Source organism: Oncorhynchus tshawytscha, linkage group LG30, assembly GCF_018296145.1.
Source record: "Oncorhynchus tshawytscha isolate Ot180627B linkage group LG30, Otsh_v2.0, whole genome shotgun sequence".
Lineage (NCBI taxonomy): Eukaryota > Metazoa > Chordata > Actinopteri > Salmoniformes > Salmonidae > Oncorhynchus > Oncorhynchus tshawytscha.
The window spans coordinates 41966728-42038816 of NC_056458.1; the positions used below are offsets into that span (position 1 = coordinate 41966728).

Consider the following 72089-nt stretch of genomic DNA (forward strand, 5'->3'; position numbering starts at 1 on the left):
GACTGTATGACCTATAACCACAGAATGTGTGCAGTACCCGCCCCTGTTCTACGACTACCCACTAGATGGCGACATTAGACTAATAATACATTAGGCAAAATGGAAATTGCAGTGAGCATGCCATCTTTTATCACTTTTATTATCAAATACATATGGTCAACATGAATTATTAAGCTCCTGAATTGTAAATAACATTCAGATGCCATTGTTTCTTTTTACATTTCTGATTGTGATTACATTTTACTGTGCACATTATTCCCAAACATACTATAGCTATTTTTTGTCTATCTCAGGGATGGGCAACTTTGATGGGGAGGGGGGAGGGGGGTGTAGAGTTTTGCCATGGGGTGCAGAGAATATTTAGCAATTTTATAACTAATTTCATGCAATTCTACTAATTTACCATGGGACGGAGGGGAAAATGAACTGTTTTACAGACGATTTCCTGCAATTTTACACATTTTGCCTTAGGGTGGAGAGAAATGTTTCCAGTTTTTAATATATCTGAGTGAGACTGACTAACAAAATCAATGGGGGCCCCCCAGACAGTAATTCGACCATGATAACAAGTTTAGATAGCTGGCCACTAAACTAAATTAGCAATAAATAAAAAAAGTTAGTTGATGGGCTAATTAACTATCAGTGTACAACCACATTCCTAAAATGCACCTTTGTATTCTACCTCGACCGAGGGCTTTCAAAAGGGGCTATCTCGTGGAATTCTGGTCCATCTCGTGGAATTCTGGTCCATCTCGTGGAATTCTGGTCCATCTCGTGGAATTCAACAACTACCTCCCTCAAACTTGCCTTCAGTGATAGGATAGCCAACATCAGTACGCAGTCAAAAGCATTCTTAATTCATAGGGTATAGGCAGTTAAACCCCAACTATGGTGGAATAGTGAAAAGACAAATTGGCTGAGGTGAACATGGGTATCTAACTGGGCAGGTTTCAAATCTGATAATAAGTTGTGTTCTAACTCTACATGTTACACAATCCTCCCTACAAAAACATTCATCATCTGTCTGTAATTATGCAAAATACTGTCTGCATTTCATAAAGGTGAAAGGATCCACAACTGCAATGATATATTTAAAGGGTTATATATAGTTCCTGTTCATTGTAGTGTGTGCCAAAACTCTATGCAATAGAATAGCCCAACAGGGAGAAGAAAGTGGAGGCCCTTACTTGTGTTGCTGGCGGCTCAGGGGAGAGGCAGCGGAGGAATCCCAGGGGACATCTGTTCCCCAGCTTCAGACACACTTCAAGAGCTCTGCAGAACAACGCAGGACTCATTAGAATACGGTCACGTCCTTAAAACACACACACGCTTGGAGATTTATTTTCAAGACAAACATCTGCAAAGGTGCTCCAACTCTCTGCAGTCTCCCCTCCTCTTTTGAAAGCCTCTCTTCTGACAACTTCAATCAGCACTCTCATGTTCAAGTAAGGCCCCAGTCTCCTCTTCCCAGTGCCCACAGCAAAGTCACTTCTCTACTCTGTTGTTTGAGAGATCAGAGACGTTATTCCAAGTAGTAGTGATAATGAAAACGAATAATAATAATAATCTGTCCAAATGATGTGTCTACTGTACTGCAGTGACCTTGTTTAAAGAATAGAGAACATAGCAGTGGCCACAGGAAGAGCATTCTAATGATTTCTTCTCATGTAAAGATTGCCATCTCCTGCATAACATCATGGGAGATGAAGGCAGTAAGTGAAAGATGACAAAACCAGCAGCTGGCAGAGGTTTCGGTATGACTAGCTAGTGTAAAATAATAAACTACTCCTCGCTGCCGGTGTCTTCAGTGTGTTAGCACTGCCAACATGTTCAGGAAGAACAAGTACAGGTGACTCTCCTCTGCTCTCTGACTGAACAGATACCAGGATGCCCACCCTGTCACGGCACATTGGGCATCCTGTAAACTGGTATCCCTGACACCTCAGCGCTCTAGCCAAAAGTTGCCAGGGCTTTTGAAGTGACTGAAAAACCAAATCAGAATTCCCCTAAAACACATGCTTTCATTATCCCAATCTTGTTACTAATGAATCACTTTCATGCCTTGCTGCACCACCTCCTTCACTCTCTGGTTCAACCACAGACTTCATTTGCATCCAATTTGGGACCAAAAATGTATCTTTGATGAAAATTACACTGTACAAGCAAAGTGACTGTTGATGTTGCCATTAGGTTTGTCAATGAGCATCCCTTTAAGCTCAAAACAGAAAATAATTTAAAATAAATGTTCTGCACAAGAATGTCCTTTTAGTCATGATTTAATGAACTTTTTAATGAAATACAGAAAATACTATTGAGTACAATCCAAAAAGTACAGTTGAAGTCGGAAGATTACATACACCTCAGCCAAATACATTTTAACTCAGTTTTCACAATTCCTGACATTTAATCCTATCCTTGTAAAAAAAAATCCCTTTTTTAGGTCAGTTAGGATCACCACTTCATTTTAAGAATGTGAAATGTCAGAATAATAGTAGAAATAATTATTTAATTGAGCTTTTATTTATTTTGTCGCATTCCCAGTGGGTCAGAAGTTTACATACACTCAATTAGTATTTGGTAGCATTGCCTTGAAATTGTTTAACCTGGGTCAAACGTTTCGGGTAGCCTTCCACAAGCTTCCCACAATAAGTTGGGTGAATTTTGGCCCATTCCTACTGACAGAGCTGGTGTAACCGAGTCAGGTGTGTAGGCCTCCTTGCTCGCACACGCTTTTTCAGTTCTGCCCTGAATTTTTCTTTAGGATTGAGGTCAGGGCTTTGTGATGGCCACTCCAATACCTTGACCTTGTTGTCTTTAAGCCATTTTGCCACAACCTTGGAAGTATGCTTCGGGTCATTGTCCATTTGGAAGACCATTTGCGACCAAGCTTTAACTTCCTGACTGATGTCTTGAGATGCTGCTTCAATATATCCACATAATTTTCTTCCCTCAGGATGCCATCTATTTTGTGAAGTGCACCAGTCCCTCCTGCAGCAAAGCACCCACACAACATGATGCTGCCACCCCGTGCTTCACAGTTGGGATGGTGTTCTTCGGCTTGCAAGCCTCCCCCTTTTCCTCCAAACATAACGATGGTCATTATGGCCAAACAGTTCTATTTTTGTTTCATCAGACCAGAGGACATTTCTCCAAAAAGTACGATCTTTGTCCCCATGTACAGTTGCAAACAGTAGTCAGGCTTTTTTTATGGCGGTTTTGGAGCAGTGGCTTCTTCCTTGCTGAGAGGCCTTTCAGATTGTGTCGATATAGGACTCGTTTTACCGTGGAAATAGATACTTTTGTACCCATTTCCTCCAGCCTCTTCAAAAGGTCCTTTGCTGTTGTTCTGGGATTGATTTGCACTTTTCGCACCAAAGTACGTTCATCTCTAGGAGACAGAACGCATCTCCTTCCTGAACAGTATGACGGCTGCGTGGTCCCATGGTGTTGATACTTGCGTACTATTGTTTGTACAGATGAACGTGGTACCTTCAGGCATTTGGAAATTGCTCCCAAGGATGAACCAGACTTGTGGAGGTCTACAATTATTTTTCTGAGGTCTTGGCGGATTTCTTTTGATTTTCCCATGATGTCAAGCAGAGGCACTGAGTTTGAAGGTAGGCCTTGAAATACATCCACATGTACACCTCCAATTGACTCAAATGATGTCAATTAGCCTATCAGAAGCTTCATAATTGTCTGTAATTTTCCAAGCTGTTTAAAAGGCACAGTCAACTTAGTGTATTTTAACTTTTGACCCACTGGAGTTGTGATACAAGTGAAATAATCTGTCTGTAAACAATTGTTGGAAAAATGACTTGTGTCACAGTAGATGTTCTAACCGACTTGCCAGAACTAGTTTTGTTAAGAAGACATTTGTGGAGTGAAAAAACGAGTTTTAATGACTCCAACCTAACTGTATGTACAGTTGTGTAATTCTCAAATCTTTTGGCCACATATATTAATTTTCACAAAGTCTGCTGCCTCAATTTGTATGATGGCAATTTGCATATACTCCAGAATGTTATGAAGAGTGATCAGATGAATTGCAATTAATTGCAAAGTCCCTCTTTGCCATGCAAATTAACAGAATCCCAAAAAACATTTCCTTTGCATTTCAGCTCTGCCACAAAAAGACCAGCTGACATCATGTCAGTGATTCTCTCGTTAACACAGGTGTGAGAGTTGACGAGGACAAGGCTGGAGATCACTCCGTCATACTGATTGAGTTTGAATAACAGACTGGAAGCTTCAAAAAGAGTGGTGGTGCTTGGAATAATTGTTCTTCCTCTGTCAACCATGGTTACCTGCAAGGAAACACATGCTGTCATCATTGCTTGGCACAAAAAGGGCTTCACAGGAAAGGATATTGCTGGCAGTAAGATTGCACCCAAATCAACCATTTATCGGACCATCAAGAGCTTCAAGGAGAGCGGTTCAATTCTTGTGAAGAAGGCTTCGGGTCGCCCAAGAAAGTCCAACAAGCGCCAGGACCGTCTCATACATTTGATTCAGCTGCGGGATTGGGGCATCACCAGTACAGTGCTTGCTCACGAATAGCAGCAGGCAGGAACCCAGTTACCTTCATAGTGCCCAAATGAAACCCAGTTACCTTCATAGTGCCCAAATGGAACCAGTTACCTTCATAGTGCCCAAATGGACCCAGTTACCTTCATAGAGCCCAAATGGAACCCAGTTACCTTCATAGAGCCCAAATGGAACCAGTTACCTTCATAGAGCCCAAATGAAACCCAAGTTACCTTCATAGTGCCCAAATGGAACCAGTTACCTTCATAGAGCCCAAATGAAACCCAGTTACCTTCATAGAGCCCAAATGGAACCAGTTACCTTTACGTGCCATTTGAGAAGCAGAACAGAAGCTGCTGCTGCTTGTGGTCACCAGCCTTGTCGTTAACTCATAATATTAACCTTGATTCAGATGGTTAACCCACTAAGATGGTAGAAAGTGCAGTTTAAACATACACGAGTAACAGACTGTAGGTTTGAGATAGAAATGTTACATGAAAACACAAAAAATGTAACAGAGGAATTTAATGACTTGGGGGACTTTTGTCTTTTAAGCCCATACTTTCCAAGACATCTTGAATAGCGCAATAATACTTGTTTTTGCATACCAAAAATATATTTACATATTTTGCCATTCCTGTTCTGAGTCCCGGCATGAAGTATGGTCAATGTGAGGTAATTCCTGAACTGTCTTCTGACATGTTTGAAAACAGAGACATGACAACATGAAAGTAGAAAAGGGACACAGTAACACACTTAACATGTTTTCTGAAGTATTTATCTGGTGTTGGTAGAAACACCAAGAACGTAGAATGTATATGCTTTCAACCATATACAAAATGTAATGTTAGATAAGCCCTTCCCGCCCCAAAACTAATTCAAACTCTTGATTACACACACACACACACACACACAGAATGTACAAAACATGAAGGACACCTGCTCTTTCCATGACAGACTGACCAGCTGAATCCAGGTGAAAACTATGATCCCTTAATGATGTCACTTAAATCCACTTCCATCAAATAGATGAAGGGGAGGAGCCAGGTTAAAGAAGGATGTCTTGAGACATAGATTGTGTAAGTGTGCCATTCATAGGGTGTTAAGTAGTTTGTGCCAGGCGCACTGGTTTGTGTCAAGAACTGTAACGCTGCTGGGCTTTTCATGCTCAACAGTTTTCCTCGTGTATCAAGAATGATCCACCACCCAAAGAACATCCAGCCAACTTCACACAACTGTGGAAGCATTAGAGTCAACATGGACCAGCATCCCCTGTGGAAAGCTTTCGACACCTTATAGAGTCCATGCCCCGATGAACTGAGGCTGTTCTGAGGGCAGAAGGGAGCGCAAGTCAATATTAGGACGGTGTTCCTAATGTTTTGTACACTCAGTGTATATAAAGAGAATGGATTGAAGGGAAACGCCATTAGATATTTCTCAAGTAGTCCGCGTATGCAGCTTTCCGTTCATAATGTTCTGAACAAAACTCTTCCACACAAATCCTTCAGCTCTTTCATTCATTTCATTTCCAGAAGTTGCCAAAGTTCACGAAGGCATCTTGTTTGGGTTGCACCATGGCAGGGTTGACCATGGGCTGCCCTATGCCCATCCCTGGCATACCCAGGGTGCCCACAACCATGTTCACTCCCATAATTCCCTGATTGACAGGCACTCCTCCCATTCGCATGGCGCCCATCCCCATGGTACCCGTTGCCATGGTGGGAGGCATGCCTAGGCCCATGGCACTGGCGGGCATCATGGGGTTGGTGGAAAGTCTGATGGGTGTGGCTGTGGCCTGGATGTTCAGATTCAGGCCTCCAAACCTCTGAGTCAGGTTGATGGGCGGCTGGACTCCTGAAAGCAGGGGATCTGAAATGACAAATATGGTGGTATTACTGTCAGTTAGACCTACTTGCAAGGACACATAGAAATTGACATTACAAGTTGTTGTTTTACCTTTATTTAACTAGGCAAGTCAGTTAAGAACAAATTCTTATTTTCAATGACGGCCTCCCGGGGAATAGTGGGTTAACTACAGGTTCAGGGGCAGAACGACAGATTTGTACCTTGTCAGCTCGGGGGTTTGAACTTGCAACCTTCCGGTTACTAGTCCAACGCTCTAACCACTAGGCTACCCTGCCGCCCCAGTTGACAGTCAACACAGAGAAATACGTGATGACAGTAAGTTAATAACAGACCTTGCTGTAACATGTTGTTGAGGCTGGGCTTGCAGGTGGTCATCTGCATACCAGGAGACAGGAAGTCCAGGCTGATGTTGACGCTGGGGTCTGACCATGTGGGGGGGAGGCAAGGCTTCTGGAGCTCCATGTGCTGGGGCAATAAGTCCCCTTGCATTGGTCCAAAGTTCTACAACAACCCAAAGAAGAGACAACACAAAAACAGGCCATGTTATCACAATCATCTATCCTACAAATCACACTACATGAAAATATGATGCTACACTACCATGACCAAAAGTATGTGGACAACTGCTAGTCCAACATCTCATTCTAAAATCATGGGCATTAATATGGAGTTGGTCCCCCCCTTCACTGCTATAACAGCCTCCACTCTTCTGGGAAGGCTTTCCACTAGACGTTGGAACGTTGCTGCTATAACAGCCTCCACTCTTCTGGGAAGGCTTTCCACTAGATGTTGGAACATTGCTGCTATAACAGCCTCCACTCTTCTGGGAATGCTTTCCACTAGATGTTGGAACATTGCTGCGGGGACTTGCTTCCATTCAGCCACAAGACCATTAGTGAGGTCGGCACTGATGTTAAGAGATTAGGCCTGGCTTGCAGTTGGCGTTCCAATTCATACCAAAGGTGTTTGATGGGGTTGAGGTCAGGGTACTGTACAGGCCTGTGAAGTTCTTCCACACCAATCTCAAAAAAAAACATTTCTGTATGGACCTTGCTTTGTGCAAGGGGGCATTGTCATGCTGGAACAGGAACAGGAAATGGTCTCCCCCAAACTGTTGCCACAAAGTTGGAAGCACAGAATCGTATGCTGTAGTGTTTAGATTTTCCTTCACTGGAACTATGGGGACTAGCCGGAACTATGAAAAACAGCCCCAGAACATTATTCCTCCTCCACCAAACTTTACAGTTCGAACTATGCATTGGGGTAGGTAGCATTCTTCTGGCATCCGCCAATCCCAGATTTGTCCGTCGGACTGCCAGATGATGAAGCGTGATTGATCACTCCAGAGAATGCGTTTCCACTCCTCCAGGCGCTCCAGAGTCCAATGGCGGCGGGCTTTACACCACCAGTCGACACTTGGCATTGCGCATGTTGATCTTAGGTATGTGTGCAGCTGCTCGGCCATAAAAACCCATTTCATGAAGCACCCGACGAACAGTTCTTGTGCTGACGTTGCTTCCAGAGGCAGTTTGGAACTCAGTAGTGTTACAACCGAGGACAGACGGTCCCGTTCTATGAGCTTGTGTGGCCTACCAATTCACAGCTGAGCCGTTGTTGCTCCTAGACATTTACACTTACAGTGCCTTGCGAAAGTATTCGGCCCCCTTGAACTTTGCGACCTTTTGCCACATTTCAGGCTTCAAACATAAAGATATAAAACTGTATTTTTTTGTGAAGAATCAACAACAAGTGGGACACAATCATGAAGTGGAATGACATTTATTGGATATTTCAAACTTTTTTAACAAATCAAAAACTGAAAAATTGGGCGTGCAAAATTATTCAGCCCCCTTAAGTTAAATACTTTGTAGCGCCACCTTTTGCTGCGATTACAGCTGTAAGTCGCTTGGGGTATGTCTCTATCAGTTTTTCACATCGAGAGACTGACATTTTTCCCCATTCCTCCTTGCAAAACAGCTCGAGCTCAGTGAGGTTGGATGGAGAGCATTTGTGAACAGCAGTTTTCAGTTCTTTCCACAGATTCTCGATTGGATTCAGGTCTGGACTTTGACTTGGCCATTCTAACACCTGGATATGTTTATTTTTGAACCATTCCATTGTAGATTTTGCTTTATGTTTTGGATCATTGTCTTGTTGGAAGACAAATCTCCGTCCCATTCTCAGGTCTTTTGCAGACTCCATCAGGTTTTCTTCCAGAATGGTCCTGTATTTGGCTCCATCCATCTTCCCATCAATTTTAACCATCTTCCCTGTCCCTGCTGAAGAAAAGCAGGACCAAACCATGATGCTGCCACCACCATGTTTGACAGTGGGGATAGGGTGTTCAGGGTGATGAGCTGTGTTGCTTTTACGCCAAACATAACGTTTTGCATTGTTGCCAAAAAGTTCAATTTTGGTTTCATCTGACCAGAGCACCTTCTTCCACATGTTTGGTGTGTCTCCCAGGTGGCTTGTGGCAAACTTTAAACGACACTTTTTATGGATATCTTTAAGAAATGGCTTTCTTCTTGCCACTCTTCCATAAAGGCCAGATTTGTGCAATATACGACTGATTGTTGTCCTATGGACAGAGTCTCCCACCTCAGCTGTAGATCTCTGCAGTTCATCCAGAGTGATCATGGGCCTCTTGGCTGCATCTCTGATCAGTCTTCTCCTTGTATGAGCTGAAAGTTTAGAGGGACGGCCAGGTCTTGGTAGATTTGCAGTGGTCTGATACTCCTTCCATTTCAATATTATCGCTTGCACAGTGCTCCTTGGGATGTTTAAAGCTTGGGAAATCTTTTTGTATCCAAATCCGGCTTTAAACTTCTTCACAACAGTATATCGGACCTGCCTGGTGTGTTCCTTGTTCTTCATGATGCTCTCTGCGCTTTTAACGGACCTCTGAGACTATCACAGTGCAGGTGCATTTATACGGAGACTTGATTACACACAGGTGGATTGTATTTATCATCATTAGTCATTTAGGTCAACATTGGATCATTCAGAGATCCTCACTGAACTTCTGGAGAGAGTTTGCTGCACTGAAATTAAAGGGGCTGAATAACTTTGCACGCCCAATTTTTCAGTTTTTGTTTTGTTAAAAAAGTTTGAAATATCCAATAAATGTCGTTCCACTTCATGATTGTGTCCCACTTGTTGTTGATTCTTCACAAAAAAATACAGTTTTATATCTTTATGTTTGAAGCCTGAAATGTGGCAAAAGGTCGCAAAGTTCAAGGAGGCCGAATACTTTCGCAAGGCACTGTAACAATAACAGTACTTACTGGAGGTCGACCGATTATGATTTTTCAATGCCGATACCAATACCGATTGGAGGACAAAAAAGGCCGATGCCGATTAATTGGTCGATTTTTTACAATGTAATCGTAATAATGACAATTACAACAATACTGAATGAACACGTATATTAACTTAATATAATACATCAATAAAATCTATTTAGCCTCAAATAAATAATGAAACATGTTCAATTTGGTTTAAATAATGCATCCATCAGTCTAAATATTCCTGTTACATTGCACAACCTTCAATGTTATGTCATAATTACGTAAAATTCTGGCAAATTAGTTCGCAATGAGCCAGGCGGCCCAAACTGTTGCATATACCCTGACTCTGCTTGTAATGAACGCAAGAGAAGTGACACAATTTCACCTGGTTAATATTGCCTGCTAACCTGGATATCTTTTAGCTAAATATGCAGGTTTAAAAATATATACTTCTGTGTATTGATTTTAAGAAAGGCATTGATGTTTATGGTTAGGTTCACGTTGGAGCAACGACAGTCCTTTTTCGCGAATGCGCACTGCATCGATTATATGCAACGCGGGACACGCTAGATAAACTAGTAATATCATCAACCATGTGTAGTTATAACTAGTGATTATGATTGATTAAGTTTAATGCTAGCTAGCAACTAACCTTGGCTTCTTACTGCATTCACGTAACAGGCAGGCTCCTCGTGAGGCAGGTGGTTAGAGCGTTGGACTAGTTAACCGTAAGGTTGCAAGATTGAATCCCAGTGCTGACAAGGTAAAAATCTGTCGTTCTGCCCCTGAACAAGGCAGTTAACCCACCCATAAGAACGTGTTCTTAACTGACTTGCCTAGTTAAATAAAGATTAAATAAAGGTGTAAAAAAAAAATGTTTTTATTTTTTATTTTTTTAAATATCGGCAAAATCGGCATCCAAAATGACCGATTTCCGATTGTTCTGAAAACTTGAAATGGGCCCTAATTAATCGTCCATTCCGATTAAATCGGTCGACCTCTAGTACTTACAGTTGACCGGGATAGCTCTAGCAGGACAGACATTTGGCGAACTGAAAGGTGACATCCTATGACGGTGCCACGTTGAAAATCACTGAGCTCTTCAGTAAGGCCATTCTACTGCTAATGTTAATATGTGGAGTTTGCATGGCTGTGTGCTCGATTTTATACACCGGTCAGCAACGGGTGTGGCTGAAATAGCAGAATCAGCCAATTTGAAGGGGTGTTCATATACACTATATATACAAAAGTACATCCTTTATATTCACAACGTAGACCTCTTCCATGATAATGAGGCACTTCCATCTATACCAATGTTTCATGTAGTGAGGAGGAGTCCTGTGAGCCACCTGTACCTGTGATCTGGAGATGGGCAGGTCGGTGTTGGCGACACCCACACTCTGGGTACCACACATGGAGAAGGTCATGCTTTGGGAGGCGGTGAGGGAGGTGTGATTGGAGCCAATCAGGTCAAATAAGTCAGCTGAGGGTGGGGTGTGGGCTGACGGACTGGAGAACGCATTCCAATCCCCAAACTCACCCTTCCCACTGGACCCTGACCCTAAGGAGTGAAGAGTGAAGATTTCATTATCCACAGTGTTTAGCATTTGCAAAACATTGTAGAGAAATGAACAAGGCATGAGGCATGTCCTGTTCTTCTGTAAGGGGGACGTCTTTCACCCTGTCAGGCAGGAGGTGAGCAGTGGAGGTAACAGAGATCGCCCCAAGGGGAGTACCAGCACACACAGCCCAGTGGGATCACTCATCAGGACCACAGGGTACTGCACGGGGGACCACAGGGTACTGCACGGGGGACCACAGGGTACTGCACGGGGACCACAGGGTACTGCACGGGGACCACAGGGTACTGCACGGGGACCACAGGGTACTGCACGGGGACCACAGGGTACTGCACGGGGACCACAGGGTACTGCACGGGGACCACAGGGTACTGCACGGGGACCACAGGGTAATGCACGGGGGACCACAGGGTACTGCACGGGGGACCAGAGGGTACTGCACGGGGACATAACCAGGACCAGAGGGTACTGCACGGGAACATAACCAGGACCAGGGGTACTGCACGGAACATAACCAGGACCAGAGGGTACTGCACGGAACATAACCAGGACCAGAGGGTACTGCACGGGAACATAACCAGGACCAGAGGGTACTGCACGGAACATAACCAGGACCAGAGGGTACTGCACGGGAACATAACCAGGACCACAGGGTACTGCACGGGAACATAACCAGGACCACAGGGTACTGCACGGGAACATAACCAGGACCAGAGGGTACTGCACGGGAACATAACCAGGACCACAGGGTACTGCACGGGAACATAACCAGGACCACAGGGTACTGCACGGGAACATAACCAGGACCAGAGGGTACTGCACGGGAACATAACCAGGACCAGAGGGTACTGCACGGGAATATAACCAGGACCACAGATAAACTGCCAAAAACTTGTTGCTGGGGCTCTCATCTCCACTCCATCCTTCTCTCTTTTCTCCCATCCATCCATTCATCCATCCATCCATCCATCCATCTATCACAGAGCAGAGGGTGGAGGCTGGGGGACATGAGCTGTGTGAAATGAGAGCTGACGTGTGTCTCAGCAGGTAGGGCCTCCATCTGGTCTCATCCCAGACACATCAATATTACACCACCTTCACTTCCACAGGACATCACGTGGGCTGCAACCACAAACCCCTGGGCAGGAGATGGCACGGAGAGGGACAGGAGGGGGACAGGAGAGGGGACTCCCCCTAAACACCTCTGTGGCATGGCTGTTCACCTCTTCAGTTTTCCCCTCACAAGCTGCTACCAGGTTTATGAAAAGGTTTTCTGCTGGAGTTATTGGGAAGTGGCCTGCCTCAGATTGAAGCTGTAATACAGACAGCAGAGTGTGTTCAGACGGACGATGGAGAGGGATAGGGTTCAGACGGACGATGGAGAGGGATAGGGTTCAGACGGACGATGGATAGGGTTCAGACGGACGATGGAGAGGGTTCAGACGGACGATGGATAGGGTTCAGACGGACGATGGAGAGGGATAGGGTTCAGACGGACGATGGAGAGGGATAGGGTTCAGACGGACGATGGAGAGGGATAGGGTTCAGACGGACGATGGAGAGGGATAGGGTTCAGACGGACGATGGAGAGGGATAGGGTTCAGACGGACGATGGAGAGGGATAGGGGATTCAGACGGACGATGGAGAGGGATAGGGTTCAGACGGACGATGGAGAGGGATAGGGTTCAGACGGACGATGGAGAGGGATAGGGTTCAGACGGACGATGGAGAGGGATAGGGTTCAGACGGACGATGGAGAGGGATAGGGTTCAGACGGACGATGGAGAGGGATAGGGTTCAGACGGACGATGGAGAGGGATAGGGTTCAGACGGACGAGGGATAGGAGAGGACGATGGAGAGGGATAGGGTTCAGACGGACGATGGAGAGGGATAGGGTTCAGAGGGATAGGACGATGGAGAGGGATAGTGTTCAGACGGACGATGGAGAGGGATAGGGTTCAGACGGACGATGGAGAGGGATAGGGTTCAGACGGACGATGGAGAGGGATAGGGAGAGGGATTCAGACGGACGATGGAGAGGGATAGGGTTCAGACGGACGATGGAGAGGGATAGGGTTCAGACGGACGATGGAGAGGGATAGGGTTCAGACGGACGATGGAGAGGGATAGGGTTCAGACGGACGATGGAGAGGGATAGGGTTCAGACGGACGATGGAGAGGGATAGGGTTCAGACGGACGATGGAGAGGGAGGGATAGGAGAGGGATCAGACGGACGATGGAGAGGGATAGGGTTCAGACGGACGATGGAGAGGGATAGGGTTCAGACGGACGATGGAGAGGGATAGGGTTCAGACGGACGATGGAGAGGGATAGGGTTCAGACGGACGATGGAGAGGGATAGGGTTCAGACGGACGATGGAGAGGGATAGGGTTCAGACGGACGATGGAGAGGGATAGGGTTCAGACGGACGATGGAGAGGGATGGAGGGTTCAGGGTTCAGACGGACGATGGAGAGGGATAGGGTTCAGACGGACGATGGAGAGGGATAGGGTTCAGACGGACGATGGAGAGGGATAGGGTTCAGACGGACGATGGAGAGGGATAGGGTTCAGACGGACGATGGAGAGGGATAGGAGGTTCAGACGGACGATGGAGAGGGATAGGGTTCAGACGGACGATGGAGAGGGATAGGGTTCAGACGGACGATGGAGAGGGATAGGGTTCAGACGGACGATGGAGAGGGGTAGGGTTCAGACGGACGATGGAGAGGGATAGGGTTCAGACGGACGATGGAGAGGGATAGGGTTCAGACGGACGATGGAGAGGGATAGGGTTCAGACGGACGATGGAGAGGGATAGGGTTCAGACGGACGATGGAGAGGGATAGGGTTCAGACGGACGATGGAGAGGGATAGGGTTCAGACGGACGATGGAGAGGGATAGGGTTCAGACGGACGATGGAGAGGGATAGGGTTCAGACGGACGATGGAGAGGGATAGGGTTCAGACGGACGATGGAGAGGGATAGGGTTCAGACGGACGATGGAGAGGGATAGGGTTCAGACGGACGATGGAGAGGGATAGGGTTCAGACGGACGATGGAGAGGGATAGGGTTCAGACGGACGATGGAGAGGGATAGGGTTCAGACGGACGATGGAGAGGGATAGGGTTCAGACGGACGATGGAGAGGGATAGGGTTCAGACGGACGATGGAGAGGGATAGGGTTCAGACGGACGATGGAGAGGGGTATAGGGTTCAGACGGACGATGGAGAGGGATAGGGTTCAGACGGACGATGGAGAGGGATAGGGTTCAGACGGACGATGGAGAGGGGTAGGGTTCAGACGGACGATGGAGAGGGATAGGGACGATGGAGAGGGACGATGGAGAGGGATAGGGTTCAGACGGACGATGGAGAGGGGTAGGGTTCAGACGGACGATGGAGAGGGGTAGGGTTCAGACGGACGATGGAGAGGGGTAGGGTTCAGACGGACGATGGAGAGGGATAGGGTTCAGACGGACGATGGAGAGGGGTAGTGTTCAGACGGACGATGGAGAGGGGTAGGGTTCAGACGGACGATGGAGAGGGATAGGGTTCAGACGGACGATGGAGAGGGGTAGGGTTCAGACGGACGATGGAGAGGGATAGGGTTCAGACGGACGATGGAGAGGGATAGTGTTCAGACGGACGATGGAGAGGGATAGGGTTCAGACGGACGATGGAGAGGGGTAGGGTTCAGACGGACGATGGAGAGGGATAGGTTCAGACGGACGATGGAGAGGGATAGGGGGGTTCAGACGGACGATGGAGAGGGGTAGGGTTCAGACGGACGATGGAGAGGGATAGGGTTCAGACGGACGATGGAGAGGGGTAGGGTTCAGACGGACGATGGAGAGGGATAGGGTTCAGACGGACGATGGAGAGGGGTAGGGTTCAGACGGACGATGGAGAGGGATAGTGTTCAGACGGACGATGGAGAGGGATAGGGTTCAGACGGACGATGGAGAGGGGTAGGGTTCAGACGGACGATGGAGAGGGGTAGGTTCAGACGGACGATGGAGAGGGGTAGGGTTCAGACGGACGATGGAGAGGGGTAGGGTGTTCAGACGGACGATGGAGAGGGGGTAGGTTCAGACGGACGATGGAGAGGGGTAGGGTTCAGACGGACGATGGAGAGGGGTAGGTTCAGACGGACGATGGAGAGGGGTAGTGTTCAGACGGACGATGGAGAGGGGTAGGGTTCAGACGGACGATGGAGAGGGGTAGTGTTCAGACGGACGATGGAGAGGGATAGGGTTCAGACGGACGATGGAGAGGGGTATAGGGTGGAGAGGGGTAGTGTTCAGACGGACGATGGAGAGGGGTTAGGGTTCAGACGGACGATGGAGAGGGGTAGTGTAGGACGATGGAGAGGGGTAGTGTTCAGACGGACGATGGAGAGGGATAGTGTTCAGACGGACGATGGAGAGGGGTAGGTTCAGACGGACGATGGAGAGGGATAGTGTTCAGACGGACGATGGAGAGGGGTAGTGTTCAGACGGACGATGGAGAGGGGTATAGGGTTCAGACGGACGATGGAGAGGGGTAGGGTTCAGACGGACGATGGAGAGGGGTAGGGTTCAGACGGACGATGGAGAGGGATAGGGTTCAGACGGACGATGGAGAGGGATAGGGTTCAGACGGACGATGGAGAGGGATAGGGTTCAGACGGACGATGGAGAGGGGTAGGGTTCAGACGGACGATGGAGAGGGATAGGGTTCAGACGGACGATGGAGAGGGATAGGGTTCAGACGGACGATGGAGAGGGGTAGGGTTCAGACGGACGATGGAGAGGGGTAGGGTTCAGACGGACGATGGAGAGGGGTAGGGTTCAGACGGACGATGGAGAGGGATAGGGTTCAGACGGACGATGGAGAGGGGTAGGGTTCAGACGGACGATGGAGAGGGGTAGTGTTCAGACGGACGATGGAGAGGGGTAGGTTCAGACGGACGATGGAGAGGGGTAGTGTTCAGACGGACGATGGAGAGGGGTAGTGTTCAGACGGACGATGGAGAGGGATAGGGTTCAGACGGACGATGGAGAGGGATAGACGTTCAGAGAGGGGTAGGACGATGGAGAGGGATAGGGTTCAGACGGACGATGGAGAGGGATAGGGTTCAGACGGACGATGGAGAGGGATAGGGTTCAGACGGACGATGGAGAGGGATAGGTTCAGACGGACGATGGAGAGGGATAGGGTTCAGACGGACGATGGAGAGGGGATAGGGTTCAGACGGACGATGGAGAGGGATAGGGTTCAGACGGACGATGGAGAGGGATAGGGTTCAGACGGACGATGGAGAGGGGTAGGGTTCAGACGGACGATGGAGAGGGATAGGGTTCAGACGGACGATGGAGAGGGGTAGGGTTCAGACGGACGATGGAGAGGGGGTTCAGACGGACGATGGAGAGGGATAGGGTTCAGACGGACGATGGAGAGGGAGATAGGTTCAGACGGACGATGGAGAGGGATAGGGTTCAGACGGACGATGGAGAGGGATAGGGTTCAGACGGACGATGGAGAGGGGTAGGGTTCAGACGGACGATGGAGAGGGATAGGGTTCAGACGGACGATGGAGAGGGGTAGGGTTCAGACGGACGATGGAGAGGGGTATAGGGTTCAGACGGACGATGGAGAGGGGTAGGGTTCAGACGGACGATGGAGAGGGATAGGGTTCAGACGGACGATGGAGAGGGATAGTGTTCAGACGGACGATGGAGAGGGATAGTGTTCAGACGGACGATGGAGAGGGATAGTGTTCAGACGGACGATGGAGAGGGATAGTGTTCAGACGGACGATGGAGAGGGATAGTGTTCAGACGGACGATGGAGAGGGATAGTGTTCAGACGGACGATGGAGAGGGATAGTGTTCAGACGGACGATGGAGAGGGATAGTGTTCAGACGGACGATGGAGAGGGGTAGTGTTCAGACGGACGATGGAGAGGGGTAGTGTTCAGACGGACGATGGAGAGGGGTAGTGTTCAGACGGACGATGGAGAGGGATAGTGTTCAGACGGACGATGGAGAGGGGTAGTGTTCAGACGGACGATGGAGAGGGATAGTGTTCAGACGGACGATGGAGAGGGATAGTGTTCAGACGGACGATGGAGAGGGGTAGTGTTCAGAGAGGGGTAGTGTTCAGACGGACGATGGAGAGGGATAGTGTTCAGACGGACGATGGAGAGGGGTAGTGTTCAGACGGACGATGGAGAGGGGTAGTGTTCAGACGGACGATGGAGAGGGATAGTGTTCAGACGGACGATGGAGAGGGGTAGTGTTCAGACGGACGATGGAGAGGGATAGTGTTCAGACGGACGATGGAGAGGGATAGTGTTCAGACGGACGATGGAGAGGGATAGTGTTCAGACGGACGATGGAGAGGGATAGTGTTCAGACGGACGATGGAGAGGGATAGTGTTCAGACGGACGATGGAGAGGGATAGTGTTCAGACGGACGATGGAGAGGGATAGTGTTCAGACGGACGATGGAGAGGGATAGTGTTCAGACGGACGATGGAGAGGGGTAGTGTTCAGACGGACGATGGAGAGGGATAGTGTTCAGACGGACGATGGAGAGGGATAGTGTTCAGACGGACGATGGAGAGGGATAGTGTTCAGACGGACGATGGAGAGGGATAGTGTTCAGACGGACGATGGAGAGGGATAGTGTTCAGACGGACGATGGAGAGGGATAGTGTTCAGACGGACGATGGAGAGGGATAGTGTTCAGACGGACGATGGAGAGGGATAGTGTTCAGACGGACGATGGAGAGGGATAGTGTTCAGACGGACGATGGAGAGGGATAGTGTTCAGACGGACGATGGAGAGGGAGTGTTCAGACGGACGATGGAGAGGGATAGTGTTCAGACGGACGATGGAGAGGGATAGTGTTCAGACGGACGATGGAGAGGGATAGTGTTCAGACGGACGATGGAGAGGGGTAGTGTTCAGACGATGGAGAGGGGTAGTGTTCAGACGGACGATGGAGAGGGGTAGTGTTCAGACGGACGATGGAGAGGGATAGTGGAGAGGGTTCAGACGATGGAGAGGGGTAGTGTTCAGACGATGGAGAGGGATAGTGTTCAGACGATGGAGAGGGATAGTGTTCAGACGATGGAGAGGGATAGTGTTCAGACGATGGAGAGGGATAGTGTTCAGACGATGGAGAGGGATAGTGTTCAGACGATGGAGAGGGATAGTGTTCAGACGATGGAGAGGGGTAGTGTTCAGACGATGGAGAGGGGTAGTGTTCAGACGATGGAGAGGGGTAGTGTTCAGACGATGGAGAGGGGTAGTGTTCAGACGATGGAGAGGGGTGTTCAGACGGATAGTGTTCAGACGATGGAGAGGGGTAGTGTTCAGACGGACGATGGAGAGGGGTAGTGTTCAGACGATGGAGAGGGATAGTGTTCAGACGATGGAGAGGGATAGTGTTCAGACGATGGAGAGGGGTAGTGTTCAGACGATGGAAGCACAGACGTACCGGCTGATGAAGGGAGACTGGCTGAGGCAGCTGGGGAGGAGAAGTCAGCAAAATCACAGATGAGGTCTGAACTTCCACCTGGATGGTGCGCGCACACACACACACACACACACACACACACAGAGTGAGAACAGTATCAGTGGAGGAGATGAGGATGTCGTCTCCCCTCCCTCTCTCCCAGTGTATGGCTGAGTGTGAGAGACAGGCCCGAGCTCTTTTGGATGGAGAAGGCAACGTCACGAGGGACCGCAGCAACTCTCTGTGTGAACATGCAGCATTCACTCCCCAGCAAACACTGGCTCAGTCTCAGACAGCTGGCCATGCCATGCTCTTCCTCCCTCTCCTCCCCTTCTGTACTCTTCTTCCCTCCCCTCCCGTTTTCTCCCTACGCTGCCTGGAACACTGGTCTGACATGTTAGGCTGCCTCTCCTCTCCCCTTCCGTTTTCTCCCTACGCTGCCTGGAACACTGGTCTGACATCTTGGCATCTTAGGCTGCATGCTACATCTCTATGGCTTTAAGCCACCTTACTTTAGAGTGCTATCACTTTATATATAGCGACCTCTTCTCAATGTGTGTAGCACTGTGGCTGACTGGCTCATTAGATGAGTGAGTGATAGGTCTCACCTGCTGGTGCAGTCTGACTGGACTCAGCGTCCACCATAAGAAGGTCTGCAAGGCCACTGCTTGAAGACTGGCTAGCAGACGTCTGAAGAGGGCACAGAGAATGAGATAAGGACACACACCCAAGCTGTTCACTTTTAATTTGAGTTGGAAAAACAAATGGTGCTACACTTCCTAAAGCTGCCACAAGAGAGCAGCATTAGTCTAGAAACAGTTTGAATAAAGTAGGCCAGGAGCTCCTCCTGTTCTCTGGTCCTGCTGCCATGTCATTTAGTCTAGAAACAGTTTGAATAAGGTAGGCCAGGAGCTCCTCGTGTTCTCTGGTCCTGCTGCCATGTCATTTAGTCTAGAAACAGTTTGAATAAGGCAGCCCAGGAGCTCCTCGTGTTCTCTGGTCCTGCTGCCATGTCATTTAGTCTAGAAACAGTTTGAATAAGGTATGCCAGGAGCTCCTCGTGTTCTCTGGTCCTGCTGCCATGTCATTTAGTCTAGAAACAGTTTGAATAAGGTAGGCCAGGAGCTCCTCCTGTTCTCTGGTCCTGCTGCCATGTCATTTAGTCTAGAAACAGTTTGAATAAGGTAGGCCAGGAGCTCCTCCTGTTCTCTGGTCCTGCTGCCATGTCATTTAGTCTAGAAACAGTTTGAATAAGGTAGGCCAGGAGCTCCTCGTGTTCTCTGGTCCTGCTGCCATGTCATTTAGTCTAGAAACAGTTTGAATAAGGCAGCCCAGGAGCTCCTCCTGTTCTCTGGTCCTGCTGCCATCCATTTCTATCATGTCATTAGACAGTCAGAAGAGATGAAACACAGCTTTCCTCTGTCCCACGGGAGATAACCATCTTGTGTTTCAGTCTCTAGAAAAACTCAAAGATGAAAATAGATTCCGCAGACAACTCAACAGTGTCTCTATAGGCTTCAAAAGAAGGTTCTGTTGAGTCTACACAGCCTATTGACCTACATTGACGTGCAGGACCACTAGGTCAGAGTGAGATACAGGGAGGTCAGGGGTCAGAGTGAGATACAGGGAGGCCAGAGTGAGACACAGGGAGGTCAGAGTGAGACACAGGGAGGTCAGAGGTCAGAGTGAGACACAGGGAGGTCAGAGTGAGATACAGGGAGGTCAGGGGTCAGAGTGAAACACAGTGAGACACAGGGAGGTCAGAGTGAGACACAGGAGGTCAGAGTGAGACACAGGGAGGTCAGAGTGAGACACAGGGAGGTCAGTGTGAGAAACAGGGAGGTCAGAGTGAGAAACAGGGAGGTCAGAGTGAGACACAGGGAGGTCAGAGTGAGACACAGGGTGGTCAGAGTGAGACACAGGGTGGTCAGAGTGAGACACAGGGTGGTCAGAGTGAGACACAGAGAGGTCAGAGTGAGACACAGGGAGGTCAGAGTGAGACACAGGGAGGTCAGGGGTCAGAGTGAGACACAGGGAGGTCAGAGGAGACACAGGGAGGTCAGGGGTCAGAGGGAGACACAGGGAGGTCAGAGTGAGACACAGGGAGGTCAGGGGTCAGAGTGAGACACAGGGAGGTCAGGGGTCAGAGTGAGACACAGTGATGTCAGGGGTCAGAGTGAGACACAGGGAGGTCAGAGTGAGACACAGGGAGGTCAGAGGTCAGAGTGAGACACAGGGAGGTCAGAGGTACCTTTCTGTTGTCTGCGTCCAGCCTGCCCCTGTCCCCTGTGTAGTGAGCAGCGGCCCCTAGGTCCACGGTCTTGGAGCGGATGCCGCCACGTTTGCGTGTGGTGGTGGTCTCCGTTGCATGGCTGATCTGGATGCTCGTGGTCGTAACAGTCTCCTCCTCATCTCTGAACTCCGACAGCTTCCCTGACTCCGACACCGGCCGGCCGTTCTGCGATACCCTGTCCTCCTCGTTGTCACTGGTGGGAGAAAGAGAACAACACACACATGAAAGAAATGCTCTATCATTAAATAGATGTATTGCCTTAAGACAGCGTTTCCCAAACTCGGTCCTGGGGACCCCATGGGGTCCACGTTTAGTTTTTTTGTGCGAGCACTACTCAGCTGATTCAGACAATCAAAGCCTGATGAGTTGATCATTTGAATCAGCTGTGTAGTTTTTGGGGCACAAACCACAATGTGCACCCCCCTGGGGTCTCCGGGACCGTGTTAAAGAAATGTCCATCTCCGTTTTTGGCCTTTTGCACTTCAACACACTCAGGAATACCTGATTCTGTCGGGCGAGTCATCCCTCTCATTCTTACGGAACTTGTTGATAGTGTTGTCGATGGTGCTGCCGATCTTGTCGCTGATTTCTCCCAGCTTCTCACTGAAGGGGAAGGCTCCTTTGCTCTTGTCCCAGTCCTCATCCCACTTCCCCTTGGGCTCGGAGTCAAACATTTCCCCCGCTGAGGGGGAGGAGAGGGGCAGAGAGGGGGGAAACAGGGTTACAGGTTTATGCTGAAAAATCAAGGGTGGTTTGGTACCATTGACGTGTTTTGTAGCTATGCTGAGTGAGCCTCACTTCACTAACATAATGAGAGCCGTTGTGGGACTGCACTGCATCTCTCTGGAATGACAATTAAGATGTGCAACAGATAATTGGTTATTCTGCATTAAAAATGGATGGGCCCATTGACAACACAAGCACTGCACAGCTACAGTGTGTCTCGCTGAAACAGAGCAACTCTATGTGAATGTCTTCATCGCAGTGTTATTTTGATCCTGTGTGACAAAAATAATTCCTCCCCTGCCACATCATTAATTGACAAAATGGGAACTCTGGTTTGACTAATGAAGTGGGAAATCACAGCAGCAAATCAAAGATATCAGGAATCAAAGGGAGAAATCAATGGAGCATGAAAATAAAGCCTTTCAATCAGTTGTTTCTCCAACCGAATCCTAATGAAATGGCAAGGGACTCGCCCGACGATTAGATATCGGAAGAGCAGATCAGAAAGCAGCGAATCAAAAACAGATATGGGGAAGATATGTTCTGTTACATAGTGAGGGTGTTGAGGTTTTTCTCGTACAAACATGATCAGAAATCTCACTGATGAAGATGTGAGAAGACATGATTTGCCCTGGATTGAAAATCGCTCTAATCAAAAGATCAGTGATGAGGAGGAAGAGGCCTGTGGGGAATAGAGGAAGGCATAGAGGAGCGATATTCTGGAAGCCTTCTGAGACTGCAGAAAGAGACCTGCAACAAGACTCACAGAGACAGGGACTAGATGTAAATTACAGTAACAGGGACTAGAGTTACAGTGACTAGATGTAAATTACAGTAACAGGGACTAGAGATACAGTGACTAGATGTAAATTACAGTAACTAGAGGTACATGACAGGGACTAGAGGTACATGACAGGGACTAGAGGTACATGACAGGGACTAGAGGTACATTACAATGACAGGGACTAGAGGTAAATGACAGGGACTAGAGGTACATTACAATGACAGGGACTAGAGGTAAATGACAGGGACTAGAGGTAACTGACAGGGACTAGAGGTACATTACAATGACAGGGACTAGAGGTAAATGACAGGGACTAGAGGTAACTGACAGGGACTAGAGGTAAATGACAGGGACTAGAGGTAAATGACAGGGACTAGATGTAAATGACAGGGACTAGATGTAAATGACAGGGACTAGAGGTAAATGACAGGGACTAGAGGTACATTACAATGACAGGGACTAGAGGTACATTACAATGACAGGGACTAGAGGTACATTACAATGACAGGGACTAGAGGTAAATGACAGATTTGTGAGCGCATGGAAATGAGAGACCATACCACATTCTCAACAGAGCATCACAGATAATCTGCTCTCCCTCCCGTGTGGTGACACTTACAGCTGGTCTTGTTGAATCCTCCTCCTCCAGTGCTGTCTGAGGACACGCCTATATACTTGTCCTTGTTTTTCTTGGCCTTCTTCCTCTCCTCCCGGAGCCGGTCGTCATCCTGAACAAACTCCACCATCTCCTTCACCTTCTGACGCACGTTGACGCCCTGGTCCTTCCCATTCTCGTCTGGCGATGGGGGGAGGAACACAACACGATTGGACACTTTAATACACTGGCATTTCACTTTTGGCTTCCCACATTACACCATGGTGGGGGTCATTTGAATTGAAAACTGACAATAGAATCAACACCATCCATAAACCTGACCTCTCATTAGCCAAAGTGACAGGGTTAAGCAGTTAAAGGGGAAGTCAACACTGAAGCAAATAAAGTGATGTTTGTTTTGGCTGAGAGAGAGAGAGAAAGAGTGAGAGAGAGAGAATGAGAACGAGAAAGAGAGAGAGCGAGAGAGAATGAGAGCAAGAGAGCGAGAGAGAGAGAGAATGAGAACGAGAGAGAGAGAGAGAGCGAGAATGAGAAAGAGCGAGAGAGAGAGCGAGAGAGAATGAGAGAGAATGAGAATGAGAAAGAGCGAGAGAGAGAGCGAGAATGAGAAAGAGCGAGAGAGAGAGAGAGAGCGAGAGAGAATGAGAGAGAATGAGAATGAGAAAGAGCGAGAGAGAGAATGAGAATGAGAAAGAGAGAGCAAGAGAGAGAGCGAGAGAGAGAGAGCGAGAGAGAATGAGAAGAGCGAGAGAGAGAAAAAGAACAGAACAGTGCAGTGCAGTTCCAGGCTAAAGCAGCTTTGGATGAGGGTCTGGTAGAGCTTTGGATGAGTGTCTGGTAGAGCTTTGGATGAGGGTCTGGTAGAGCTTTGGATGAAGGTCTGGTAGAGCTTTGGATGAGGGTCTGGTAGAGCTTTGGGTGGGGGTCTGGCAGAGCTTTGGGTGGGGGTCTGGCAGAGCTTTGGATGGGGGTCTGGCAGAGCTTTGGAAGGGGGTCTGGCAGAGCTTTGGAAGGGGGTCTGGCAGAGCTTTGGATGGGGGTCTGGCAGAGCTTTGGATGAGGGTCTGGCAGAGCTTTGGATGAGGGTCTGGCAGAGCTTTGGATGAGGGTCTGGCAGAGCTTTGAATGAGGGTCTGGTAGAACTTTGAATGAGGGTCTGGTAGAACTTTGGATGAGGGTCTGGTAGAGCTTTGGATGAGGGTCTGGTAGAACTTTGGATGAGGGTCTGGTAGAGCTTTGGATGGGGGTCTGGTAGAGCTTTGGATGAGGGTCTGGTAGAGCTTTGGATGAGGGTCTGGTAGAGCTTGGGACCAGGCCTTTATGGACCTTCTTCAGGAGGAGGAACACAGGCACCATTGTTTCACTGCCACAACAGGCCTGTCCTGGAGACAGTATTTGTCTCAGTGGGGACTTTATGTAACAGAGCCTAGTGAGTGCTCATGCCATGCACCAAATGCTAATTCTTGAGAGCGAAGCATGAAAAAAGATTAACATAGCTCTACAGTAAATATGTTATCCCCTTACTCAAATATTTAAGGATTACTCCTTTTTTTTCAATTTTCGCCTTTTTTGGTTCTAGTAAAGATTCTAGTAGCCGTGTTTAGCACTAACTGAAGTTTATTTAGTGTTTTATCCGGGTAGCCGAAAAGTAGAGCATTGCAGTAGTCTAACCTAGAAGTGACAAAAACTTCAGACGGGCCTGGCCATGTACTGGCTTAAGCAGGGGGACACGTCTGGCACTGCAGGATTTGAGTCCCTGGCGGCGTAGTGTGTTACTGATGGTAGGCTTTGTTACTTTGGTCCCAGCTCTCTGCAGGTCATTCACTAGGTCCCCCCGTGTGGTTCTGGGATTTTTGCTCACCGTTCTTCTGCTCATTTTGACCCCATGGGGTGAGATCTTGCGTGGAGCCCCAGATCGAGGGAGATTATCAGTGGTCTTGTATGTCTTTCATTTCCTAATAATTGCTCCCACAGTTGATTTCTTCAAACCAAGCTGCTTACCTATTGCAGATTCAGTCTTCCCAGCCTGGTGCAGGTCTACAATTTTGTTTCTGGTGTCCTTTGACAGCTCTTTGGTCTTGGCCATAGTGGAGTTTGGAGTGTGACTGTTTGAGGTTGTGGACAGGTGTCTTTTATACTGATAACAAGTTCAAACAGGTGCCATTAATACAGGTAACGAGTGGAGGACAGAGGAGCCTCTTAAAGAAGAAGTTACAGGTCTGTGAGAGCCAGAAATCTTGCTTCTTTGTAGGTGACAAAATACTTATTTTCCACCATAATTTGCAAATAAATTCATTAAAAATCCTACAATGTGATTTTCTGGATTTTTTTCTCTCATTTTGTCTGTCATAGTTGAAGTGTACCTATGATAAATTACAGGCCTCTCTCATCTTTTTTAAGTGGGAGAACTTGCACAATTGGTGGCTGACTAAATACTTTTTTTGCCCCACTGTACATTTTCAGAGTTTCTCACATTTCTGTGACGCCATTAGGCTCCAAAGCATGTGTTGTACCACTGAAAACAGATGCAGGCTCGGCCTAGCCACACAAAAATGCACAAAAACCATCCAAGGTTTTCAACTCTGTCATAGCAAATCACAAATGCATACAGTTGGTATCCAAGGAGCCACTCAAGTTGATCATTTACATACTTTTCATTTGTGCACATTACATATGTACATATATACCAGGTTGAAAACCAGAACATGACTTGCATCTGACTGACTCTTCAGTACTCCAGCTGTGGCCATGGAAACTTCCTCACTAATGAATACTCCTGGGTGTTCCATCTGAAACCAAGAGCCTCATCTCTGAGGACATCCTGATTGGTGTAGAAGAGAGGCGTGGGGATGGTTATGGAATGAATCAATAGCCAGGCTTAGGGTTCACACTGCTCTGGGTCTTTCAGTGCTGCTGTGTAGCACCAGTCCCAAATGATTGCTTACCAACAAAATGGTAGTTTTCTAAGGAGCGAAGGTCGTAGATGTGTTCCCTCGCGCTGGTGACAACTCGCTCTGATCCGTTCCTGATGAGATATGCCAATAGTAGTAAGGCCTGGAGGAGAGGAGCATCTGTTAGAGGCAACATGGCACTAGGCTTCCTACCCACAGGCAACATGGCACTAGGCTTCCTACCCACAGGCAACATGGCACTAGGCTTCCTACCCACAGGCAACATGGCACTAGGCCTCCACTCCACAGGCAACATGGCACTAGGCTTCCTATCCACAGGCAACATGGTACTAGGCCTCCTACCCACAGGCAACATGGTATTAGGCCTCCTACCCACAGGCAACATGGTACTAGGCCTCCTACCCACAGGCAACATGGCACTAGGCCTCCTACCCACAGGCAACATGGCACTAGGCCTCCACCCACAGGCAACATGGCACTAGGCCTCCACTCCACAGGCAACATGGCACTAGGCCTCCACTCCACAGGCAACATGGCACTAGGCTTCCACTCCACAGGCAACATGGCACTAGGCTTCCTCACCACAGGCAACATGGCACTAGGCTTCCACTCCACAGGCAACATGGCACCAGGCTTCCACTCCACAGGCAACATGGCACCAGGCTTCCACTCCACAGGCAACATGGCACCAGGCTTCCACTCCACAGGCAACATGGCACTAGGCTTCCTCACCACAGGCAACATGGCACTAGGCTTCCACTCCACAGGCAACATGGCACCAGGCTTCCACTCCACAGGCAACATGGCACTAGGCTTCCTACCCACAGGCAACATGGCACTAGGCTTCCTACCCACAGGCAACATGGCACCAGGCTTCCACTCCACAGGCAACATGGCACTAGGCCTCCACTCCACAGGCAACATGATCGTATGAATGAAACATAAGCAGTGGAACAGAGACTTGGCACCTTGTAAACTCTTCTCCAGTTCTTCTTATTGTCCCTCAGCATTCTGGTCCACAGCATGTTCATGACCTCAGGGAACTGCTCGTACATGAACGTGGATCTGAGAGGAACATCAGAAATATGGATGGGATTAGAGAGTACTGGTAAAGCCACAACTGCTAGGCTAGTTATGCAAATGTGATAGGACTGAGCGTTGTGCTGTGGTAGTCCCTTACTTGGCGATCTCACCCATGAGCTGTCCAGAGGGACCCCAGGGGTCATCGTTGGTGACCTCTCGCACCTTGGACTCGATATCAGAGTAGTTCATCACCACGTTAGTGCTGCAAGAAACAGGAAACACACGACACAGACTTACATCAAGAATCATATTAATAAAACACACTGAATAACACTGGTGGGTAACCAATGTGAACTATGACCTCTATCACAGATGGATATTCTGCATGAGGCATGGCTTCCTGGTATTATACTGTGTGTTTTGAGTATTAGAGTGGTGGTGTTAGGATAGGTAGTGGTCTTAACAGACCTCTGATTTAGCCTAGATGTCCAGCAAGGGCCTAGGCGAACTCCTCTGACCAGATTGAGCCTGTTCTGGGAGCAGGTTGTGAGGGCTCCTGTTGCCCCTAAAGCTCAGTGTAGAGTCTACAGCCTAGAGTCTACACAACAATCAGCCATTTCCTGTCAGGCCCCATTTCACTCCTATCACCATCAGCAGACCTGCCAGTCACAGAGCAGACCTGCCAGTCACAGACCTGCCAGTCACAGAGCAGACCTGCCAGTCACAGAGCAGACCTGCCAGTCACAGAGCAGACCTGCCAGTCACAGAGCAGACCTGCCAGTCACAGAGCAGAGCTGCCAGTCACAGAGCAGAGCTGCCAGTCACAGAGCAGAGCTGCCAGTCACAGACCTGCCAGTCACAGAGCAGAGCTGCCAGTCACAGACCTGCCAGTCACAGAGCAGACCTGCCAGTCATAGAGCAGACCTGCCAGTCATAGAGCAGACCTGCCAGTCATAGAGCAGACCTGCCAGTCACAGAGCAGAGTGCCAGGAAACAGCTGGGCTCTACTCAACTTTCTCCTCTCAGGAGTGGCATAGCGGGCGGCAACTACAGGATATAATGACAGTCATTAAATTGACTGATGAGTAAAAAGGGTTCTCAAGATCTGATTCGAGAAGCAGCTTAAAACAGATTATGACAACACTAGAGAGACACCCAATAACATTCAGGGATGAAAGATTAACCAGCTGACAACAGAACTCGAATTCGAAAGAAGGAGAAGAATGCATTAGAGAAAACAGAGAGGAAGAAAGGCAAAGCTGGGGTTAATGCAGCTGATCAGTGATAAACATGAGGCAATGTTTTCAGGGACTCAGAGAGCACACCTATGGACCATTCGTTCGAACCTCCCCTGCCACAGTTCAGCTGAGCCAGATAGGAGGGGGGGGGGGCACCTGATAGATGTAACTAATGGAAGGTTAGAGTAATGGGAGACAGAACTGCTATGCTCTGTAATAAATTAGAACAACATGGTAACGTCGGCCAACATGTAGGCTGAAACAACATGGTAACGTCGGCCAACATGTAGGCTGAAACAACATGGTAACGTCAGCCAACATGTAGGCTGAAACAACATGGTAACGTCGGCCAACATGTAGGCTGAAACAACATGGTAACGTCAGCCAACATGTAGGCTGAAACAACATGGTAACGTCGGCCAACATGTAGGCTGAAACAACATGGTAACGTCAGCCAACATGTAGGCTGAAACAACATGGTAACGTCGGCCAACATGTAGGCTGAAACAACATGGTAACGTCTGAGCCAACATGTAGGCTGAAACAACATGGTAACGTCAGCCAACATGTAGGCCAACATGTAGGCTGAAACAACATGGTAACGTAACGGCCAACATGTAGGCTGAAACAACATGGTAACGTCAGCCAACATGTAGGCTGAAACAACATGGTAACGTCGGCCAACATGTAGGCTGAAACAACATGGTAACATGTAACGTCGGCCAACATGTAGGCTGAAACAACATGGTAACGTCAGCCAACATGTAGGCTGAAACAACATGGTAACGTCAGCCAACATGTAGGCTGAAACAACATGGTAACGTCAGCCAACATGTAGGCTGAAACAACATGGTAACGTCGGCCAACATGTAGGCTGAAACAACATGGTAACGTCGGCCAACATGTAGGCTGAAACAACATGGTAACGTCGGCCAACATGTAGGCTGAAACAACATGGTAACGTCAGCCAACATGTAGGCTGAAAACAATATGGTAACGTCAGCCAACATGTAGGCTGAAACAACATGGTAACATCAGCCAACATGTAGGTTGAAACAACATGGTAACGTCAGCCAACATGTAGGCTGAAACAACATGGTAACGTCGGCCAACATGTAGGCTGAAACAACATGGCAGATCAACTGTACAACAGTGAAAGGAATGAAAAGGCACAACAAAAACTCATGGTATGCAGAAGCTAATAGCTCTGGTTTCCAGTCACATCTATTGAGATTCCCCACATGTAAAAAGCAGGATTAACAAGTCACATAATAAGTTGCATGGACTATAATAGTTAGTGGTTAACATTATTTCTAAATGACTAACTCTTCTCCGTACCCACACATACAATTATCTGTGAGGTCCCTCAGTGGAGTAGTGAATTTCAAGCACATATTCACTCTTCATATTTTCAAGCATGGTGGTGGCTGTATCATGTTATTGATTTGCTTGTCAAAGGCAAGGACTTTAAACATTGTTTAATTTTATTTCAGCTTCATTTAACCAGGTAGGCTAGTTGAGAACACCTTCATTTAACCAGGTAGGCTAGTTGAGAACACCTTTATTTAACCAGGTAGGCTAGTTGAGAACACCTTTATTTAACCAGGTAGGCTAGTTGAGAACAAGTTCTCATTTGCAACTGCGACCTGGCCAAGATGGTTCAGGTCTGCTTTCCAACAGACACGGGGAGACAAATTCACCTTTCAGAAGGACAATAACCTAAAACACAAGGCCAAATATACACTGGACTTGCTTACCATGACGACATTGAACGTTCCTGAGTGGCCTAGTTACAGTTTTGACTTAAATCTACTTGAAAATCTATGTCAACACTTGAAAACGACTGTCCAGCAATGAACAACCAACTTGACGAAGCTTGAAGAGTTTAAAAAGGAATATGCAAATATTGTATAATCCAGTTGTGCAAAGCTCTTAGACTTACCCAGAAATACTCACAGCTCTTAGAGACTTACCCAGAAATACTCACAGCTGCAATCCCTGCCAAAGGTGATTCCTATATGGATTGACTCAGAGTGTTGAATACATAGTGACTTCAGAAAGCATTTATACCCCTTGACTTATTCCACATTTTGTTATGTTACAGACTGAATTCAAATGTTTTCCTACAAACATAATGGTCATTATGGCCAAACAGTTGTATTTTTGTTTCATCAGACCAGAGGACATTTCTCCAAAAAGTACAATCTTTGTCCCCATGTGCAGTTGCAAACTGTAATCTGGCTTTTTTTATGGCGGTTTTGGAGCAGTGGCTTCTTCCTTGCTGAGCGGCCTTTCAGGTTATGTCGATATAGGACTCGTTTTACTGTGGATATAGATACTTTTGTGCCCGTTTCCTCCAGCATCTTCACAAGGTCCATTGCTGTTGTTCTGGGATTGATTTGCACTTTTCGCACCAAAGTACGTTCATCTCTAGGAGACAGAACGTGTCTCCTTCCTGAGTGGTATGACGGCTGCGTGGTCCCATGGTGTTTATACTTGCGTACTATTGCTTGTACAGATGAACGTGGTACCTTCAGACGTTTGGAAATTGCACCCAAGGATGAACCAGACTTGTGGAGGCCTACAATTTGTTTTCTGAGGTCTTGGCTGATTTCCCCATGATGCCAAGGAAAGAGGTACAGTTACACCTCCAACCACCTACACACAATACCCCATAACAAAGCGAAAAAACAGGTTTTCAGAAAAGTTAGCAAATGTATTACAAATACAAAACAGAAATAACTTAATTTAACAATTAAGACTCAATTTCGAGTCTCATAGCAAAGGGTCTGAATACTTACGTAAATAAGTTATTTCTGTTTTTTTTATTTGTAATAAATGTGCAACCATTTCTAAAAACCTGTTTTAGCTTTGTCATTATGTATGTAGATTGATGAGGAAATGTTTTTATTGATACAGTTTAGAATAAGGCTGTAACGTAACAAAATATGAAAAAGGGGAAGGGGTCTGAATACTTTCCCAATGCACTATTTATTTATTTTGAAGTATTACAATTTTTTCTTCCACTTTGACAAGAGTATTTTGTGTAGATCGTTGGGGGAAAAAAATGAAATTTTAGTTTAGTAATAAAAAAATTAAAATGTAAAATCACCAGGAATTCATTAAAAAATATGTTAATTTAGGAAATCTGTTTTCACACTCTCACACACACACACCCGTGTCAATATAATCAAGTTATGAAATTATTGTATTTGAAAATAACATCTTTGTGGTCAATTTCCAGTGTACAAATTATAATTACGTTCCGACCACCCGCTCCGGCAAAAATCGACCTGAGGCTGAATCTAGTTACCTACCCTGCTCTAGAGACTATCCCTTTCCCTGCAGCTGCCAGCACTTTTACTAATCATCCCTAATGTCATTTTGACAGAAAACTCAGACACTTCCTCCACTCTCACTAAATCCCAGACCCACCCGCACAGGGAGAGAGCAGGTTGACAGGAGAGCCAGGCAGGCAGCTCTGGAAGCCATTACCACAGTGGGCCATGGATGATGTAGTGAGAGAGGAACAGAAAAAGGTGGTGAGGTCTGAAAGCTTGAACACCTGTTCTCACTGGGAAGGAAATGCAGCTCCTTCTACTACTTAAGTCTATAAAATGTATCAGATTAGTTCACTTTCAGTCCACTCCCAATTTCTTCCACATGTTGTTGATGACAAAGACAATGTGATCCAACTCTATGGCTCTATAGAGTGTTAACAAGAGGGAGGGAGACTGAATTCCTGACCCTAATATTGACCTAGCCAGGAAATCGAACACACAAATCTACATGGAAAAGCAAATGTACAACCCCCCCCCTATTGAGCCGGCTGGAGTATTTTGTTTTAAGCCAGAATGCAGTGTACCAGATCTAAAGAACCCCCCCAAAAAAAAAAAACCAAAAAAAGAGGACAGAGATAGTTAGCCCCTGGGCCATCACCACAGATGGCAGCTGGGTGGTCACCACAGACAGGTGGTCAGATCCTTAGGAGGTCAAGGGTCAAGTGCTCAGTGACAGAGGGCCAGATGGAAGGACAATGGAACAGAGCTGGGGAAATAAGACAGGACCAGAGACTGATGAATGAGCCAATGATATCAAATCTGAGAAAAACAGCCAACTGATCACACATAGACTACACAAAGATCAACAAATGGCAACAACTCAAACAGGTTTGTTCCAAACAGGATACTTCTTTAATTCTATGAAGCATGTGTGTTTCATGGTGGATAGATTAACATAAAACAGAGAAAGAAACTATACATTCAGTGCTGATCTGGGATAACTATAGTTTTAACTACGCTTTGGGGAAAGCAACTATTTCGTGCTTCTACACCTGCATTGCTTGCTGTTTGGGGTTTTAGGCTGGGTTTCTGTACAGCACTTTGAGATATCAGCCGATGTACGAAGGGCTATATAAATAAATTTGATTTGATTTCCGGGGGAATAGTTACTTTGGAGGGGACTACAACTATTTGAATATAAAAATGCCAACTTTAAAAAATATATTTGAATACAGATCTCAGGAAGTGACTACTTTTCTGAAACTATTAGATTGGCTGCCTTCAACTAGGCCTAATGGAGGGCTGTATCTGGAACTGCATGTTGAAGACAGAAATAGAATGAATAGAACACACAATCTCCTATAGTATTCCAATCTGACGGTCACATTTGATCTACACAATACATTTCTATCTGAACATGTAAACGTCCATTCTCCTGAATGCCTATTGGCCCAGGTATGCATAATCAAATCAAACCAAATTGACCCATTTTATGTCGAAACAGATAAGTATAAGTTGTGATGATCGACTACTGTACGACTCTTTCAACATTCCACTGAAAAAGTTAGAAGCTGCAATACATTTTTTAGAAGACCTGAAAATACTGCAGAGTAAATTCAAAGCTATTTGCGAACAGCAAGTTGGAAGCAAAAACAACTTTGATTCCCTTTGTCCATCTGAGGGTAACTGCTCTTATTTCAAAACACACACACACACACACACACAATCTTTAAATGGTGTAGTGTAATAAAACAAGTTACTTTTGGAGCAACGTTTTATTAGCATGTTGTCACATAATACTTTGTTAATTGTATTTGAATTGCATAGCAATAAGATTTTTTTTTTTTTTAACTACTCTACACAAGAGGAATAGCGACCGTTCCTTATTCCACTTATGTGGAATAAAGAACGTGGAATAGCTCCATTATTATGCAATTTGCAAAGTTCTATTTAACAAAGGGGTAACACTACACATTAAAGGTTACATTTGTAAAGGGTTTATAAAGAGGCTATAATTACATTCAATGTTATTTAATCATTTTTAAATGCCTTATAAAGCATTAAACAGTTATATCCCATTGGTCTACATAGTGAAATAACTGGTCAGTGTTTGTCAAAATAGTGATCCAAAATTTACCTCCAGTTTTTAACAATTTATAAATGCACTTAAATGCTTTAAAGACGAAGCCTTATGTATCATCCATCATTACGCCTTACCAGATGATATCAACACACACGTATCACTTCTCTGTGATAGTCCCAAGTATGGTAACAGTAATACCAGTGGAGGTGGTATCCTTTCACAACGGTAAATGTTTTGGACTTCATACCCCATATTCATTGACTGAATATGTTTAACAAAAAAAGTGTTGAATCTTTTCTTATGTAATTGATGAGTTCCCAATACTGCCTAGAAGTATGTCTACGCTCCGAGTGAACTCTCAAATCATCTATAATTGATTTACCCATATGTATAAATGGTAAAAGTATATCTTATTTTAGTGACAGAACTACATGTACATATTACCTCGACACCAGTGCCCCCGCACATCGACTCTGTACCGGCACCCCCTTTATATACCCCCTGTATATAGCCCCGCTATTGTTATTTACTGCTGCTCTTTAATTATTTGTTATTCTTATCTCTTACTTATTTTTTATTAGGCATTTTCTTAACTTCATTGTTGGTTAAGGGCATGTAAGTAAGCATTTCACTGTAAGGTCTACACCGGTTGTATTCGGTGCATGTGACAAATAACTAAATAATTATTTGATACCTATAAACATTTATAAATTCAAAAACACCTTATTTTAAAAAGTGACAGACCTATAACCATTTATAATTGAGTTGAACATTGAACTGCTAAAAAAAAGAAATACTTTAAAAACAAAAGTGAAATACAAGATACTTTATGGAACCCTATTGGAACCCTATTGGAACCCTATTGGAACCCTAATGGAACCCTATTGGAACCCTATTGGAACCCTATTGGAACCCTATTGGAACCCTATTGGAACCCTATTGGAACCCTATTGGAACCCTATTGGAACCCTATTGGAACCCTATTGGAACCCTAATGGAACCCTAATGGAACCCTATTGGAACCCTAATGGAACCCTATTGGAACCCTATTGGAACCCTATTGGAACCCTATTGGAACCCTATTGGAACCCTAATGGAACCCTATTGGAACCCTAATGGAACCCTATTGTAAAGTGTTACCGAAGTGATAGTAAAGTGTTGCTGTATTACCTTGTGTCTCACAAATGGTCATGCTCTGATGCTGTGAAAACGTCATAAAATAGGCCTACCTGATAACTTTGTATCCCTTGCGCAAATACCCTGCAGCTGTGTCTGTCTGGAGCTCACTGGCTCAGGAAACTCAGGAGGGTGCAGAATATTTGATTAAATGTTGAAAGTTTGTTAGCACCAGCTTCAGGCTGGACCAAGTTGTTGGGTGATACAATGTTTCAAAGTTGCAGACAGGTCATGTGTAGCCAATGTGATTTCTTTTTAATAGGATATTTTCTACCTGCAGGCTGCTATGTTTTTATTTGTTGGCAAATTAAAGTCATATCTCAAAATCATTGTCATGTGATTAATACAAATGTATATCTCAATGGAAATTATACAAATCTAAAATGAACCTTTATTTCCATTAAGTAGGCTATTTTTACCTAGTTGGCAATGGAAATAAAGGTTCCTTTTAGATTTGTATAATTTCCATTGAGATATACATTTGTATTAATCACATGACAATGATTTTGAGATATGACTTTAATTTATAATAAACTGCTTTAGGTAAATGTACATATGAACATAACTGGCAAGCAGATCGGCAAGAAATGGCAAGATCAATTGGCACTCCAAATGGACCACCCCTGATGCAGCCCATTACCTGTAACTTCGGGAGCGTAATGGCAGAATCTGCAAAGGCCAGCAGCAGTGCTAGAAGGTGGTTCCGGAAGAGCTTTATCAGAAGACAAAAAATCCTATCTTGATATCTGGCTCCCTCGAGTCATTTGTGCATCTTAAATTATTTAAATCATAGTGTGCTTAAAGCATCAGACAAACTCAGTAACCTACATATAGTTGATTTTATTAAAACACATAGGGTGTATCTATATACGGAAAAATACACTTTAAAAATTTAAATTGATTGGTCGAAAGAACATATTACTTTTTTGTTGTTGTTGTTGTTATCAGGGACAGCCTGAAACAAATTCAGTTAGTTGATCATGACATGTTATATATAAAACAATAATTACTTTTCTTATTTAACTAGGCAAGTCAGTTAAGTAGCATTGTTTTTAAACGTGTGTATGTTTTTCTCCTCTGACAAACAAAAGATGATTCAAAGGGGGTGTGGCAGATTTCTAACCTCTTCCATGTAGAATACACATGAGTAACCTTGATGAAAGGTGGCTATCGAGGAGGGGACGAGACTTCCATTTGTCTACTAATGAAATGACACACCCCTCGACCACATCAGTTTCCGGGTCATGGAGGAGAGAGGATGATCTTTTGCCCAAACGAGAATCTCCTCATTTTTATTTTTTAAATGTAAACTATTTAAACTAGGCAAGTCAGTTAAGAACAAATTCTTATTTATAATGACGGCCTACCCTGGCCAAACCCAGATGAGGCTGGTCCAATTGTGCGCCACCCTATGGCACTCCTAATCACAGCCAGATGTGATGCAGCCTGGATTCGAACCATACTTCCCTTCCAACTCTCCCAAACAGAGACCAGGCTTCCCTCCCATGTGTTTAACTATAGGCTACAGGCTATATTAAAATTCATATCTACGACCCCCCCCCAAACCATGTACCATGAACAATTCGACTATTGTAGTTTTTGGTTCTTCATCAAATATTTGGCAGCCATCAAATAAATATTTTTTGGTTTCAAATAACTTAATAACTCCTATATTCAAATATTATTTGGTTTTCTGAAAGGAATTAAAGATACATGGCAGTCTCTATGGGGGTGCCACAGGGTTCAGTTCTTGGACCGACTCTCTTCTCTGTATACATCAATGAGGTCGCTCTTGCTGCTGGTGAGTCTCTGATCCACCTCTACGCAGACGACACCATTCTGTATACTTCTGGCCCTTCTTTGGACACTGTGTTAACAACCCTCCAGGCAAGCTTCAATGCCATACAACTCTCCTTCCGTGGCCTCCAATTGCTCTTAAATACAAGTAAAACTAAATGCATGCTCTTCAACCGATCGCTACCTGCACCTACCCGCCTGTCCAACATCACTACTCTGGACGGCTCTGACTTAGAATACGTGGACAACTACAAATACATAGGTGTCTGGTTAGACTGTAAACTCTCCTTCCAGACCCATATCAAACATCTCCAATCCAAAGTTACATCTAGAATTGGCTTCCTATTTCGCAACAAAGCATCCTTCACTCATGCTGCCAAACATACCCTTGTAAAACTGACCATCCTACCAATCCTCGACTTTGGCGATGTCATTTACAAAATAGCCTCCATGTCATCTACAAGGCTCCATGTCATCTACAAGACCCTGCTAGGTAAAGTCCCCCCTTATCTCAGCTCGCTGGTCACCATAGCATCTCCCACCTGTAGCACACGCTCCAGCAGGTATAGCTCTCTGGTCACCCCCAAAACCAATTCTTTCTTTGGCCGCCTCTCCTTCAAGTTCTTTGCTGCCAATGACTGGAACGAACTACAAAAATCTCTGAAACTGGAAACACTTATCTCCCTCACTAGCTTTAAGCACCAACTGTCAGAGCAGCTCACAGATTACTGCACCTGTACATAGCCCACCTATAATTTAGCCCAAACAACTACCTCTTTCCCAACTGTATTTAATTAATTCATTTATTTTGCTCCTTTGCACCCCATTATTTTTATTTCTACTTTGCACATTCTTCCATTGCAAAACTACCATTCCAGTGTTTTACTTGCTATATTGTATTTACTTTGCCACCATGGCCTTTTTTGCCTTTACCTCCCTTCTCACCTCATTTGCTCACATTGTATATAGACTTGTTTATACTGTATTATTGACTGTATGTTTGTTTTACTCCGTGTGTAACTCTGTGTCGTTGTATGTGTCGAACTGCTTTGCTTTATCTTGGCCAGGTCGCAATTGTAAATGAGAACTTGTTCTCAACTTGCCTACCTGGTTAAATAAAGGTGGAATAAATAAATACTTTCAAATATTTGAATATCAAAGAAAATAGTTTTTCTTTTGCTGAAACTTTACACTGGGTATACAAAACATTAAGAACAACTGCTCTTTCCATGACAGACTGACCAGGTGAATGGTATAGTCTCTTATTGATGTCACTTGTTCAATCCACTTTAAATCAGTGTAGTAGATGAAGGGGAGGAGACAGTTTAAAGAAAGATGTTTAAGCCCTGAGACATGGATTGTGTATGTGTTCCATTCAGAAGGTGAATGGTGAAGACTAAATATTCAGGTGTCTTTGAACAGGCTATGGTAGTTTTTATTTTATTTATCCGTTATTTTACCAGGTAAGTTGACTGAGAACATGTTCTCATTTACAGCAACGACCTGGGGAATAGTTACAGTCATTAATCAATGGATTTCACCGGACTGGGAATACAGATATGCATCTGTTGGTCGCAGATACCTTTAACAAGAAGGTAGGGGCGTGGATCAGAAAACCAGTCAGTATCTGGTGTGACCACCATTTGCCTCATGCGGCACTACATATCTCCTTTGCATAGTTGATCAGGCTGTTGCTTGTGGAATGTTCTCCCACTCCTCCTGTGCTCCTCTCGGGCTGTGAAGTTCCTGGATATTGGCTGGAACTGGAACATGTTGATGTACACGTCGATCCAGAGCATCCCAAACGTTCTCAAATGGGTGACATCTCTGGTGAGTATGTAGAACTGGGACAGCGTCGGTGATGTCATACGCACAGCAACTACTAAAATATTCCCAAACCAGAGACCGTGGATTGATGGCAGCATTTGCGCAAAACTGAAAGCGCGAACCACTGCTTTTAAATCAGGGCAAGGTGATCAGAAACATGACCAAATACAAACAGTGTCGCTATTCCCTCCGCAAGGCAATCAAACAAGCTTAGCGTCAGTATAGAGACAAAGTAGAGTCGCAATTCAACGGCTCAGACACAAGAGGTATGTGGCAGGGTCTACAGTCAATCACAGATTACCAAAAGAAAACCAGCCCCGTCACGGACCAGGATGTCTTGCTCCCAGACAGACTCGCTTTGAGGACAATACAGTGCCACTGACACGGCCCGCTACCAAAACCTGAGGATTCTCCTTCACTGCAGCCAACGTGAGTAAAACATTTAAACGTGTTAACCCTCACAAGGCTGCAGGCCCAGACGGCATCCCCAGCCACGTCCTCAGAGCATGCGCAGACCAGCTGGCTGGTGTGTTTATGGTCATATTCAATCAAACCTTATCCGTCTGCTGTTCCCACATGCTTCTAGGGGGCCACCATTGTTCCTGTTCCCAAGAAAGCTAAGGTAACTGAGCTAAACGACTACCGCCCCGTAGCACTCCCTTCCGTCATCATGAAGTGCTTTGAGACTAGTCAAGGACCATATCACCTCCACCCTACCGGAAACCCTAGACGCACTCCAATTTGCTTACTGCCCCAATAGGTCCACAGATGACGCAATTGCACCCACACTGCCCTAAACCATCTGGACAAGAGGAATACCTATGTGAGAATGCTGTTCATCGACTACAGCTCAGCATTTAACACCATAGTACCCTCCAAACTCGTCATCAAGCTCGAGACCCTGGGTCAATCACCGGGGGCAAACTACCTGCCCTCCAGGAAACCTACACCACCCGATGTCACAGGAAGGCCAAAAAGATAATCAAGGAAAACAACCTTCCAAGCCATTGCCTGTTCACCCCGCTATCATCCAGAAGGCGAGGTCTGTACAGGTGCATCAAAGCAGGGACCGAGAGACTGAAAAACAGCTCCTATCTCAAGGCCACCGGACTGAGTGGCTGCTGCCAACATACTGACTCAACTCCAGCCACTTCAATAATGGAAAAATTGATGAAAAATGTATCACAATGCCACTTCATATAATGTTTACATACCCTACATTACTCATCTCAGTGCTCAGTGATATGCCAACATAATAAATGAACACTATATACGAATAGTTTTTAAAAGTTATTCAAGTATAGATTACTAGATTACCAAAGTTACAATAGATTCTGTTAATGACTAAAATCACGCGATATTCCGGTAACTTTGGTAAATTACCGGTAGCTTTGCAACCCTATATACTGTACCCAATACCATCTACAGCATCTTGCCTATGCCGTTCTGTACCATCACTCATTCATATATTTGTATGTACATATTCTTCATTCCTTTACACTTGTGTGTATAAGGTAGTTGTGAAATTGTTAGGTTAGATTACTCGTTGGTTATTACTGCATTGTCGGAACTAGAAGTACAAGCATTTCGCGACACTCGCATTAACATCTGCTAACCATGTGTATGTGACAAATAAAATTTGATTTGATTTAGCTTAAAGTAATTGTGTACAGATCCTTGCGACATGGGGACGTGTATATTATCATGTGGAAACATAAGGTGATGGCGGTGGATGAATGGCATGACAATGGGCATCAGGATGTCGTCACGTTATCTCTGTGCATTCAAATTACCATGGATATAACGCAAATTGTGTTTGTTGTCCGTAGCTTATGCCTGCCCATACCATAACCCCACCATGGGACACTCTGTACACAACGGTGACATCACTCACCCACACGACACCATACACGCTTCTTTTTTTCTTTTTTCTTTCTTTCTTTGTTTATTTCACCTTTATTTAACCAGGTAGGCTAGTTGAGAACACCTTTATTTAACCAGGTAGGCTAGTTGAGAACACCTTTATTTAACCTGGTAGGCTAGTTGAGAACACCTTTATTTAACCAGGTAGGCTAGTTGAGAACACCTTTATTTAACCAGGTAGGCTAGTTGAGAACACCTTTATTTAACCAGGTAGGCTAGTTGAGAACACCTTTATTTAACCAGGTAGGCTAGTTGAGAACACCTTTATTTAACCAGGTAGGCTAGTTGAGAACACCTTTATTTAACCAGGTAGGCTAGTTGAGAACACCTTTATTTAACCAGGTAGGCTAGTTGAGAACACCTTTATTTAACCAGGTAGGCTAGTTGAGAACACCTTTAGTTAACCAGGTAGGCTAGTTGAGAACACCTTTATTTAACCAGGTAGGCTAGTTGAGAACACCTTTATTTAACCAGGTAGGCTAGTTGAGAACACCTTTATTTAACCAGGTAGGCTAGTTGAGAACACCTTCATTTAACCAGGTAGGCTAGTTGAGAACACCTTTAATTTAACCAGGTAGGCTAGTTGAGAACACCTTTATTTAACCAGGTAGGCTAGTTGAGAACACCTTTATTTAACCAGGTAGGCTAGTTGAGAACACCTTTATTTAACCAGGTAGGCTAGTTGAGAACACCTTTATTTAACCAGGTAGGCTAGTTGAGAACACCTTTATTTAACCAGGTAGGCTAGTTGAGAACAAGTTCTCATTTACAACTGTGACCTGGCCAAGATAAAGCATAGCAGTGTGAACAGACAACAACACAGAGTTACACATGGAGTAAACAATTAACAAGTCAATAACACAGTAGAAAAAAAAGAGAGTCTATATACAGTGTGCGCAAAAGGCATGAGGAGGTAGGCGAATAATTACAATTTTGCAGATTAACACTGGAGTGATAAATGATCAGATGGTCATGTACAGGTAGAGATATTGGTGTGCAAAAGAGCAGAAAAGTAAATAAATAAAAACAGTATGGGGATGAGGTAGGTAAAAATGGGTGGGCTATTTACCGATAGACTATGTACAGCTGCAGCGATCGGTTAGCTGCTCAGATAGCAGATGTTTGAAGTTGGTGAGGGAGATAAAAGTCTCTGCCTGGTACAGTTGAAACTAGGATTTATCCGTGAAGAGCAAACGCCTCCAGCACGCCAGTGAAGGTGAGCTTTTGCCTAGTGAAGTTGGTTACAACGCCAAACTGCAGTCAGGTCAAGACCCTGGTTAGGACGACAAGCACTCAGATGTGCTTCCCAAAGACGGTTTCTGACAGTGGCAAGGAGTTATTGTCCCCAGCACAAGGTGCACCTGTGTAATGATCTTGATATGCCACACCTGTCAGGTTGATGGATTATCTTGGCAAAGGAGAACTACTCACTAACAGGAATGTAAACAAATTTGTCCACAAAATTTGAGAGAAATAAGCTTTTTGTGCTTATGGAACATTTCTGGGTTCTTTTTTTTCAGCTCATGAAACCAACACTGTCCATGTTGCGTTTATATTTTTATTCAGTGTATTTTTTGCCCAGGTGTGCAGCAGTATGACTGACAGAGACAGCAAGATGAGATCTCCACAGCAAAGCTGTTCCAAGATTTTAAGGAAAATCTCAGTCCACTGAATAATGAATGACAGCTGTGTATAAAAACAGATGGCTTGAACGGCAAGTGAACCGGCGATGTGCTTCCATGTCAAGCAGACTAGGGAACACACGCACACAGAACGGCCCGCTATGTTAAGAAATATTCCACTGGGGATGAGACAAAAGATGAGCTGTGGGTCTGAATGAAAAGGTACAGGCAGACAGAACCCAGACTTCCCTTCCAACTGTCTCAAACAGAGACGGAGCCCAGGCTTCCCTTCCAACTCTCTCAAACAGAGACAGAGCCCAGGCTTCCCTTCCAACTCTCTCAAACAGAGACGGAGACCAGGCTTCTCTTCCAACTGTCTGCATCCTGGGCCTCTTTGTTGTGCAGGCCCGCCGCAGCAGCGTTACTCCTGCACTACTGAGGATGAGCCTGCTTACCTACACATGCAGCCTGCTGAAAAGTCAAAGCACATGAAACAGTCTTTCACTCTCCCTCCTACTACACGAGAAGAAAAACACCACCTCCTGCTTCTGAGGAACAGTGGTTCTAGGCGTCAGTTTTCAGATGGAGATAGTGGTGATGAAGGGGGCACAGGGGACTACAGTAGCGAGGGAGGAGGGGCAGGGGGCTCACTGATGCATATTAGAAGTAGGAGGCCCTGGTCTGACAAGGACGTTTACAGGGAGAAGAGGCCCTGGTCTGACGAGGATGTACGCAGGGAGAAGAGGCCCTGGTCTGACGAGGACGTTCGCAGGGAGAAGAGGCCCTGGTCTGACGAGGACGTTCGCAGGGAGAAGAGGCCCTGGTCTGACGAGGACGTTCGCAGGGAGAAGAGGCCCTGGTCTGACGAGGACGTTCGCAGGGAGAAGAGGCCCTGGTCTGACGAGGACGTTCGCAGGGAGAAGAGGCCCTGGTCTGACGAGGACGTTCGCAGGGGAGAAGAGGCCCTGGTCTGACGAGGACGTTCGCAGGGAGAAGAGGCCCTGGTCTGACGAGGACGTTCGCAGGGAGAAGAGGCCCTGGTCTGACGAGGACGTTCGCAGGGAGAAGAGGCCCTGGTCTGACGAGGAGGACGTTCGCAGGGAGAAGAGGCCCTGGTCTGACGAGGACGTTCGCAGGGAGAAGAGGCCCTGGTCTGACGAGGACGTTCGCAGGGAGAAGAGGCCCTGGTCTGACGAGGACGTTCGCAGGGAGAAGAGGCCCTGGTCTGACGAGGACGTTCGCAGGGAGAAGAGGCCCTGGTCTGACGAGGACGTTCGCAGGGAGAAGAGGCCCTGGAGGACACAGCTGGCAGCCGGGCTGATGTAGGAGCTACTCCTGAAGCTACTCACACAGAAGACGTGTTACATTTAAGTAATTTAGCAGACACTCTTATCCAGAGCGACCTACAGTATTGAGTGCATATATACTGGTCCCCTGTGGGAATTAAACTCACAACCCTGGCATTGCCAGCGCCATGCTCTACCAACTAAGACACACGGGACAAGAAGAGAGAAGAAATCTATACCAGTGGTGCTGATTGCTCTGCAGTGTGCTGGGAGGATATAGAATACCGTACTGCTGGAAGTCATGCCTACTAGGGAGAGCATTTACTGAGAACATGGATTTGCAGGTTGGCTGAATGACTAGCTGAAGTTCTGCTCATTACTGTAATGTAAAGGCAGAATTAGCATTTCCCAGACGTGTGACTCAGACATTCAAGCCGTAATAAGCCGTGGTTCATAGTAAAGCTGTAAGCCTAGACAGTGAGGCCAGCTAAGGGCAAGCTAAAGAACTTATGCTACCATATCCTCTAATAAAAGGAAGTAAACTTGGACGAAGGATTTCCTTTCTAACAAAGGAGCCAAATTAACAAGGTGAGGAAGTTGTTTTATATTTGTCTTCACAAGAGTTTGAGAAGAGGGTCCAGTCTTCAGATCTTATCTGAGTGAGAGTTGTCAAAACGTCCCTCTTCTTTCATGTCTTCAGGACCAGGTTTCCTCTGCTCCATTCAACAGATCATATCTTTCAACATAATAGTGCAACGTTTGACATTTTCATTCACCACAGTGTGACGCCATCTGAGCTCTTCAAAACAATGCCATTGATTCAGCCATGATATCGATCTCACTGCATTGGCTGATGGGACTTGCAGTCCATTAACTGGCTAAGAACGTCCAAAGACTCAAACACTTACACAGGACATGAAGACTGTCTTTAGAGTGGCTATCGTTAGTCACTACAACGTAATGATATCATACTGAGAAAAAGCTTCCACTGAACTCATGCCGATACCACTTTACATTTGGAATGGGACTTGAATCAAAGTAATCATTCAAAGAAATTCATGATTTGGCTCTCAATTCTTAACTTCTCTCCTGTGTAATAACTGACATGGGAACAGACCTTATAGGCTACAAGTAGATGACAAAACTCAAAACAAGCAATAGGAATACTACCAAAGCCCCTCCCATCCAGCAATAGGAATACTACCAAAGCCCCCCCCCATCCAGCAATAGGAATACTACCAAAGCCCCCCCATCCAGCAATAGGAATACTACCAAAGCCCCTCCCATCCAGCAATAGAAATACTACCAAAGCCCCTCCCATCCAGCAATAGAAGTACTACCAAAGCCCCTCCCATCCAGCAATAGGAGTATGACCAAAGCCCCTCCCATCCAGCAATATGAGTACTACCAAAGCCCCCCCCATAAAGCAATAGGAATACTACAAAGCCCCTCCATCCAGCAATAGGAATATGACCAAAGTCCCTCCCATCCAGCAATAGGAGTACTACAAAGCCCCTCCCATCCAGCAATAGGAGTATGACCAAAGCCCCTCCCATCCAGCAATAGAAGTACTACCAAAGCCCCTCCCATCCAGCAATAGGAGTATGACCAAAGCCCCTCCCATCCAGCAATATGAGTACTACCAAAGCACCCCCCCCATAAAGCAATAGGAATACTACCAAAGCCCCTCCCATCCAGCAATAGGAATACGACCAAAGTCCCTCCCATCCAGCAATAGGAGTACTACCAAAGCCCCTCCCATCCAGCAATAGGAGTACTACCACACCCACACAAACACAGCAGTCGATGGCACCGCATCTCAGTGCAAGAAGCATCACTACAGTCCCCTGGTTTGACCGGGGTAGGCTGTCATTGTAAATAAGAATTTGCCAAGTTAAATGAAGTTTACACACACACACAAAAAAGTTACTTTGTTGGCATTTACGTGTGTCCCCATTACCAGTAAAACATCATCAAAACCTATTTCTTTCACTTACTTGCTGTGCTGTTTCGTTGTTTCCTTCTCAACCAGGATTTTATCATGCAGTGAAGTTTCAGCTGTCTGTCCGTGGCCTCTCTTCCTTGGTGAGCACTGTCACTGTGTCCATCTGTCCGTGGCCTCTCTTCCTCGGTGAGCACTGTCACTGTGTCCGTCTGTCCGTGGCCTCTTCCTCGGGAGCACTGTCACTGTGTCCGTCTGTCCGTGGCCTCTTCCTTGGTGAGCACTGTCACTGTGTCCGTCTGTCCGTGGTCTCTCTTCCTTGGTGAGCACTTTCACTGTGTCCGTCTGTCCGTGGCCTCTCTTCCTTGGTGAGCACTTTCACTGTGTCCGTCTGTCCGTGGCCTCTCTTCCTCGGTGAGCACTGTCACTGTGTCCGTCTGTCCGTGGCCTCTTCCTTGGTCAGCACTTTCACTGTGTCCGTGGTCTCTCTTCCTCGGTGAGTACTTTCACTGTGTCCGTCTGTCCGTGGCCTCTTTCCTTGGTGAGCACTGTCACTGTGTCCGTCTGTCTGTGGCCTCTCTTCCTCGGTGAGCACTTTCACTGTGTCCGTCTGTCCATGGCCTGTCTTCCTTGGTGAGCACTTTCACTGTGTCCGTCTGTCCGTGGCCTCTTCCTTGGTGAGCACTGTCACTGTGTCCGTCTGTCCGTGGCCTCTTCCTTGGTGAGCACTTTCACTGTGTCCGTCTGTCCGTGGCCTCTCTTCCTTGGTGAGCACTTTCACTGTGCCCGTTTCCATCTTGTCCAGCTGTGTCTAACATTTCACGTAAACCCTGTTTCTTGTCTGCATCGAAGTAGCTGTACCTATCATCCAGCATGGTGGCGACACAGTAAAGAGGCTCAGAGAGAATGCCTGTTAAAGAAGTAGCGGTCCTTGTACCTAGCATCCAGCATGGTGGCGACACAGTAAAGAGGCTCAGAGAGAATGCCTGTTAAAGAAGTAGCGGTCCTTGTACCTAGCATCGAGCATGGTGGCGACACAGTAAAGAGGCTCAGAGAGAATGCCTGTTAAAGAAGTAGCGGTCCTTGTACCTAGCATCGAGCATGGTGGCGACACAGTAAAGAGGCTCAGAGAGAATGCCTGTTAAAGAAGTAGCGGTCCTTGTACCTAGCATCGAGCATGGTGGCGACACAGTAAAGAGGCTCAGAGAAAATGCCACCGAATCGCTTTTTTACAGCCTAAAGTACTTTTGTAAGTTTTAACCTCATAGTCTGTGTGGGCAGTTTTATTGAGCAGGTGTTTCAATGCCATGACAGAGGGTATCACGTCTGCTGCAGACACAGGTGGGCTTATTTCTCCAGTCAGTTGTTTGAATGGAGCGTTCATGTTTCCTAGTTTCAAACATGTTCTCAAATGCCATTAAAATGGCAGCAGCGGTATGAGAACCAGCACATTCTTGAGCAATACGGCTTTCCTCAGTACGAAATCCTCATCGACCCACAGTGCTGTCAGACTCAGCATGCTCATGAGGCTGATATCGCTGGTCTAAATGTCAGTCGTGAAGCAATACCGTTTAACTCCGGTAGGGCAACATCTGAAAAATAGTGTGTACCGGGGCTCGACCAGTCGGCGAAAGCCAACATCATCCACGAAAGAGGACGGTTGATTGTTAAGGGCAATGAATTCTATTATCTTGGCGTTAATGGATTTCGCCTAAGTTGTCTCGCTGAAATTTTCTTACTCTTTCAAATGACCGATCGACTTGAACTTTTTTTTAGTTGTTGGTACGCACGTCATCTACCTACGTTATATAGGTACGCACGTCATCTACCTACGTTATATAGGTACGCACGTCATCTACCTACGTTATATAGGTACGCACGTCATCTACCTACGTTATATAGGTACGCACGTCATCTACCTACGTTATATAGGTACGCACGTCATCTACCTACGTTATATAGGTACCTCATCTACCTACGCTATATAGGTACGCACGTCATCTACCTACGCTATATAGGTACGCACGTCATCTACCTACGCTATATAGGTACGCACGTCATCTACCTACGTTATATAGGTACGCACGTCATCTACCTACGTTATATAGGTACGCACGTCATCTACCTACGTTATATAGGTATGCACGTCAGCTTTGACATCCATTTTGCACATCGGCTTTAAACTTGACATCGGGCCGACGCTGGCATTTTTAGCTAATGTCGGCCGATTTCGATATGCTCACCGATATATTGTGTATTCCTAAATACTACCAATCTCAAAGCCCCTCCCATCCAGCAAGGCTCCTTAACAGCTTCTACCCCCAAGCCATAAAACTGCTAAACAATTAATCAAGTGGCCACCGGACTATTTACATTGACACCCCCTCCATTTGTTTTGTACACTGCTGCTACTTGCTGTTTATTATCTATGTATAGTCACTTCACCCCTACCTACATGTACAAATTACCTCAACTAACCTGTACCCCTGCACATTGACTCAGTACCGGTGCCCCCTGCATATAGCCTCGTTATTGTTATTTTATTGTGTTACTTTTTACTTTATTTGGTAAATATTTTCTTAACTTTTCTTAAACTGCACTGTTGGTTAAGGGCTTGTAAGTAAGCATTTCACAGTGAGGTCTACACTTGTATTCGGCGCATGTGACAAATAAAGTTTGCTTTGACTAGATGACCAATCTCAAAGCCCCTCCCATCCAGCTATGATATTGAGTCCCAGACAGCTAGTATTGATCAGCCACAGAACAATCCTTGATGACCATGTGTTCTCCTCCTCACTTATGGGAGGGGCAATATACCCAAACATACATCTAGCCTAAATGCATATTCTGCCAGACATGTGAAAAAACACCAGTCCTCACCAAATATACCATTCAACTGGCTAACCCACTGAAGCAATGTCCCTCCCAAACAACTGTTGGCAGTGACACAATCCACAAGGTGTGGCGGTACATAGTCTGTTCTCTAAAAGCTCAGGGTCTGCAGGGAGCTCTCTGGGCCCAGGGTGGCAGGAGAAGGCCTTCTCGCCAGCTGTATCAATAACAGGCCCTATTCAGCTGAAATCACGCATGCCTAACAGGTGGCACCGGCTCAGGCAGCATCAGTTACTGCAACCTGACTGCAAGCTCTGTCCATGAATCAGGCACTCGGCTGGAACCTTTTTCTGCCATTTTGCTTGCAAATCGGGAAAACTATTAGACTCCAATGAGTCTTTCACTCATTATCATAACAGTCTTTATATAAATGGTTGTAATAAGAAATTTGCAATTTTCCAATACTGATGCATGGATAACTAAATGTTGCCAGGGTATGGAAACGTCAAAACCTTCGAGCTACCCATTTAAATAATGTATCATATGCACATGATGTAGTGAACAATTCCATACACATTCACATACAGATCCTTTGCAATACACCAACTTGGCTAGCTAAGAGATATGTCATGCTGCATTAGTCGTGGATCAGGTCCACTTTCATTCCAGGCGTTTGATGAGAGGCACGAGCCTGGTACGACCAATATTCTGCAGACAGGCGCTGCGGCAACGTTTTCCGTCTAACGGGAACCAGGAACAGACACATGCTAGTTGATGGCTCAGATAGCTAACTAACGTTACATTGTGGTCGTGTAAAAACGTTTCAACCAGAAAACAATAAAAATGGTCATGAAGTTCAACTTCTATAGTGAGTATTGTAATGAACATAATGAAACGAAAAAGTGCAATTGACAGGTTTGATGAAGGTCTTGACAGACATTGTGGCTAGCTTAGTGGTGTTAGCTAACGTTAGCTAGCTAGTGAGCTAACAATGATAAATTAAGTTAGACAGTTTTGTAGCTAACTAACGTTAGCTGTGAGTTAACGAGGGCGTCGTATTGTTATTGAACGATACGAGGTCATTATTGGGTAAGACATAACTATAAACTAGCTAGTTGGCTAGACCAAGGTTAATAATACTTTCCTCCAAAATAATGCTATTATGGAATAAATGGGTGTTACTTTGCATTATTGGAGTCTGTATGTTTATAATGGACAGTAGGATATCAAGAAAGATCAGAGGAATATATATAGTTACATTTTGTACACAAGGCTGAAAACGGCGTGACGTCACGAGATCAGTGTTTCCCTGGTCGGTTGTCAAATGTAAACTAGCCAGTTAACGGGCCTTGCAACACAATGACAAGCGGACGAAAACAGCAAGAGTACTCACGCTTTATCCACCATTTCCCTGACTTTCCACATGTGTAGCATGTAGACGCTCTATCAGTGGCTCGCCGCCTCAATAATGCGTCGTCCAGTCCCGTTTCCAACCACGGACGGACTTGCGTCACCGACAACAGAATTCCCGAGTCCCTTCCGCTAGCCAGCTCGGTGGGCAAGTTACTACTGGAGACCTCTAAACGGCAGTGTATTTCACCCGGACAGGTGGGTGCTTGGGATTGTTGCTTGGGATTGTTTTGGTTTTATGGCCTAAAAAGGTCAAGGAAAACAGCATTTCACCTACTTCATTATGCCTGTACTCAGAACCAATCTGCATATGAACATAGGAGAGGTATCTTTATGTTCCTACTTCCTAGACCTCTGCCAGCCCAGTCATTCTTTAGTAAAATACACAAGTATGAGATTTGATGTTGTAACTGTGAATGGAATAGTTACAACTTTTCGCTGTTTGGCCGCATAGCTGTCTCTGCTTCTTTTTGTATGCAGATGTTAATTGTTATATTTTACAGTTTTGTGTAGATTTTGTCCCTTGTGGTAATGCAACAAAGTAAAATCTACCTGGAAACGTGCAGCGTTTCCCTTTTTATTTTCCACTAGTTTCAAATGAGCTTTTTTTTTTCTGTTAGGCCACACCCCACAAACTGTTCAGGCAAACAATTGACACCTTTCTCTTGTTGAAATTGAATTTATGGGACTACACCTTATTTCAAAGTCTTGAGGACTCCTTTCATGATCAGAATGGTTGTATATTTGTAAGTGGAAAAATAGCTCAAAGAAACTAGTAAGGGATGGGTGCAGCTGTAAGAACACAAGGAGAGGGTGACCTGTGACCTTTTATTTAAACAGGTTGGTCTTTACGGCTTCATTGATGGTTTCAGGTAACATATTTTAGATTATTTAAAGTCAATGACAAATCGCAAGGATTCCATGCTGGTTTGGTTTGAAAGAGGCTAATGATTGCAGGTGGGGGGTCATTTAAAGGGGTAGCCTCTTTTAGGTGGACATGATCTGGTTGATTACATTGAGAGGGTTATATTAATCCCACCCGTTCAGGCGTGCTTTCCCGGGCGTGAGTTCAAAGCCCACGGCGAAGCCGGCGCAAAAGGGACGTAATTAAGCACATGCAGTAAGTACTCGAATTCTGTGTTTTCCCATGCAAAATGGATTGCTTTTCTAACATTTATTTAATGGAAAGAAATGTATGTTTCTGGACTATGCACCATGCTGCCTTGTTGACAAAATTACAGCGTCCCCTCCCCGCTTTCGCCCGATGACGTAATGGGCCATCGACCAGTGCCCGGTAGTTTAGCATGCTCGAATCCGCCAATTAAATTAAGTGTTTGGCGACCAATAGTTAGGTAGGAAGTGGGAGGAGTTTTGTACAGCAAGGCATGCTGAAAATATGTCAAAGACCACTTTGTCTGTACAGTCTAAGAAAGAAACGTTTGTAACTTGCAAAGACATATAAAAATAGCCCCAAAACAAATCAACTCATCATTATGCTTAAACATAAATATTATAGCGATCCTTGTTATATGAGCCACGTTACAATTCCCATGCAGTGTGTAGGGTGTTTGCCTATAATGCCAGCGGCCCGGGTTCGCTTCCCTGCCTCACTGTTTGTTACATTGGTGTTAAAAGTGGGATGGCGGCCGTGAGTGACTGCGGTAGGTCGACGCATAAGGACATGTCTTCCCGTTCGGAGGGGGCAGTGTAGCGATCTTTGCTAAATGAGCCACGTTACAATTCCTACTAAGTGGGGTACACCCTATTGGTGCGATGCGTAGGGTGTTTGCCTTTCATGCCAGTGAACCCAGGTTTGCTTCCCTGCTCCACCATTCGCTACATCATTATTATATAAAATGACTATATTGACTGATCTATAGGACCTCCTTGGATCTTGAAGGCTCATGTATCTCTGTGTCAGTGGCAAATGATTCAAGAAGAGACCTCATTGTGGAGGACAAGTGAAAAGGTAATGGGATTTTCTGGTGCAGGCAGCCATCTACATGAGTACACATTCAGCTTGAAGAGTGCTGTCCTCAACAACGGTGGTGACAGCCAACAACAACGTCATTGCTCTTACTCCAAATCCAGTCTGGCAGAGGAGTGAGGCCTGATCTGATGCACATACCTAAGCACAGTTCGCACGTTGTCATCCTGAATCCATCATGGCTGTCTCCATGACGGACAGGAGACAGCTGTGCAGGACGTCCCAGTGTCGGCGCCAATCTTCAGGATACCGTCTGCTCCTGACATGATCAGGGGACAACCGCAAGAGGACCTCTGCTCCTTCTAAGCATAGACAGGAAATAAGTTAGAGAGAAAAATGACAACGTTCTGAATACAGATGGGGGGAAAAAAGTGACGATTTTAATTCAAACAAAGCATGACATGAGACAGCACTCACTGTCCCTATCTGTACTGTGCCCTTTGAGAGCTCACAACCCATCAAAACTGAATGGCCAATGAAGAAGCAGCCCACAGACTGTCAGGCCTGCAGAAGAAATAAGAACATTCAAAAACAATTTCATCATTTTGACATGGAGGAGTGGCAGAGATTGAGAGGGCCTTCTTTACGAAGTAGTTTCTGGCCTCTTAATAAAGTATTCAGGAGTGTTGAGGTCACAGGGACAGGCTATAAGTAGTAAACAATGTCTTTTAGATGCACTATGTCAGTGGGCTGCCAAGAGGAGTGCTGAGTTCTGTCAACGCCATCAGGCATGAATCGACCACTTCACTCTCCTGACTGTCACCCCCCCCCCCCCCCCCTTCCTTCACTATACCTCAGGTTTCACTATTTCTCCTCAGGACCTCATATTGCTGGTTTGGATGGATTTTATACAAGGAAGTGGAATGTTGAACATATTAATAAATGTATATTAAATTGTATCCTCTTTCATTCACATACTGTACCAGTCAAAAGTTTGGACACACCTACTCATTCCAGGGTTTTTCTTTATTTGTACTATTTACTACATTGTAGAATAATAGTGAAGACATCAAAACTATGAAATAACACATATGGAATCATGTAGTAACCAAAAAAGTGTTAAACAAATCAAAATATATTTGAGATTCTTCAAAGTAGCCACCCTTTGGCTTGATGACAGCTTTGCACACTCTTGGCATTCTCTCAACCAGCTTCATGAGGTAGTCACCTGGAATACATTTCAATTAACAAGTGTGTTAATTGTTAAAAGTTCATTTGTGGAATTTCTTTCCTTCTTAATGCGTTTGAGCCAATCAGTTGTATTGTGATATAGAAGATACCAAGTCCATTTTATGGCAAGAACAGCTCAAATAAACAAAGAGAAACAACAGTCCATCATTACTATAAGGCAGGGCTGCACAACCCTCTTCCTGGAGATCTACCATCCTGTGGGTTTCCAGTCCAACCCTAATTTAACACACCTGATTATACTAATTAGCTTAACTAGCTGAGTCAGATATGCTAAATTAGGGTTGGACTGAAAACCTACAGGACAGTAGATCTCCAGGAAGAGGGTTGGGCAGCCCTGCTATAGGACATGAAGGTCAGTCAATGAGTAAAATGTCAAGAACTTTGAAAGTTACTTCAAGTGCAGTTGCAAAAACCATCATGCTCTATGATGAAACTGGCTTTCAAGAGGACCGCCACAGGAAAGGAAGCCCCAGAGTTACCTCTGCTGCAGAGGATAAGTTCATTAGAGTTAACTGCACCTCAGATTGCAGCCCAAATAAATGCTTCAGAGAGTTCAAGTTACAGACATAACTCAACATCAACTGTTCAGAGGGGACTGCGTGAATCAGGCCTTCATAGTCAAATTGCTGCAAAGAATACTACTAAATGACACCAATAAGAAGAGACTTGCTTGGGCCAAGAAACACAAGCAATGTATATCACCTGTGGAAATCTGTCCTTTGGTCTGATGAGTCCAAATTTGAGTTTTTTGGTTCTAACCACCATGTCTTTCTGAGATGCAGAGTAGGTGAATGGATAATGTGTGGTTCCCGTCATGAAGCATGGTGGAGAGGTGTGGGGGTGCTTTGCTGGTGACACTGTCAGGGATTTATTTAGAATTTCAAGGCATACTTAACCAGCATGGCTACCACAGCATTCTGCAGCGATTCGCCATCCCATCTGGTTTGCGCTTAGTCCCACTATCATTTGCTTTTCTACAGGACAATGACCGAAAACACTTCCAGGCTGTGTAAGGGCTATTTGACCAACAAGGAGAGTGACGGAATGCTTCATCAGATGACCTTGCCTCCACAATCACCCAACCTCAACACAACTGAGATGGTTTGGGATGAGTTGGACCGCAGATTGCAGGAAAAGCAGCCAACAAGTGCTCAGCAAATATGGGAACTCCTTCAAGACTGTCGGAAAAGCATTCCAGGTGAAGCTGGTTGAGAGAATGCCAAGAGATTGCGACGCTGTCGTCAAGGTAATGGGTGGCTAGAATCTAAAATTCTAACACTTGTGGGGGTACTTTATTCTTCACTATTATTTATGTAGAAAATAGTGAGAATAAAGAAAAACCCTTGAATGTGCCCACTTTGGTATTGGGACATGCACTGTAACTGCAAGCTGTTGGCTAGAGTGCATGTCCCAATACCAAAGTGGGCACATTCGCTATACCTATGGGGGGGACAAAACCATCTACGCCTAGAGTTGAAAATGGGATGGAAACCCATTTAACTTGTATTTTTTTATTAGGTACATGAGAGGAGGTACATAACAGAGGAGCCTTGGCCTAGGCTACTGTTTATTGCTAAAATGGAGGTAAACAAAAGTTAGAGGGAAAAAGTATATGCCTATAATGAACAGCCTACAGGGGGAATTGAATATATGTTTTAATATTGTAGTGGACTAAGATGAGAAGAATTACAGGTAGGATGCAGGCAGGATTGCAATTTTGAAACTTACATTTATAATTTGTTTTATCATTATTGTATATCATTGTTATTATTGTAAGCCTATTTAATAATATGCCAAACCTGTTTTGTTGAATTCTGAGACATTTTTACGTTTGCTAAATTAAATTCGATCTGTCTTGTGTGCTCCATTTTTAAATAAAGATCGGTTATAAGTAGGTCTGTTGTAAAAAAAAAAAATAACATTAGCCTATTTCTGTCATTTGTTGGGTACGGTAATTATTTGCCTTTGTTGGTAATTGCAGCAATATAGCCCGTTCGAAACATTTGAAGGTTTAAACCAGTTTGCAAGTATTTTGTTTCAAGACTTTTTTCTTTGGCCATATTAAGTTCCAACTAATGCTGTGTTTGCCGCAATATACACTGAACAAAAATATTAAACGCAACATGTAAAGTGTTGGTTTCATAAACTGAAATAAAAGCTCCCCAAAATGTTCCACATGGACCAACATTTCTCTATTTTTGTACACAAATTAGTTTACATTCTTGTTAGGGAGCATTTCTCCATTGCCAATATAATCTATCCACCTGACAGTTGTGGCATATCAAGAAGCTGATTAAACCGTATTGCCAATATAATCTATCCACCTGACAGTTGTGGCATATCAAGAAGCTGATTAAACCGTATGACCATTACACAGATGCACCTTGAGCTGGTGACAAAAATCCACTCTAAAATGTGCAGGGTTGTCAAACAACACAATGCCACAGATTTGAGGGAGGGAGTGTGCAATTGGAATGCTAAAGTTAATTTCTCTACCATAAGCTGCCTTCGGCGTTGTTTTAGAGAATTTGGGAGTACGTCCTTCCAGCCTCGCAACATGCATATTATTTTTATGATGATTTTTAAATATTCACATGAAAATCTGTCACCAATTGGATGGAAACCTATAGATACCCTAAAGATTCTGGAAAGTGCGCTGGTCCAGTATCACTAATTATGCTTGTACATCATGGTTCACAAGCACACACAAACATCTAAAGAATAAGCTTCAGACTAGGATTGAATATTTTCCCAGTATTTTACAAATGTTCCATCCAGAGAATAAACACTTTTCTCACTGGCAACCTGATATTTTGTGCCCAAACTGTATCATTCTAAAGCATATTAATATCTAAGTTTGATTAGAGCTTTGATCGCTATGAAAATTAAAGTCTGATGCTACCTGAGTCTGATGAGCCCTACATTAAAGACATTTGATGAGCCCTACATTAAAGACATTTGATGAGCCCTACATTAAAGACATTTGATGAGCCCTACATTAAAGACATTTGATGAGCCCTACATTAAAGACATTTGATGAGCCCTACATTAAAGACATTTGATGAGCCCTACATTAAAGACATTTGATGAGCCCTACATTAAAGACATTTGATGAGCCCTACATTAAAGACATTTGATGAGCCCTACATTAAAGATATTTGATGAGCCCTACATTAAAGACATTTTATTACGCATGCCAGAAAAATATAAAAGCCCATAGATGCTACACTGCATGACCAAAAATATGTGGACATCTGCTTGTCGAACATCTCATTCCAAAATGTATGGGCATTAATATGGAGATGGTCTTCCCTTTGTGGCTATAACAGCCTCTGCTCTTCTGGGAAGGGTTTCTACTAGATGTTGGAATATTGCTGCAGGGACTTGCTTCCATTTAGCCACAAGAGCATTAGTGAGGTCGGGCACTGATGTTTGGCAATTAGGCCTGGCTCGCAGTCAGCGTTCCAATTCATCTCAAAGGTGTTCGACGGGGTTGAGGTCAGGGCTCTGTGCAGGCTAATCAAGTTCTTCCACACTGATCTCGACAAACCATTTCTTTATCAACCAGATTCATCCGTCGAACTGCCAGATGGTGAAGGGTGATTTATTACTCCAGAAAACGCATTTCCAGAGTCCAATGGCAGCGAGCCTTCACCACTCCAGCCGACGCTTGGAATTACGCACGGTGATCTTAGGCTTGTGTGCGGCTGCTCGGCCATGGAAACCCATTTAATGAAGTTCCCGACGAACAGTTAGCGTGCCGACGTTGCTTCCAGAGGCAGTTTGGAACTCGGTAGTGAGTGTTGCAACCGAGGACAGACGTGTTTGTCTATAGAGATTGCAATGTTTTGCTATGGAGATTGCATGGCTGTGTGCTCGATTTTATACACCTGTCAGCAACGGGTGTGGCTGAAATGGCAGAATCCACTAATTTGAAGGGATGTCCACATACGTTTGTATATATAATGTATGTTAAAAAATAAGGTGACTCTCAGAAGCAAGATGGAGATGTGTAAATTAGATGTGCATTCAGTCCTTATATTACTGTATCATATGCTGCAGCAAATGTAGATACCACAATGTAAATACACCTCTGACTTTATTGTGCAGTCACATTTACTTTTTAAAAATGATTTGCGTGTGTGTGTATGTATATATATATATATATGTATATGTATATGTATATATGTATGTATATATATATGTATGTGTGTGGGGGTTTTTTACTGACAGAAAATCAATCAATTAATCCAAACTGTGCAGAGGCAATTTAATAAATGGAAATTCACCAAAAGTTGAATAACATTCAGAGATTGTCAAGCCAAGCATTCGATACTGGGTAAGCCTATAAGGCAGGAAGGGGTGTGTTTTCTGTTTGTCGAGATTGACATAGTCTATTTATTGTGGTGTTGAAAACACAAACCATATTGGTATGCTTTGTTTATTGGTTGTGTGGTGCATTGGCACAGAAACCTATTGGTGGAAAATTTGTTGCATATATTTTATATAACTTTAAATCAGACTTCCCCCGAGCTGACCATTGTCTGCAGACGGCTCTAATCGGACAGTAATGAAATAGGCAATGAGAGTGATTCTGTCTGTGGTGGTTGGAGAACCCTCAACCTTCTGGCCCCTAGCCCTGCATCGACTGTGACACAACAGCTGAAGTGGCAAAGTCGATATCCATGAATATAAAGACAGGGTCGCTACAGTTATTGTTATTTGTGATAATTAACCATATTTAGAGTTAATTCTATGAGAGGGAAGGGTGTTCAATTTATTTTACAGTGTCATGTGAAAATATTTTGTTACGTTGGTGAGGGGGGTGCTTTTTATTATGACACCTTAAGTTGGACTAGACCCCCCACAGTACATTTTGATCGGTACCTTATGAATTCAGAACTTCAGGTCCACAAAAGTGTGTATGAGGGTAGGAGCTACGGAGTAGGTGTACAAGCGATTCTGAGTCGGTAAACTACCAATACTCATTGTGCCAATTACTGATGATCACCCAATTGCATTTTAATTGTATTTCCACATACTTGTATGAACAGTCGATTGATCAATATTGACAGGACATATTTTCCAACAGTTCACCCTGGTCACTACACAATCCTTCAATGTATATGTAATATTCTGTCTTTCCAATAGGTGGCACTGTGTCTCCAGATAAACCGTGATGGATGGAAACAGGAGAACGGATAAATCTCTTTGAGTGGGGAGTTCTTTTAACAGTCACTACTATAATCATAATATATATTTATAGCTTTTATTTTGAGCATATGTAACATTTTATGATATAATAGTAATAATAATAATTGTAATAAATAACCAATTATTGACTATAGTTTTCAGTGTAGGAATTTATAAAAGACAGATTATCAAGACATTGTAGAAAATGGCGTTCCACTTACAAAATGTCCCATAAAGTAAATAGATTTCCATGTAACAGGAATAAACCTTTTTTCTATTTGTTTACATATTATTTTTTCCAGGGAAAGAAGCTGTGGTGAAAATGGGTTTGAATGTGGGGCAGGATCAGATGCTGTATGGTATGTGGGTGTATGACATGTATATCTCTTGGGGAAAGAACCTAAGGTCTGACTGTGGTAGTGGTAGCCAAAAATAACAACTCAAAATAAAACAGTGGAGAGAGGGAAAGATATCCCGTCCAGCAGAGAGATTACAAACCTGAGAACCAAGTCATGGACATGGGTATGTAACATTAGAGCTAAATCAATGAACAAAGAACATTGTATTTCAAAAGAAAAGGAAATGGAAGAAAAACAGAACTCACTCACATGGTTTCACAGTATTTCAACTAATTGGATCCATATGTAAAAAGAATAATGGGAAATTTGGATTGTTTTATTTGTGCTCTTTTTTTGTTTTGCTAAACTATGAAGTGGGAGAGGACTGCAGATGACGATCAGTCATGGGAATTTCAGCTGCGTAAACAGGTCTGCTCCTTTTAATCTCGGGGAACGTTCAGTCCAACTCCTGACCAGTCACCTCCTGTCATTGTGAGAGCTGTATGTCTATGTGATGGAACAGCACATGTTTACCAGGTTTGAAGATGCACAGTGACCTGGGTCATGTTCATGGTGTCCACTGTGGTGGTTCCAATCAGGCCTAACAAAGCCTGTGTGGGCTGGGAAGGACCAGAGCCCTCACCAACTTCAGTGGGCGGGCATACTGCCCAGCAGATAATTTTCTGCTATCTGGGCATGCTGCCAATGTTTCTCCCCCTGAAGAAAATCAGATCTGAGGCCTCCTTTATATACTGTTTGAACTGGCTTCACCACAATCACTTTAAATGTTCATTTTCCCTTCAAAATCCTTTGTCTAAACTGTTGTCATTCTTCTGCCCCCCACAATAGAGGCGGCGTGCATTCCTAGAGGGTAAACAACAATGTGTGCACCCCACTTTCTGGCTCAGCCTGCGGTGGAGCCTGTCATTGTTCATGGAGGAGAGGGAACAAGGGAACGGTGAAAGGACACAAGAGGTCCTCCATTTTTAGTGCCAGAAGAAGTCCCAGTATGGCCACACAGTACAGGGCCTTACAGAGGGAAGCTACAGTCCCAGTCCCACTCCCAGTCCCAGTCCCAGTATGGCCACACAGTACAGGGCCTTACAAAGGGAAGCTGCAGTCCCAGTATGGCCACACAGTACAGGGCCTTACAGAGGGAAGCTCCCAGTCCCAGTCCCAGTCCCAGTATGGCCACACAGTACAGGGCCTTACAGAGGGAAGCTGCAGTCCCAGTATGGCCACACAGTACAGGGGCTTACAGAGGGAAGCTACAGTCCCAGTATGGCCACACAGTACAGGGGCTTACAGAGGGAAGCTACAGTCCCACTCCCACTCCTAGTCCCAGTCATGCTCCAAACATGCTGCAGTTTCTTTATCATCAGCTGCTGCAGCGTTTACTGATGCTTACATTTTTATGTTCGGCACAAACAGGCAGAAAGAGCACATTCCAGAGCTGTTCCAAAAATAAACTGGAGAACGATAAATAAAGGGCCTTATTCTCAGCACACATCTGGATAGGAACAACCGTGGAGCACTGGGACCTAACCTCATGGGAGAGCTCCTGTGCATTTAAAGACTTGTATCAGCCCTCTTATCGCGGATGAAAAACCCCCGTTGCCACACACACACACACTGTGAAGAACATCCAGCAAATAGGGTTGTGAGCATGGCTTCTGTCAGCCATTTTCTTTTTGTAAACAACCCTAAACTGGCATCATGCAGATTCATGACAGCAGTGTAAAGGCACAGGTAGAGGAGATCCGCTCTCAAGGAATAAACAGAAAGGAATGGAGAGACTTTAGAGGTCAGTAAAGAGCAGTGAAAAGCCAGCTGCAGCATCATGTGGGAACCAGGACAACCCCTCTCATCCTGCTGTCCTGGTCGCTCTCCATCCTGACACACACTGTCCTGGTTACTCCATCCTGACACATACGGTCCTGGTCACTCCATCCTGACACACACTGTCCTGGTCACTCCATCCTGACACATACGGTCCTGGTCACTCCATCCTGACACATACGGTCCTGGTCACTCCATCCTGACACATACGGTCCTGGTCACTCCATCCTGACACATACGGTCCTGGTCACATCCTGACACATACGGTCCTGGTCACTCCATCCTGACACATACGGTCCTGGTCACTCCATCCTGACACACACTGTCCTGGTTACTCCATCCTGACACATACGGTCCTGGTCACTCCATCCTGACACATACGGTCCTGGTCACTCCATCCTGACACACACTGTCCTGGTTACTCCATCCTGACACATACGGTCCTGGTCACTCCATCCTGACACACACTGTCCTGGTCACTCCATCCTGACACATACGGTCCTGGTCACTCCATCCTGACACACACTGTCCTGGTCACTCCATCCTGACACGTACTGTCCTGTTCGCTCTCTCCATCCTGACACACACTGTCCTGGTCGCTCTCCATCCTGATACCCACTGTCCTGGTCGCTCTCCATCCTGACACATACGGTCCTGGTCGCTCTCTCCATCCTGACACACACGGTCCTGGTCGCTCTCTCCATCCTGACACACACTGTCCTGGTCACTCTCTCCATCCTGACACCCACTGTCCTGGTCACTCTCTCCATCCTGACACACACTGTCCTGGTCACTCTCTCCATCCTGACACACACTGTCCTGGTCACTCTCTCCATCCTGACACCCACTGTCCTGGTCACTCTCTCCATCCTGACACACACTGTCTTTGTTCCCGAAAAGCAGCTACTCTTTCATGACCAGATTCAATTGACAATTTAGCTGAAAAGGAAAGTGAAAACAAGGCCAAACATCTGGAGTCATTAACAGTTAATGTGGAAAATGAAGGGAAAGGAGAGGATGAAAGTTTCCTATTTTCAAGGACAGAAGCTTTCTGCGTGACATGCATGATAAAACAGGTCTGTGCCACAGTCAAGCTGAGAAAAATGGCTGAAAAGTGGTGATTTTTTTTACCCTAATTATTTGTCTATTGTAAATCGACTGAGACTATAGCGAATAAAGCGTAACATTAAACAGTACAACTTGTGACACCGACATCAGAATTTAATTGACAGTTTAGTTAGCGAAGATTAAACCCCAGATTAACCCCAGTCACCTAAATATCAATAGCTTGTTCATTTATTTTTTACATTTCAAAAGAATAGACACTTTTGAAGAATAGACAGCTCAGGGACCATCAGAGGGTAACATCCCAAATAATATAGGCCATTATAGAATGATAGATGAAAAAGGACAGTTCAGATTTCATAGCGAGACACTTAAGAGCCCTGTCAGTTCATGGCTTTATCTCCTCTCCCATGGGATGGTGAGCAATGCCAAAAATGCTCTTGCATGCAACTACCAAAATGCAATATCATGCTACGCTTCATGTCCATGGGTCTATCCTCTCCAGCTACAAACAGCATGGGAGAGAAGCAGGCTGCAGCTGGCAGGACTATAGATTCCCAAAAAGGGCTACTTCTCGTTTCACAGGAACTAATGTCCCTCAGAGGAAGAAATGGAGAGAATAAAACATAGAAATGGAGAGAATAAAACATAGAAATGGAGAGAATAAAACATAGAAATGGAGAGAATAAAACATAGAAATGGAGAGAATAAAACATAGAAATGGAGAGAATAAAACAGAAATGGAGAGAATAAAACAGAAAGGGAGAGAATAAAACATAGAAATGGAGAGAATAAAACAGAAATGGCGAGAATAAAACACTGTGTTTTCTCCTCTATGAAATGGCCCTGGGGATAAAACATAGAAATGGAGAGAATAAAACAGAAATGGAGAGAATAAAACATAGAAATGGAGAGAATAAAACATAGAAATGGAGAGAATAAAACATAGAAATGGAGAGAATAAAACATAGAAATGGAGAGAATAAAACATAGAAATGGAGAGAATAAAACATAGAAATGGAGAGAATAAAACAGAAATGGAGAGAATAAAACAGAAAGGGAGAATGAAAGAGAAAACATGTGCGAGAAAGAAAGAGAGAGTCGTCTTAGCTCCCCAGGGACACTGTGTTTTCTCCTCTATGTCCCCTGGCCCTGGGGACTGGGCTCTGGGCTGTAGGCTCTAGGCCAGGGCTCTCTAACCCTGTTCCTGGAGAGCTACACTCCTGTAGGTTTTCGCTCCAACCCCAGTTGTAACTAACCTGATTAAACTTATCAACCAGATAATTATTAGAATCAGGTGCTCTAGATTAGGGTTGAAAAACCTACAGGAAGGGAGCTCTCCAGGAACAGGGTTGGAGTGAAAACCTACAGGAGGGTAGCTCTCCAGGAACAATGTTGGAGTGAAAACCTACAAGAAAGTAGCTCTCCAGGAACAGGGTTGGAGTTAAAACCTACAGGAAGGTAGCTCTCCAGGAACAGGGTTGGAGTTAAAACCTACAGGAGGGTAGCTCTCCAGGAACAGGGTTGGAGTTAAAACCTACAGGAGGGTAGCTCTCCAGGAACAGGGTTGGAGAGTCCTGCTGTAAGCTAACCCAACAGCCTGTAATAATGAACTCCACGTTGATTATTAGAGCTGTTATGGGAGCCTCGTTATGAAAACCAGACTCTTGGCTCACACTGAGCTGTTTAAAGGAGTGGTGTAACATGCTGTTAAATACACGTGAATGAAATTTACAGGTCTGGGCACTTATCAAAAGTCCCTTTTTGGCCTCCGCCGAGAGATTCCAGTACATGTACACGACTGAAACACTGATAAAGCATTGATTGTGGGTCTGAATATCACTGAGTAGAATCATCCACTGAGTAGAATCATCCATCCACTGAGTAGAATCATCCACTGTGTAGAATCATCCATCCACTGAGTATAATCATCCACTGAGTAGAATCATCCACTGAGTATAATCATCCACTGAGTAGAATCATCCACTGAGTAGAATCATCCACTGAGTATAATCATCCACTGAGTGTAATCATCCACTGAGTATAATCATCCACTGAGTAGAATCATCCACTGAGTAGAATCATCCACTGAGTAGAATCATCCACTGAGTAGAAGCATCCACTGAGTAGAATCATCCACTGAGTGTAATCATCCACTGAGTAGAATCATCCACTGCCACTGGATTTAGTTGTGGAAATCACAATATTTAAAACAAACAAACTGGTGGACAGTGGACTTTCTCTCTCCAGTGGCTTATGGTTTCAGTTATAGATGGTGAACAAAAATTCTCTCTCAATTGCAGTGTGATTGAAATCTGAAAATAAACAGTGACTTCCAAATGCAATGTTGTCATGATACATCATATCACCTTCTTTCTAAGAGTGTAAGTAAAACATCAACTCAGCAACAAAAGAAACAAACCTTTTTTTAGGACCCTGTCTTTCAAAAATGATTCGTAAAAATCCAAATAACTTCACAGATCTTCATTGTAAAGGGTTTAAACACTGTTTCCCATGCTTGTTCATTGAACCATAAACAATTCATGAACATGCACCTGTGGAACGGTCGTTAAGACACTAACAGCTTACAGACGGTAGGCAATTAAGGTCACAGTTATGAAAACTTAGGACACTAAAGAGGCCTTTCTACTGACTCTGAAAAACACCAAAAGAAAGATGCCCAGGGTCCCTGCTCATCTGCGTGAACGTGCCTTAGGAATGCTGCAAGGAGGCATGAGGAGTGCAGATGTTGCCAGGGCAATAAATTGCAATGTCTGTACTGTGCGATACCTAAGACAGCGCTACAGGGTGGACAGCTGATCGTCCTCGCAGTGGCAGACCACGTGTAACAACACCTGCACAGGATCGGTACATCCGAACATCACACCTGCGGGACAGGTACAGGATGGCAACAACAACTGTCCGAGTTACACCAGGAATGCACAATCCCTTCATCAGTGCTCAGACTCAGAGAGGCTGGACTGAGGGCTTGTAGGTCTGTTGTAAGGCAGGTCCTCACCAGACATCACCGGCTAGGGATGTTCCCCGCCGGAAATGTCCGGGAATTTGCAGGTGCCTTGGAGGAAGAGTGGGGTAACATCTCACAGCAAGAACTGGCAAATCTGGTGCAGTCCATGAGGAGGAGAAGCAACGCAGTACTTAATGCAGCTGGTGGCCACACCAGATACTGACTGTTACTTTTAATTTTGACCACCCCTTTTTCAGGGACACATTATTCCATGTCTGTTAGTCACATGTCTGTGGAACTTGTTCAGTTTATGTCTCAGTTGTTGAACCTTGTTATGTTCATATAAATATTTACACCTGATAAGTTTGCTGAAAATAAATGCAGTTGACAGTGAGAGGACGTTTCTTTTTTTGCTAAGTTTACAATGTAAATAAATATTGATACTACACATCAGCATCATACAAAGATAAGACAAGTAATATTGAACTTGTTTCAACACCAGCTAGAATGAAGTCATTGAAAAACTATTCCTAAATATCCTGTGTGTACATCATCTCATTGCCTGTACGCTGTGCAGACGTTTTCCCTGCATACGATTTACATCAAGCGGGCAGGCAGACAGCCTCAGAGGCATGGGAATTGCTCCGGGAGAGGAAAAAACAGCATCTCTCCCAAAGCAGAGTATACATTCTTAACTGCCTTGTCAAGCTGGTTCCTCACCGCACACACTAGGCGTTGAAAACCCTGTTTGCCAGAGCAGTAATCTCTAATCGAGTTGATGGGACCCATGACACTGCAGGCAAAAATAAATATTATTGCTTCTTATGCCAGAGGGAAAGCAAGACATGTTGGAGAAAAGGTGTTAATTGTTTTCAGGCTGTCAACTTAAAGAGCCTTTGACATAAATGAAGGCGATTGTGTGTATGTAGGTTTAAATCTTAGCCTGCTGTAGGAACATCTTTCCCTGTGCATTTTCTGGAATGTGAGGAGCTGTCATTAAGTATAAAGGAAAACAGACGTCATAAATCATAGGGCCTGCTCTATAGGAATACAAGTAGGGACGGAGAGAGGAAATCTGTGGAACAACAGAGAGATGTAATAGGTTAAAGAGACTCTGCACTTAACCTCTAGTAGGACAGGATGCAACACTACACTACAGATTCCAGGGACATGATGACTATTCAAGAACTTAGAAGAGACACAGCTACAGCGTTGCTGTAAGGGTTCCAAACGGGTTCTTCAGCTGTCCCAATAGGAGAACCCTTTGGGGTTCCTGGTACAATCTTTTTGGTTTCTATGTAGAACCCTTTGTAGAAAGGGTTCTATCTACAGTGAACCGAAAAAGGGTTCTTCAAAGGGTTCTCCTATGTGGACAGTCGAAGAACCTTTTAAGGTTCTACATATCACCTTTTCTTCTAAGAGTGTAAGGATACATTATATTGAATATGATACAGCTATATACTCTACCTCTCTGGTTGTACAGTACACACTGGAGATAATCCATGTCATTTATTTAAAGCTCTAATGTATACAAGCAGCAGTGTAGAAGTATGACAAACATGTCGGCAGAGAAAACATCACTCCCATGTTTTCGCCACTCTGTTCTCCTCTGTTCTGGGCTGTTTGAGCAGAGGTTTCAGCAGAAGCTTAGGAACTGATGGAAACATGGAAAATACAAAGTGAAAGGGAAAGAGTCAACCAAGAGCCAACATGTCCCATAGTGAAATGCAGAGCGAGAGCCAACATGTCCCATAGTGAAATGCAGAGCGAGAGCCAACATGTCCCATAGTGAAATGCAGAGCGAGAGCCAACATGTCCCATAGTGAAATGCAGAGCGAGAGCCAACATGTCCCATAGTGAAATGCAGAGCGAGAGCCAACATGTCCCATAGTGAAATGCAGAGCGAGAGCCAACATGTCCCATAGTGAAATGCAGAGCGAGAGCCAACATGTCCCATAGTGAAATGCAAAGCGAGAGCCAACATGTCCCAGAGTGAAATGCAGAGCGAGAGGTAGTGAAACACTAGAAACCCAGGAGAGAATGTGTTGTTTGTGGAACCATGGCAGTTTAGGCACTGGAGCTGGGCGTCTGGAATTACCCTCTCAAACCACTTCCTCCAGCCTACTGCACCCCAGAGGATACCTAGGTTTTCACCACCAAGCTCAAAGTACTTGATTGCAAAAAAAAAAAGAAGTGAAAATGTTCAGGGTTGACAGTTAGGGTAGGAAACAGAAACAGTGCAGAATTGGATAATGCCTCCAGGCCAAACTGTAAGGCTTACCGTCTTGGTTGTAGACCTGCCATAGTGAATAAACGGTGGGGTGGTGTGTGTTCATGTTGGGTTAGGGTCGATGAAGAGAAAGGAGGATGGGGGGGACGGGGGGGTGATGGTTTATGTCATGGGACAGTCGGTGTGTTTGCATGTTCTGTTATGGAGAGGTTTGTGAGGACTCCAGAGCCTGTGGTTCTGTTCCATGGTGTATCCCAGGCACTACTACAGTAACAGAAGGACTGTGAGGGTGTCGTGGCGGATTGAGCTTGGGGGGAGATAGAGAGGGAGCCTTTGGCAATCTCCCCTCCCCCATCTCGCCATCTGAGAGCTGTTAGGGGTTTAACTGTTTCACATATGGAATCACAAGTCCCCGACACGCCCACGTCACATCCCATTGCAGCATGACTGATGAGCTCAGTGCCATGGAGTGATCGGAGCAGGGGAACTCAGGGAGTTCAGATAGGGAGAGCACTTTCATCATGGGGGGAATGAGACAAGAATTTGGTCATGGCATTTTATCCACACCAGACCACATCACTGCCAACTGCCAACTGCCAACCCCCCTCCCCCGGGCAGGCCACCAGCCACACACACACAGTACATGTACACGACTGAAACACATCCCACACATACTGTACACCCTTTCTGTACCAGTGACTGGTGAGACGTGGTCATCCTCCTCTTTTTTAACCAGCTCATGTTTAAAACAAATGCAATATGTAAAAACACCACTGTTTAGGGCAACAGGTAGCTTAGTGGTTAGAATCGTTGGGCCAGTAACCAAAAAGATTGCTGGTTTGTATCCCCGAGCTGACATGGTGAAAAATATGCCTGTGTGCCCTTGAGCATGGCACTTAAACCTAATTGCTCCTGTAAATTGCTCTGGATAAGAGCATCTGCTAAATTACTCAAATGTAAACTCGCCACTATAACTGGGCCTCTGCTTTAGCCATTTGTTTTTTCTCCCTTTTGTGCTGTCTGTCTCAAGATCTTCTTTGCTGTCACTCTGTGCTTCATCTTGTTCTCTGCCTGTCTGCCTGTCTGTCTGCCTGTCTGCCTGTCTGTCTGTCTGTCTGGCTGCCTGTCTGTCTGTCTGCTTAAGCCTTATACTTTTTATTTTACTTATTACTTTTTATTTTTTTTATTTCACCTTTATTTAACCAGGTAGGCAAGTTGAGAAGAAGTTCTCATTTACAATTGCGACCTGGCCAAGATAAAGCAAAGCAGTTCGACACATACAACAACACAACACATGGAATAAAACAAACATACAGTCAATAATACAGTAGACAAATAAGTCTATATACGATGTCAGCAAATTAGTTGAGATAAGGGAGGTAAAGGCAAAAAAAAGGCCATGGTGGCAAAGTAAATACAATATAGCAAGTAAAACACTGGAATGGTAGATTTGCAGTGGAAGAATGTGCAAAGTAGAAATAAAAATAATGGGGTGTAAAGGAGCAAAATAAATCAATAAATACAGTAGGGGAGAGGTAGTTGTAGTTGTTGGGCTAAATTATAGATGGGCTATGTACAGGTGCAGTAATCTGCTCTGACAGCTGGTGCTTAAAGCTAGTGAGGGAGATAAGTGTTTCCAGTTTCAGAGATTTTTGTACTTCGTTCCAGTCATTGGCAGCAATAAAGGAGAGGAGGTTTTGGGGGTGACCAGGGCGTGTGCTGGAGCGTGTGCTCCGACTGGGTGTTGCTATAGTGACCAGTGAGTTGAGATAATGCGGAGCTTTACCTAGCAAAGACTTATAGATGACCTGGAGCCAGTGTGTTTGGCGACGAATATGTAGCGAGGACCAGCCAACGAGAACATACAGGTCGCAGTGGTGGGTAGTATATGGTGCTTTGGTGACAAAACGGATGGCACTGTGATAGACTACATCCAATTTACTGAGTAGAGTGTTGGTGACTATTTTGTAAATGGCATCGCCGAAGTCAAGGATCGGTAGGATAGTCAGTTTTACGAGGATGTGTTTGGCAGCATGAGTGAAGGAGGCTTTGTTTGCGAAATAGGAAGCCGATTCTAGATTTAACTTTGGATTGGAGATGCTTAATGTGAGTCTGTAAGGAGAGTTTACAGTCTAGCCAGACACCTAGGTATTTATAGGTTTGCGGAGGAGTCAGCCTAGTACAATAAGACAGGAGTGAGAGACGAAAGCCTTGTTCACACTGCAGTGTGATGCTCAAATCAGTTGTGGAATACTAACTGGCCAAACAGCAAGTCACATGTGACCAAATCGGATTTGTGTGCGTTCAGACAGAAGTCATTTGCTTACAATGTTACGCTAGTTGTGTTACGCACGCCTCTATGAAGAGGGAACGCAACACCCTGCTACAACTAAACTCTCTGTGAAGCGAAAAAGGTATGGACTGTAGGTGCGAGTAAAAATGACAACAAGCAGAATGTGGTACCGTTTACAAGGACTTTATTCCTTTACACTGTAATATGGGGAAAAGGGGCTGGACGGAACCAAAGCAAAGAAAGTAAATCTCAAAGCCCCCCCCCCCTCTCCTATCTTACCTGCCTACCCACTACTTACCTAATTTAGCACCACCTGGTGCCCTAACCAAAATACAAGGGGTGGTCCGCCCAGGTCTTACCTAGTGTGCCTAGACAGCGAATATGCTACGGGTATATGTATGCCCGCGGGCATACCAGACACCTAGGTATTTGTAGTTGTCCACGTATTCTAAGTCAGAGCCGTCCAGAGTAGTGATCGGGCGGGCAGGTGCAGGCAGCGATCGTTTGAAGAGCATGCATTTAGTTTTACTTGTATTTAAGAGCAATTGGAGGCCACGGAAGGAGAGTTGTATGGCATTGAAGCTTGCCTGGAGGGTTGTTAACACAGTGTCCAAAGAAGGGCCAGAAGTATACAGAATGGTTCGTCTGCGTAGTGGTGGATCAGAGACTCACCAGCAGCAAGAGCGACATCATTGATGTATACAGAGAAGAGAGTCGGTCCAAGAATTGAACCCTGTGGCACCCCCATAGAGACTGCCAGAGGTCCGGACAGCAGACCCTCCGATTTGACACACTGAACTCTATCAGAGAAGTAGTTGGTGAACCAGGCTAGGCAATTTGAGAAACCAAGGCTGTCGAGTCTGCCGATGAGGATGTGGTGATTGACAGAGTCGAAAGCCTTGGCCAGATCAATGAATACGGCTGCACAGGAATGTTTCTTATCGATGGTGGTTAAGATATCATTTAGGACCTTGAGCATGGCTGAGGTGCACCCATGACCAGCTCTGAAACCAGATTGCATAGCAGAGAGGGTATGGTGAGATTCAAAATGGTCGGTAATCTGTTTGTTGACTTGGCTTTCGAAGACCTTAGAAAGGCAGGGTAGGATAGATATAGGTCTGTAGCAGTTTGGGTCAAGAGTGTTCCCCCCCCTTTGAAGAGGGGCATGACCACAGCTGCGTTCCAATCTTTGGAAATCTCAGACGACACGAAAGAGAGGTTGAACAGGCTAGTAATAGGGGTGGCAACAATTTTGGCAGATCATTTTAGAAAGAAAGGGTCCAGATTGTCTAGCCCGGCTGATCTGTAGGGGTCCAGATTTTGCAGCTCTTTCAGAACATCAGCTGACTGGATTTGGGAGAAGGAGAAATGGAGAAGGCTTGGGTGAGTTGCTGTGGGGGTGCAGTGCTGTTGACCGGGGTAGAGGTAGCCAGGTGGAAAGCATGGCCAGCCGTAGAAAAATGCTTATTGAAATTCTCATAGTATGGGGTCTCACCCACTTTCACTAAGCATTGAAGATGCACTACATGAACACAAGTATGTGGACACCTGCTCGTCGAACATATCATTCCATGATCATGGGCATTAATATGGAGTTGGTCCCCCCCTTTGCTGCTATAACAGCCTCCACTCTTCTGGGAACACCTTCCACTAGATGTTGGAACATTGCTGCGGGGACTTGCTTCCATTCAGCCACAAGAGCATTAATGAGGTCGGGCACTGATATTCGGGCGATTAGTCTAGCCTCACAGTCGGCGTTCCAATTAATCCCAAAGGTGTTCGATAGGGTTGAGGTCAGGGCTCTGTGCAGGCCAGTCAAGTTCTTCCACACCGATCTCGACAAACCATTTTTGTATGGACCACGCTTTGTGCACAGGGGCATTGTCATACTGAAATGGGAAAGGGCCTTACCCAAACTTTTGCCACAAAGTCGTAAGGACAGAATCGTCTAGAATGTCATTGTATACTGTAGATTTAAGATTCACTGGAACAAAGGGGCCTATCCCGAACCATGAAAAACAGCCCCAGAGCATTATTCCTCCTCCACCAAACTTTACAGTTGTCACTATGCATTAGGGCAAGTAGCTTTCTCCTGGCATCCGCTAAACCCAGATTTTTCAGTCAGACTGCCAGATGGTGAAGCGTGATTCATCACTCCAGAGTAGGTGTTTCCACTGCTCCAGAGTCCAATGGCAGCAAGCTTTACACCATTCCAGCCGACGCTTGGCATTGCGCATGGTGATCTTAGGCTTGTGTTGCGGCTGCTCGACCATGGAAACCCATTTCATGAAGCTCCTAACGAAGCTCCTACACGGTAGTGAGTGTTGCAAAACTCACAGAACGAGCTTCGGCACTCGGCAATCCCCTTCTGTGAGCTTGTGTGGCCTACCACTTCGTGGCTGAGCCGTTGTTGCTCCTAGATGTTTCCACTTCACAATAATAGCATTACAGTTGGCCGGGACAGCTCTAACAGGGCAGAAATGTGACAAACCCTATGATGGTACTATGTTGAAAGTCTCTGAGCTCTTCAGTAAGGCCATTCTACTGCCAATGTTTGTCTATGGAGATTGCATGGCTGTGTGCTCGATTTTATACACCTGTCAGTAACGGGTGTGGCTGAAATAGCCAAATCCACTAATATGAAGGGGAGTCCACATACTTTTGTATATATAGTGTATCTTCGATGGGAGAACATGTCTGAAATCACATACCACTGCTGTGCTCCCCTGTGGAGACTGAAGACCCCAGCCCAAACCACTGAGGTATTTCTGTCACATCTGTACCCCAGCTGAGTTCCACTTAGCCAACAGGATTAGCCCCTCAGAGAGGAGCTACAGAGACACTAGCAGGACCGGGCCTTAGGACACGCTTACTGAAGGAGTTATAATGAACAGGAAATGAGCTCAAGGCTAATGTAATAAAGCAATGTTATACAGAAAGGATTCTACTGTGGTTGGAGTGTCCCATCGAAAGGCTCAGAGCTCAGTTAGCCAGGGCAAGATGCTCCAAAGGGGGACACCATGTCTGATCAGTGACGGTGATGAGGGAAAGGGTAATGGGTGGAAGAACTAGACAACGTGAATAGGAACATGTGATTCCAATTGACATGTTTGCATTGGGGTGAGCAAACTGTGGTTTCCCTGTCACGATGATATAAAGCAGGATTACCACAGAGATGAGGGTTTAGGAGAGGTCACGAGTTCACCTTCCCACAGTGAGGTTCAACAGGGAGAGAATAGAGATCGGGAGTGAAGCTGCTCCTCAGGCAAAGATACAAGGTGCAGTGTACGTCCATGTTAGAAGTCCATGTTTTGGTCATTGCACATGTATTAGTGACCTGTGACCTGTGACCTGGAGGAGTGATAGAAGATCTGTGGTTTGTGCACGGTAATAATAAAGAATGAGAGAAGGCCTACCATGGCTTGTAGTAGACGTGTTC

The 72089-nt window shown here is 45.3% G+C and overlaps 1 protein-coding gene across 3 annotated transcripts; it reads right to left on the bottom strand.

The window, feature by feature from the left end:
- Positions 1–5804: 5804 nt before the first annotated feature.
- On the bottom strand, positions 5805–49703 carry LOC112228283 (clathrin interactor 1). Of its 3 annotated transcripts, XM_042309300.1 has the most exons (12): positions 49530–49701; positions 27287–27391; positions 27075–27171; positions 26140–26248; positions 23198–23374; positions 21570–21750; positions 21027–21261; positions 19384–19465; positions 18758–18835; positions 11039–11244; positions 6726–6894; positions 5805–6396 (listed from the first exon to the last, which is right to left on the bottom strand). In XM_042309300.1, exons 1-12 carry the CDS (start codon positions 49568–49570, stop codon positions 6050–6052), a joined length of 1827 nt encoding a protein of 608 aa, XP_042165234.1. In that variant the 5' UTR covers positions 49571–49701; the 3' UTR covers positions 5805–6049. The 3 variants fall into 3 exon arrangements, with proteins under 3 accessions (XP_042165234.1, XP_042165236.1, XP_042165235.1); XM_042309302.1 differs by lacking the exon at positions 11039–11244 and having other exon boundaries at positions 49530–49703; XM_042309301.1 differs by lacking the exon at positions 18758–18835 and having other exon boundaries at positions 49530–49702.
- Between the last annotated feature and the right edge of the window lie 22386 nt (positions 49704–72089).

Bases quoted from the DNA above. Each gene is read 5' to 3' on its own strand.
- LOC112228283 (XM_042309300.1), bottom strand. From the start codon at position 49,570: ATGCTACACATGTGGAAAGTCAGGGAAATGGTGGATAAAGC. The intron at 26,249-27,074 runs GTGCCAAGTCTC...CCTCTCCTCCAG, and splicing joins ACTGGAGAAGAGTTTACAAG to GCCTTACTACTATTGGCATA. The intron at 6,895-11,038 runs GTACAGGTGGCT...GGGTTGTTGTAG, and splicing joins TGCCCATCTCCAGATCACAG to AACTTTGGACCAATGCAAGG.